We start from the raw sequence: 71,350 nt of genomic DNA on the forward strand, positions 1-71,350 counted from the left end.
CGTACCTAAAGCCGGTCATCTTCTGGCCCTTGCTACCATCCACCGGAAGTTTATACCCTGTATAAGTAGCCCTGAATTCATCGTTGGTCATATCTGCGAACTGGTTGGCCTCAAGCCAGAACTTGTCGTTCCCAGCATTCACCGACTCTATGAACTCCACGTTGGCTTTGAACACCTCTAGCCGTCGTGCTTTCTCGGCTGCATCGCTGTACACACGCCCGTACTTGGCCATCCATTGCTCGTGCCTCGCGATTGTGGAGCTATCGTCGTTGAGGTCCCGTGCCGCTAGAGCGCTAAGCATGCAGGCACACAAGGCGAGGGCGACAAGGAAACCCATTGAGAATCTAGCCATGGCCGGCTGGGAGTAGAAGTTGGGGCTCAAGTAGTCTGAGGGCTCGAGGTGGATATGGTGATCTAGGTTGATGGTAGTTGTGGGTGTAATGTGGACTATATATAGATTAGATGATGTGAGATGCCTTGGGGTAGCAACTAGCAAGACAGTGATTTGCTGCGTGCCGTGAGTGGATGGAAAATCAGTTTGAATTAAATAAAAGCATGGATTGGCTTTGGGGTTCAGCAGTGAAGAACACTATTTTACATAGTTCAGCCGGTGTATGTTGACCGTACGGTTGGCTAGTTAAACAAGCACGCAAATTTAATTACTCCTAAGTCGCAGTGTCCTTAATCTGTTAATCTGGACCTGAACCTTAGACCTGTTGGTTTCAGGCTGTCAGCTAGCACAACTATACCAGGATGAATGGAATTGGTTTTGTTGAAGTTATAGCGATTTCTTAAGAGGGAAGGTTAACACAAGAAATACCAGCAAAAAAAAAGAGGTTCACAGAAGAAATAACTTGGGTGTCAGGTCGTGCATTCAACACCACCTTTTTATTTATTGTTCACTAATAAAATTACAGTGGGTATCAGTAAAGGAAAAATAATAATGCTCTACCTAGTAAGATACTAGCTAGCAGGAGATACATGACCTGAAAGAAGATATGCCGAAACCTAGGCAAGAACATGTGCAATTGCGAAGCACTGAAGAACTGAGCTACACAGAGATGTACACTGATTCCGTTAGGGGTCAGAACTAAGTTAGCTGGCGCTTGATCATGTTACCACGGAGTTTTGTCCCCTGGACCAGCAAGGATAATCTGCATTCAAGAAGGAAGAAGATCAACGCGTGATTGCCACAACATGGTCAAAAATATGAAAGATTTCAACTTACATTGCAATCGATGGCGAATCTCCGGGCGAGCATGATTGCCGAGTTGCGCTCCCTGGCCGTCTCGAACCCCAGGACCAAGCTGAGGTCTTTCCTGGGCTGCCAGAACATCGCTTGCGGCGCAGCGTCTCCGCCCCCTCTGACACCGCATAGCTGATGCAGGTGGATGATGGACATGAATTAGGTAGTGTCATAGCCAGTGACGCAGCCGCAGTTTTGCGATACTGACAGTGTTGCTAGAGAGTACCTGCATCGACGATGAGTAGAATTCCTTGGCAACGACCGTTGTTCCTTTAGCAAGCCGCATCCGTAGCTTCCCAATGCATAGAACGTGGATGGAATCTGTAGGCTGGCTGATTCCATTCACTTGAAGAACAACAACCTACCATAAGGGGCAAAATAATCGACATTCAAAAAACATGACTTTAAGGTAGTGGTTCAGTGGATCAAGCTGACATGATGAGTTGTAGAGTGCAAGTACAAGTGCATTGCCAAGATAGGGGTGAATAGATATCATTATATAAGTTCTCCTAGTGCTACTGAAATATGTCAAATTCAGCAGATGGTATGGCAGCTGGTAAATTGTGATACGACTGGTCAGCTTATCTATCAACTATCTTGACATGCCAAAATACTGGCCCAATAGTGCTTAGTTGAGTATTAAATAAGCAAAGAGCAAAATTTGTATAATAAATTGTAAGCATGCTGTACAGAAAATATAAGTGACTAAGGAAGGATGATCATACATTGTACTCGGTTTCAGGATTCCTGACAAGGGTCTCTACATAATCGACCAAACCTGCTGCTGCTCACGACCGAAGTAATTTTAGCCATGTCATAACCATGAAAGCAGTTTAACTTTGTCAGATCACCATATGTAAGCAAACATACCAGGGTCTACTGGGCCAGCAGTCTTTGCAACAGAGATTTCACCACCAAGGTTAACCTCAGCTTGCAAGTACCGCCCTACGTCATGAGGTTCTGGAGCGTATAATAGCTTTGTGGCACCTAATTTAAAAGTTCAGTGCCAACAAGCATTAAAATGAATGTTACCTGCAGAAAGCAGAGTATATGCAGGATGAAAATAGTTCTACCTGAAATGAGTTCTATTTTGCTTCCTTCAGACTGTACGCGGAACCACTGTACTGAAGCATTCGATAAAGTCACATTGTTACGGGCAACTAGGCGCAACATGGAGCCTAAGCTTTCAAGACCCTCTAACTCATATGAGGGTGCGTCATTTTCTTCAAATCTCTGATGCAACTCCAACTAATGATAACAAATCAAGATAAGTCTATATAAGAACAAGAAAGACACACACTAAAATTGCCAAATTCAGGGATTGTGAAGTTGTAAACCATACTTCTTTCAAAAGACGAGCAGAACTGGAGGACATCTCAACAAATTGATCACGTAGAACATGGATCTCATTTTTTATGTCCATTGCCTAGAAAGGTATTCAAAGACTTGAAATATATAATTATGCAAATGCACCATATACTTAGAATAACATAATAAGCCTGTGAAGTCTACCTTGCTGGGGCAATGCAGCATTTTAACTCTTCGTGCTTCTTGAACTTTTTCCCTGAGCTCATCCACATCCTTACAAATTTCAAACAGAAAATAAACTTATGTGCACAGTTCAGCTGGAAATAGAAGGAACTCTTCATAAGTAACAGCTTTAATCTCTCAACATACTTAAATGGTAGGACAGAAAGGAAATAGAAAGAATATCAAAAAAAAAAAAGGAAATAGAAAGAAGTTTGAGGAAAAAAGAATCAAGAGAACAAAAAAGACAATAACAGAGTAACTCAAAGAAGAAATGTCCCAAAGTAACTTATGGTTAGTACAAGAGACTACAGTATTAAGTGATCAATATTGCCTGTTACCATGGGGGTTAGGTCAAGAAACATCATGCTTCTGAACTAGAACAGTTTTGGGTGTGTATAGAGAATGCTTATATCTGTACAAACAGTTGGGCAGGAAGATCTCAAAAGTTGAAGGTGTCAAAATAAATCACCGCACTTTTGATGTACGATGCAGTATGTTTTACATAGTCAGATAAAAACATTGCCACTTGTTTTGAACAGAAGAACTTAGAGAAGTCAAGAGGATGAATTATCTATGGACACGACAATACGGGAAACTGGTTCAGGATGTGTTCCAGGTAAGCATGGTACTAAAAATGAAAAAAGAATGATGAAATGAAGATAAGGTCATTATAAATCATTTACCTGCTTCCCAATTCTTTGTGAACAGTTCTCCTTCTCTTTAAGTACTTGCTGAACTCTTTGAACAGCTGCTCTAGCATTTTCAATCTCTGTGCGAGCATTAGCTCTTTCTTCGTCAACAATTGTCCGGGCATCTTCAGAAGCCTAGAATAAATATAGAAAAATGCTTGAAAAATAAAATAAAAATGGAAAGATATATCCAAGAAGAGCTTAAGCACAATTTGATGTAGAAAATTGATTATTAAAGTCTAAAAGGATCATGCTGGATCATGCTTTCGCACGTAACATTGCCAGCATGTTTGTTTCAGAAAATCTGAAACCACTGCAGGTCCCTAAGATTTTGATATGCATCTGGAAGAGAAGAGTACTATCTCAAGTTCATAGTATGCAGGGATACACTGTTTTTCTGGAGCCTGAACAAAGGCAACACTTTCTCTAGGCTCTTGCTTATGTACTGAACAAAGTTTCACAAATTTAAAGTAAAAAAAATAGGTCATACCGAGAATGGACGATAATTCACATTTTAAAGGAGGAAATTGGTTTTACTCCAAATCCAGTAGAATTTTGAGAAAAATAAAGTTGTAAAATGGCATTAAATACTGTAAGCGTGTTCAAGAACATGTACACAATTAAGATACTACCAAACTACCAAGGAATTTTGAACGCACCAGCTTCAGTGAAGTCGCTATTCTTGTGACCTCTGTTTTCTGCTGAAGTAACTCATTTTCTCTTTTGGACAGCTGAACTGCCAAAATATCCACCTATGGAAAGTATCAAACTATTTAAAGCATTCAGAAAGGGAGGGCTTATTTGCATACATATAGCTGAAGATTGCTTTAACGTAAAAGAGAATGGTAGGTTAAAACATTTCCAACGTCATTAAATATACTTTACACACACCGTGAAACAAGAATCCTTCATGAGACTCTAAATATGGTTCGGAAGAAGAAACCAACCATGGATACTGACTCCTCGATCTCATCCTTAAATTTTCCAGATACTTGACCTCTCAGTGACTCCAATACACTCTTTAGATTCTTCAGAAGGATGTCTCGCTCCAATAAAGCCACTTGCCTCCATTTAACCTGAGAGTTAAAGCCAAGGCTTGATAAATATCTTGAGGTGCAAATAGCAACACTAACTGAACCAATTGCCAAATGAGTGTTCAGGAATCAGGAAGACTCACCTCATTAGACAACAACGTAGCGGTACTGAGACCCTTCTCAAATTTCATTGCAAGCTCGCGGACTGAAGGGCGCTGACGCCTATCAAGGAGATCTGCTGTCTCCTTGGCAACCGTCTCCTTAAGAGATGGCGTTTCTGGGTCATCAGCCAATTTGATCACTATCCCATTCAAACCATTCTTGTAAGTTGGGAATTTATTCCTGATGGCATTTACTGGACGCAATGGCCCAGACCAGTTGACCTGACTCCGTGTCTTTCGCCCAAAATCAATAGTTGATGCACGAGTCATCGGTAACAAACTCTGAATCCTAATTCCAGAAAACCACGCATCAGTATCTCAAAGTTCACAACTGGCCACAATGATAACATTATTAGTAAAGATGTGCCATGCATATGCTGTAAACATGCATCCAGAACATAAAAGAAGGTAAAATGCGGCAAACGAAAAGAACATGAAGAACAATACCAGAATGAAAATTGTCAAATTGCAGTGTGGAACCTCGTGAACAGGCAGAAGCAGGTGGGAGAGTTCTCCTCCAAAGGGAAGGAAATAAGGGCATACAACTATACCTAGACGAGGTGCACGTGGTACTACCAATCCTTATGTGATGCAGCTATGTATAATCATCACATGATCTCGTACAGTATCACCCACTAAATCCAGGACCAGAAACCTGCATTAGAAGCAACTGACACCAGGAGAACCAACTAATTTCCACAAATGTGTCTTTAATTCCACTAGAAAGTACCAGTTAGTAGTTAGATGGCAGAGAGGGCAAATTTATGAAAGAGTTAAGGGAAAAGACTTCCTGTACACTTGGAGTGGTCAGTGGGAATCATGAGTTCAGTTAACCAACAAAAACTGCTAACTTGACATTGACTGCAAGCTAAAGTTTTATATCCATTAAGAATATATCTGCTTGAAACAACTAGTAGATCAAGATAAAAATCTTTAGTGTCAGCTTAATTGCAGCATCGTGTAGATACGACAAATGAAACAAAACCACTGTGGAATATATTGGTCAATTATTTTCAATAGTCAAACTGGTTCTAGTGGCCATTCAATCCGTGCTCAATCTTGTACGAGCAATCTGTAATTGAAGTAGATCCGCAGAAGCCCGCTCTCAATTTGCGCCTCTTTTTGTACAACTAGCAGATTGTAGCATTGCTAACCACCCAACCACTCCACGGAAACGCGAGACTAATTGCTTGCCCGGGTAAACCGATTTCACGGCCGAATCTAACAACCAGTGCTTGCAGATTCCACAGGACGCAATCGTACTACTAACATTTCAAAAAATAAATAAACAAAGGAAAAAGAAAGGGCATTTCAATATTCTTCCACGAGCAAAAGAAACAAAAAAAAAATACAAGTCAAAGCTTTCCACCTCCCAAGCAGGCGGCGGTTGAAATGCATCTGGAAGACTGGGAGTCGAAGAAAATGAGGTGCGGAAGGGGAGCAGAGCTTACCGGAGTGCAGCGGCGCTCGGACCTGCAGCGGCAAGTCAAATGGCGGCTCTCCCGGACGGACCTCGCTGCTGCCCGGTCCTTCTTCACCCGCCCGCGCAGTCCGCGCGCGCAATGGTTGGAGGTTGATTCGGCGAGAAGGGAGGTTCGCGCGGAACGTGGAGCGAATCTGGGGAGACTTTCGTTGCTGGGTTTTTGGGTGTAATAAAAATGGAGGTTTATCTCTGCGCTCTCGTCGTGCTCTGTCAGGGAGGAGAGCGGGTGCGAGCTTTGAATTGAATGGCCTCTTTCGAGGAGGGCGGATTCTTTCTGCTTATGGACATGTACGCACATGATGGAGGCGATTTACACAAAAATAACCTAAAAGTGGAAGAAAAGCACAGACTGACCCTCCGGCGAAACTATTTCACCAATCTAACCCTTTTGTGTGGCGCCCCTCCCACGGGCGCCACACATGCCCATGTGGCTCCCCTCCGCCGGCGCCACACACCCGGCCGACGTGGCCCCCTCGCCGGCCGAGGCGTGCGCGCCGTCCGGACGTGGCGGCATGTGTGGCGCCCTCCCAACGGCGCCACACATGCACTTGTAATCTCCAAAACATACCGTGAGACAATTCCTGCGGGACTTAGCCGTTTTGCTAGGCTCGATTTGTGGCGCCGATGACACGGGCGCCACACTAGCTCGTGTGGCGCCGATGCCACGGGCGCCACACATAGAGCCTCGCGAAAACGGCTAAGTCCCAGAGGATTTGTCCCACAGTATGTTTTGGACCCAATGGTTCATATAAGTTGGCATGTGTGGCGCCGTTGGGAGGGGCGCCACACATGCTGCCACGTCGGACGGGCGCACCAGCTCAGCGGCGAGGGGGCCACGTCGGCTGGGTGTGTGGCGCCGGCAGGAGGGGAGCCACATGGGCATGTGTGGCGCCCGTGGGAGGGGCGCCACACAAAAGGGTTAGATTGGTGAAATAGTTTCGCCGGAGGGTCAGTCTGTGCTTTTCTTCCACTTTTGGGTTATTTTTGTGTAAACCCGCCATGATGGAAGCTATGGGGAATGGACACGTATCTGGTGCTATGGATCTACGGTGCTACCATCATTTTTCAAGACCAACATCGTGCTTAGCTTAGTTTAGCTTTAAGCGTTCGAAGGTCGTGTAGTCCTTCTCAGTTCAAAATAGTCCTGCCGTTCTCTTTAAGTGTACATTCTACTAAATTTAAATTAATTAGAAAGTAATTTAATATAATTGTCAAGGAAATTCAAAAAAATATAGTTGTCGAGAGAATCGAGACATGCTACATGGGATAGCTTACCAGAGGTGGAAAGCGATAGAGACATCATAGCACCGGAAAGAGATTGGAACACACATGATGTACCTAGGTTCAGCCTCTCACTGTGGAGGTAAAGAAGACCTACTCCTACCTAGATGTTGTAAGGGTACATTGCTCCTATGTGTGGTTTTGGTAATTGATGACAACCCCTATGGACTAATGTTTTCATTGAGTTTATATGAAGGAATATTCCATAGCTACTACTTGTAGTCCATGTGTTGGATTCAAGTATGGATGCCATGAAGATAAAGATATACCTTGAGTATTGGCATCAAGATCATCGATTTGAAGACATATATGAGATCTGATCAAGAAGAAGAAGAAATGAAGATGGAGTTCCTATGTGGAACTCAATATTAGCCATGCTCTAGCTTATGTGATAAGCAATGAATGATCAAGATCTTGAGTGCTTGATTCCAAGTGAAGAATTCAAGTTATGGCTCTAAGTGGGTGTCATGATAGTCTCATGAGTTGAGCTATGGTTGACTAAAATTTAGAGCATGCAAACAAATGAAGAATTCTTTATACACCACAAGATAGTATGATAAAGCATGAGAAGATACAAGGTTGACCAATACAAAGAGTGAACGATAGATTTAAGTTTGATCAACACATGAAACATGAAGAATGTGCCACGACCCACAAGAAGTCATGTGGTATGATAAGCCGTGTCAATTATGCTTCATGAACTAACACATCATATATGTTTCCTTGTGTTGTCTATGTGGGTTAAATATCTTTCCATGGGCATGCATCAAATGTGAGATCTCATATAGCCCATGAGAGGATGACGCCAAGTAGTGATCGTCATCAAGGTTGAGTTGGGCAAGTTCAAGTTGATCATCTAAAGAAGATCATATGCTTGAAGCTTGCCGTCCATTTGGTGATAATGGACATGTGAAGATGTGCATCAATGGAGCTTTCCCATCATGGAGTATGGGGGAGCATTTGTGAGTCTTCACGAAGCAACAATGATGAAGTGAGGCATTTCGGCTTGAGTGAAGCTTGAAGAGCTATCATCAAGATCAAGCGGGATGCGCAAGGCAAAGGTATGGCCTTACTAGGTTTTCCTTTTACCGGTCTCAAGGTGGTTGTTGGGAGACCGAATTATAGGATAGATAGCCGCACTATCAAGAGGGGCTTTCGGTTGGATAACTTGATCACATCGTCTTACGGAGCTCAACCATTTGCATACTTTGCATATCCCTATTGCTTCTTGGTGTTTCTCTGTGTGAGGTTCTTGAGTTTGTTGCTAGCTTTACAACAAGCCCAAGTTAATCGAAAACGGAATGCATCTTCTACTGCGTTTTCGAGTTTGGATGTCTTCACCGTTTCTTGACGGTGGGAGACTCCCTCTCTAGAATCATCTAAAAATATCATGTGAGGAGTCTCCATATTGGTTTGTCGTTATCTTTCCAACAAAATTGGTTTCATGTCAATCGGAGTTCGGGAGCATTTTCTGTTTAAAATGTAGAAAAGTTGTTTAGCCCCTGGCCGGTCTGTGGTCCGGCCGTGGCGCTGGATGGCCCGGCGTCGGCCGGCCCCTAGACCGGTGCCATCCGGGGGCATGTTCTGTAAGTTCCCGATCAGCCCCGGTCACGGTCCGGCGCCAGGTCCGGTTTGGACCGATTGGTCCGGCCTGTGGCCCGGTCTGACCGGCCCCTGGCCCGGTTGACCGGCCTCCTCGGCTGTTTGCTGAGTTGGACACTTCCCCAACGGTTAGATTCCCCTTGGTCTATAAATAGCCCTTCTCCCACCTTGGGCTAAATAAGTTCTTCCACTCTCTCTCCTCCATTGTTGACTTTGAAGAACTTGCCCTATCTCTTGATCCCCCCATGATTCTTGCTCATTCTTGAGGGATCTAAGAGAGGAGATCTAGATCTACAATCCCCACCAATCCATTTCTCCTCTAAGTGAGGAGAACCCTTTGGATCTAGATCTTGGAGTCATTTGTTGATTTCCTCCTTGTTCTTCCTCTCTAATCTTATCCTAGCATTTGTTGCTTTGGTGGGATTTGAGTGTGAAGGATTTGAACACATCTAATGGTCTTGCTTTGCATCATTTCATGGTGTTGAGCTCTCCACCACGATTAGTTCGAGTGAGAGACCGTGAGCTTGTTACTCTTGGAGGGAGACCTCCTAGTTGGCTTGGCGGTTGGTGCTCCGGTGATCTCTTCAAGGAAGATTGTGAAGAGGCCCGGGCTTCTTCTTCGTAGAGCTTGTGAAGTGGTTGTGGAGCTTGCCATCTCCGGAGTGGAGGAAAATCTAACCATAAGGAAAGATCCTTTATCCTTCGTGGGTTTGGCTCTGAGAATAGGGTGAGCCTTCGTGGCGTTGGGGAATCCTTCGTGGGACCTCCACCCCTCCAAACGTGATGTACCTTCTTGCAAAGGAAGGGAACACAGGAATACATCCTCGTCTCCGCGTGCCTCGGTTATTTCTATGCCCGAGCTTACTTTCCTTGTGATAGTCATCGTGCATGAAGTACATATATCTTGCTATCACTTGTGTTACATATATCTTGTGCCTATCTTGCTTAGCTCTAGTTGTTGTTGTTGCACTTAGGTGAGCCTAGCATATGTAGGATTTGTGCTTGTAAAATAAACGTTAGTTCAATTTCGCATTATTACAAACCAAATCCGTAAGAGTTTTTAAAACGCCTATTCACCCCCTCTAGGCGACATCTCGTCCTTTCAGATGTATTACTCAGATCAATTACAGTGGGTGTCGGAGCAACAAGAACGGACTAGAGCTAGGGTTCTGGTAGAATGTAGGTTTTGTTCGTTCCAAGTACTCTAGCTGGCCTTATATCGATGACCCCGCTAGGATTTACAAGATGAGTACAAGGTGGGTTAGGGATTTGGGTCCGTCGGAATCGCGATTAAGTCTTCTGACATGTGCTTCACATTGAATATGTGGTCTTTTGACTAGGCCCCGAGCATGCCCACCTTATCGTGTGCAAGCCCATCAACGAGGTGGTTTCTCGCATTTGACGGGCCACCCCGGTGTCGTGGCTCGACCGGTTAGGTATTTTCCCGCCAACGACTATTTTAATATGTGAACAACCAATCCAGGCAGCATTAAATTAATGACATCCAATAGAGAGATTAGGACCGCTTCGGTTTTATGTTATATTATCGTTGATTACAAGATAAAATATGGACTAATACGAAATAAAATTATATATTAAGATGTAGACTAAAATAGAATGAGAGAGTCTATGCATGTGCATTTAGAGATGCACTAAAATAGGCGGCGACCACAAAAATCCACTTTTTTGAGGCCAAAAAATAATCCTTCATCATATGCAAAAAAAGGCCGCACCTGCAAAAATGATGCGGGCCCAAAGGAAAATTATCTCGGGCGGCACATATGTGGCACAGACTACTGCGCGCTACAAAATCCCACCACTCGGCCGAACAGTAACGGTCAGATGAGACTTGCGTACGCATCTTTTCTTCTGCATGCTCTAGCTCGACGGCGATGGCCGAGATGAGTACAGGGCCGGTCCATAGATTTTGGAGGCTCTAGGGCGATGCAACACCAAGGACCCATTGTTCATAGTAGCGGAGCTTTCCTAGGGCAGGGTGCATGGCCCCCCTACTCCTGAAAATTACTTAAAAAATATATTTATGCTGAAATTTTAAATATTTCTTTAAGTTTAATTATAGTTGGTGTTCTTGGGGCCCTTAACAATCTCTGTAAATCTCCGCCACTTGGTCTCACACAATTTATTTTTAAAAAAGTATTAGTATTTTCCAAGAGAAATATTAGAATAATGTAATAGTAAACTAAATTATATGTATATCTAAAAGTTCCATGGTTTTCGAAATCTCGGTGAAAACATTTGAAACAATTTATTTCTATTGATCGAGCGAACTATATAGTATATTCCGTGATTCTTATTTCTACAAATATCTACTTGTGTACATGTGTATATAAATATATATCTATATAATTAATCACATAAAAAATTATGAGGGTCCGTTGTTGTTTTGCACATTTGGAAAGGCTAGAGAGAAATCGTGCCATCAGAACAATTATTCAAAAATATTGACATAAATTTCTTTAAAAGAAGTCGGAGTAGAGGCATGGTATGATGTAGCTTGGGCCTGAAGAGTAAATGTTGAAGTATTCTTTTGGTAAGTGGAGTCAGAGCATAGGCATGGTAGTTGCACCTTGGGACATCAATATTTTCTAGAATAATTCCAAACTATGTATCCTAAAATGCAGTATGCAAACAAATCTTAGGCGGGGGCTCCTAGCTCCTAGGGGCCCAGGGCGAGCACCCCTCTGCCCCGCCCTATAGGTTGTCCCTAGGCGAGTCCTCACATTATGGCTAGCTGGGCGGCGACGATGAGCTTGGTGGTGGTGACGATGTATGGGGCCTAGGCGGGGCCTAGGAGCGGGCGGACGTGACTGGGGATCGAGTCGGCGGCGGAGGAAGTGGACGCTGAGTCCCGGATTGTCGACGAAGAAGAGGGAGTCTGACATGAGGGGTGGGATTGTGTCGGCGCCGCCGGGGGCATGGGCGGCGGCGACCATATCTCGGTGCGTCTGGACCAAGTGCTTGGTCTACTGCTGCCTGCTGTGAGCCGTATTTTTTTGCATCTAGAATATTTGCGGGCAGTTTCTTGCTAAAAATGCAAAAAAAAAAAAAGAATGGCGATGTGAAACCAGAAAGTTCAAGCTCGTGTACTCGTACACTGTCAGCTAAAATAACTATCCGGCGCAGAGGATCCAGGGCGAGAGACGTGGCACTGAGCAAGTCAGTGGAAGTGCGATCCGGACCGGGCAGATGCGGCCGACGCCACGAACCGTGGACCAGCCCAGATCGCACGCTGCTCCCCGAGATTCCCTCCGCGTTGCAGTGTGATTCGCCCGATCTCAATCGGACGGATGACGTTCGGCTCGGGGAGCGTCAGAAACGGAATTCTGCGGCCGTTCCGTTCCGTTGATGGCGCGCGCTCCGACGTGGACCCGCCACCGGCCCGACGGTGGTGACCGACCGCGACAGTTCGTTGGAAGCCGTTGGAGCTCCCCGCTCCCCACTCCCCACTCTGATCCTCTATTTTTTCTCTTTTCTTTTGGGATGGTTCTCTTTGAAAAAATAAATAGAGTATAAAATGCTGTCTCATGTCCAACGTTGTTACTTTCGAATTCCATCGCTTTGCATTTTGCCAACAACCTCACGGTGCTTGCGATTTCTTTACAACGTCAACACATATAACGTCCTCGATTTTCGTGTTTTATCTTTGATCAAGAATTAATCCATTAGCATCATTACAAAGTATTTTTCCATACGAGTCAACCGATACAAATTTCGTACAATATGACGCAATTTTTCGGTCAAAGTTCGTCTTGAAATATGAACCTTATTCATCGAAATGGAGGTAGTATGTGAGAAACCAATTCATGCTACATTTAAATTAATGGCATCAGATAGAGAAAGCAACACTGCTTCATTTTCTGGGTTGTTGTTGATTACAAGATGTAAATTAGTTTAGAACAAATTTTAGACCAAAGATGCAGAGTTTTTAGAACGATGGGAGTATGCGTTAAGCTTGTTATACCAAAAAAAAAATGAAGATATAATATGAATTCATAACTTGTTAGGATGAGGACGAGAGTGGAGAAATGGAGGCTGAGCTACATGTAGCTCTTTATTTTTTTAAATTCAGAAATCATATTTTTGATTTTTAAAAAATTATGAAAAAATAATCCTTTATGTAGCCAATGATGAAATCTACAAACATGCAAAATCTCAATGTAAAATTATTAGTACTTTAGGCTACACAAAAATAACAAATATGTGGATCTGAGAATAGTGAATAGTGCACATTTCAAAACTATACAACCTGTCAGATTTTGTTATTTTTGTGTAGTCTACAATACAAAATATTTCACATCGAGATTTCGCATGTTTGTAGATTTCATCATTGTCTACATCCAGGATTTTTTTTCCAGAATTTTTTGAAACTTAGAACTATGATTTTCGAATTTTTAAAAATAAATAAATACATGTAGCTCGGCGTTCGTTTGCAGTCTTCGAGATGATGACATATTTCATAACTCTATTTCTGAAACAAGGTCATCAAAACCTGCCCTCTGGCCTTTCCCAGGACAACAATCCAACTCTACTAATAAAATGAAAACGCTATGACATACCAACAAAAGCAATCAACAAATAAATTTTGAAAACTCCATCCAAGCACTCCAAAGACGTCAAACATACTTTGGTTTGGTGTCGGTCAGTGACTTTGGGACCGAGGGGAATTTTCTTTGCATGTTTTTGTACTAGTTCTTTATGTGGTTGGAAGGAGAGGCGAAATTACCGGATAGGTTTCGATAGCCTCGTGCCCACCATTTATTTTTAGCAAGAAACCATCAGAATTTATGCCTCAATCATGGTTGATTATGAAAGGTCAAGGTTTTGTTAGAGAGGGTACTCCCTCCCATCCATAATAAATGACGTGATTTAAATTTAAGCTAAACCAATGATAACTATAGAATCGGAGGGAGTAGTTTATTATTATTATTGAATGGAGGGAGTATTTTTTAAGGCTACCCTACATTTTCACTTTGTAATATTTTTATTATTATTTTGAAACTATGTTGTTACTCCCTCCGAACCCCAAGTGGGAGGCGTGCCTAATTATTTCTTGAAATTTTTAGATCAAATGTTTCTTAATTTTGATTGAACATGCATGCATGTGCTCAGTTTGACTTTGATGGCCATTTTGCTAGAACAAGGGACATGTAGCGAGAGATCTGTCCCGATATCCACCGAGCCAAGAAGCAAAATCCATATGTGCGCGAACATGCCTACAATACCTACTAACTTAGCCATCGGATATGCTAACGATACAAATACAGACGTGATAATTAGTGGACCTGATTACATAAACTAGTGTAGTGTGCCCCCCCAAGCCTTATCTCCCTTGGGCGTTCACGATGAGAGCCGCCATGAATGAACCATGCATGCACTACTAGCTCGGTAGTCATGTTAATTGCTCCAGTTGAATAATTAGAAAGCAATCCTTGCCATCATCATGGCTGCTATCACGCGGGCGAGGATGAAAAGGAGCAGAGAATCGGGAAGCTTTTGGATCGCCGGATTTGTCTCTCGTGCCGAGGTGCGTTCAGGGGCCATCATAAGGAAGCATTATTGCAAGTCTGAGATCCATAGATTTTGTTCTGCTTCGTGTAACATCTTTCCACTAGCTTCCAATTTGTTCAGTTCACACCATCAACCTATTAGCCTATTAATTAACTTATTGATTGTGAAATTAAAGTTGGCCCTGCTAAGAGCATATGTCTAAACTCAGTATACCCACATAAACCGTATATCACAAAGAATAGCTCATCCCTCATCGGCCGCTCCCACCACGATCTTCTCTCGCGTCAAGGCTGACCGCTCCACAACCCTTTTCATCGCTGGTGCCAGCAAAGGTCATTGTTGTTAACATCACCAGCTATAGGTAGGGTTTTCATTTTGCACCTCACATGCCATGGCAGGAATATAGCCGGACATGTGTTTCGTTGCCGCCCGTCTTTGCCACCGGATTTTCTTTTGGTGAAAACATAGGCCGCCAGACTTGTCTTCCGTTGCCGTGGACTATCTTGGGGGGGAAAACGCAGGCCTCCGTCCATCGCGCCACCATCGACCACCCTTATACAGGGTTTTCATACACAAATACACAACCTACGACAAATCCTTACACATGCGACTGGGCCATGCATGTTTCTATCAGGCTAACACATTAGTTAATTATTCGCTAGATAATCATGCCCTTATTCGCGAAGGGGTACCGATCCATCTCATCAATCCTTGTGTCTGAGTTTGAGAAGAGGGGTTGTACTGGAGGAGCAGATACCTTATCTAGATTTCTACGTATCTACCGCTAAAATATGCCTAGATACATGCGAATTTGGATGAATCTAGAGCATGGAGGGAGTACCAACTAGCACAAACATCTTTATGTGGATATTTTTGCGAGTCCCACTATCACGGTGCACAGTCCCACTTGTCACTGCGAGTTTTCTTCTTGCTAATCAACTGCGAGTCTGGAGTACCTAGATAGATCTCGTTGCATGGTCCAAACTAAAAGCTCCGGAGAAAGTTGTAGCGATTTCACCATTGGGGGTCCTTCGTACTCGTCCAAGAATCATTGATCAATCTAACAAGTCGATCAAAACCAAAGAGGCAATGACAAAATGAGCACGCAGCAGACAGTGGCTGCCATGTGCTTGACGCCTTGACCGACTGTCCATGTTTTTCTTTTTTTTTTGAGGGAAGACCGACTGTCCAAGTGAAGAGATCAGATTCTTCACTGTCATGTCGTTTGCTTGTCGAGTACAAATATATTTGTGGCCATGGCCCAAAGCGAAAGATATCCTGGCCAGGTTCGGTTGTGATCAGGAGGATCCAGATGAACCCAAAGATAAGTAAACCCAAGACTGGGAAAGCACCCGGCCCGTTTTCTACTTCCGGTACCTGAGCCGGCTTGTTCCCCGAAGTTGAATCAGGTGCCTGGACCAAAGGCTAATCTTAGGTTTATTCATGGCGCAACGTCAAATTCATTTGTTTGCACCCTTAGTTTCAAAATAAGTGTCCCAATTTGGCTGGACATAAATTTATGTATATGTGGAAATACGTCTAGATACATTCACACCAAGATAAAGCTATACTACCTCTGTTTCAAAGAATAAGGCGCACGCGTATTTCAAGACAAAGTTTGATCATAAAAATTAAGCAACAAAATCTCGATAATATTATATATAATTAGTATCATTGGATTCGAAAAACAATGATGCTAATCAAATACAACCAATTTTTATATATTTAAAGTAATTCTTAGTTAATTAAAAAAGCTCGAAAAATGAAGACGTCTTATTCTTTGAAATGGAGGGAATAACACTTATTTTAAAACCGAAGTATCACTTGACTGTTGGCAGGATTTTCTTTCCTTCCACCGAGAATGTGAGATGTTGTCGCTGGCGTATCCAATAGAGGTGTCATGGCACCCCTCCAAAAATATATAAAAATGTTACCTACTCCCTCTGTCCTAAATTATTTATCGCCGATTTATCTAGATACATGTGAATCTAGACAAATTCGTGACATGTAATTTGGGATAAATGGTGTACTATTTTTTTACACTAATCATGGGAATTGCAAAGCCCAGTAAATAATTTTCTAAACATGGCACCCATCCATTTCATCATAGATTCTCCACAAGATATTGGACGTGTATCTTTTTGTGATTTCCAATTTAAAATAAAATATAATTAAAATTCTTGTTGTAATTACGAACCGCTTTTACCTATGTTTCTCACGTCGATATCTTGAAAATACGATCCCACTTATTTTTAAATAAATACTCCATATAAATTAATCCATAAACATGATTTTACACGTTGATGAGTGCGTAAATTCATAGGATCCACAAATTATTATGTTGTAGCAGCTAAAGCTATTAATTTGTAATATGCAGCTCACGGAAGCCTAGTGAATCTCAGTTGCACGCCAGTGGGGAACGGTGCACGTTTGTAGGATGGCAGCGGTTGAAGGAGAAGCGCTGCAGAATCATGGGGAGCCCCATCTTGATCTAGAACAACGTGAATTTCTTGAATTTCTGTTCGATGCAGATGTGGGGGCCCATACGAACGGGAAAAACTCCGGCACATCGGCTGATGCCTTGGATATCCCTCTAGCCGGAAGTCATCGCTATCATCGTCCCATACCTCCTTGTCGTGGTGGACACATAGCACTGGCTGTGTGAGCGTCACTCCCCTCGGGCATGTCTTGCGTTGGAGCACTGTCAACGGGGCGTACAAAGGCAACACCTCGTACAACAAAATGTACGATATCTTGAAAATGCTACAACAAAATGTAATTGGAAATGTTTGTCTTAATTATGTTCTTTCCTATGCTTCTCACGTCGATATCTTGAAAATACGATACCACTTACTCCATAGAAATTAATCCATAAACATGATTTTACACGTTGACAAGTACGTAAATTCATAGGATTCACCAATTATTATGTCGTAGCAGCTAAAGCTATTGATGTGTAATATGCAGCTCACAGAAGCCTAGTGGACCTGAGTTGCGCGCCAACGGGAATGCTGCATGTTTGTAGGATGGGGAGAGGTCGAAGGAGAAGGGATGTAGAATCATGGCGAGCCTCATCTTGACTTGGAGCAACACGAAGTTCTGGCCGATGCTGATGCGGGGGCCCCATACTAACATGAAAAACTCGACACGTTGGCCAACGCCTTGGAGATCCCGCGCAAACCTCTCTGGCCTGAAGTCATGGCCATCGTCGCCGCAGACCTCGTTGTCGCGGTGGACACATAGCATTGGCAGCGCGAGCATCACGCCCGCCGGGTACCTGACGCCGCCGAGCTCCATGGGCTTTTATGTCTTGCGCTGGAGCGCCATCAATGGCGGGGTACAAAGCAGCACCTCGTACAACACCACCGTCAGCTGAAAATGCAGTTGCTACATGATGCAGCGTATATTAGACATTTGATTCATGATAATTTTCTTCTCTCTCTGAATCTACTCGTAAGACAACGGTCGCACTAGAACTTACCATTTTTAGGCAACTTAAGCCGTCGTAATCCGGCATGCTGGCCTCGAAGACGAGCATGACCTCCTCCCTGTCGTGGTCCTACCAGTCTAGGTGCATGCAAAGCACGAACGTCATCCACGTGAGTAGCACCGAGGTAGTCTACCAGCTGGCGGAGTAGAACATCTTGCATTCTCCAATCACACCGTCCATTGTGAACTTGTGATACCATCATCCATCGATCCGTAGGATTAGGCATCTCAGCCCGCCATCGATGAGGAATAGTAGACACCGGTAGCTCGCACACTAGCTCTCTCATTCTAAAGTTTCAACCTTCTCTCTTCCCTCAAACTCGGCTCTGTAAATACTAAGGGAGACGAAGTTGTCACGCACGCTGGAACGTGTGACCCATTTAGACTTAGACTTTTATTTTACTTGCCGAGGAGAAGAGAGGACATGTCTTTACCGACTTAAAGGGAACAAGGGCGAGGTCGATGATTAAAAAAAAGAAGTAAACATGTTGGCCGACATAAAAAGCAAAAAGAAGTTGCAAATTTGACTGTTACCCCCCGGCATGCATCTAGGCGCAAGTAATCAGGTTTGCGAGCCCACACGACCTGGACCCAGCAACAACTAAATTGCACGCTTGCAACTTCTTTGCCCCCCATTAATGGCCAATTAAGCTAGGGTTACAAGTCCACGCTGCTGGGCTCGGCAATAGAATTAGGGAGATCTCTCCTTTTAAACTAGTGGGAATACTCTTAGAATAGCGAGGTGGGACTAAATCGGCGTCCGCGTCCTCAGAAGCCGCGCGCCAACTCGCGAACTCGCTCCTCCGCCCTGCGCAATCGGGATCCTGTTCCCGTATTTCCTCTCTCGAACCCGTCCCCTTTCTCAACTCTCCTCCACGGATCCATCTCCGCGCGCAGTGGAAAATGATGGATCATCTCCGGCGCGCGATGATTCCGCCTCAGGTCTTGCTCCGTTCCATGAGTTTGCTTTCCCGGGAGGTTTACACCTAGACGTACGGGATTAGAGTTGATCCCTCCCTGACACTTATTTGATATCTAATCCCTCGTCTCTCATCGTCAAAACTCAACCCCTTGTCTCTCACCCTGCCCACAATCCCTGAGAAGCTGAGACAACTTGGTTCCTCCAGGCGACAGCAGTGGGGGATGCAGCAGCATGCGGCGGAGGGCGACCTGGTGATGCGAAGGCGCCGTCGCTGCTGCCACCACTTCCGCTGAGTTCGCCTCCTGGACTCCTGGTCGCGCCGCCTTTGAGCGCTGTCACGCGTCCCTCGGCTCGCTCGGGATGATCCAAAGCTTCATCGACAATTTCGCAAAGACGTGGCGTGGTAAGCGGACATCGATTGTCCCATCTTGGGGCCAGCCGCGAGCTAGGTCTACTCCGGATTGATCCATCTGGTCTGTAATTAACCGATATGTTCAGACGCTTCTTGATCTGCAATCTTGCTCAGACACTTCAGATTCCTGAGCCTTTGTTTTGTAGCGGTGCTAGTGTTGCCCAGATTGACTCTGGTCCTCTTTCTCATGCATCTTCTTCATCGTCTCTGTGGTCCTTGTCATCCCTCCCAGGAGGAGCGGAGTTGCTTGGGCCGACATGGTTGATCGGCTCCACAGCCAAGACAATGGAGAAACCCTTAAGAGCGGAGAGGCATTGGAGTGTCGGTGTCAACAGCCTTTGATGCACTGGCCACTGGGTCCTGCTCGGTAGCATCACCAAAATTCTTATCCTCTGGGCCTTCGCCAGCCTCATCTATCATCGTCAGTATGCTTCCCAGGGCTAAATGCAAAGCCTAATAAGGAATTTTCTAAACTTGGCACCCACTCATTTAATCCTAGATTCGTCACATGATGTTGTAAATTTAAAATGGAATATTTTAAAGAATTTGTCCGAATTATGAACCACTTTTACTTTTCTCACACACATCGATATATTTGGAAGTTGATTTCACTTATTCTTACACAAATACTCCATACAAAGTTAATCCACGACCATGCCTTTTACACGTTGTCGAGTGGATAGAGTCATAGAATCCAGCAGTTATGTTGTACACACAGTTCAAGCTATTTGATTTGTAAGAGCATCCCCACTCGTTGGCGCTCCCCACGCCCAAATCCGGACGAAACAACCGCCGGATTGGACGAAATTAAGTCGTGGGGAGTACCCTATTTCCAGTCGTCCACCCGGAGTTCGGCGGATAGAGTTTAAATTCAAACAAATCGCCGTCCCGCGCTACAAGTACGGCCAGTTGATCGGCAAAAGGAGCAAAAGGATCAGCCACAGATCGGCGATCGGAGGGAAATTACACGGAGACAGGCTCGTCGGCAGTCCCGGCCGGCACGGCGGTGTCCGACGGACCAGTTCCCTCACACGCCGTGGCCGAAGCGGCTGCGGCGGGCGACAAGGAAGCAGCGGCAGTGGACGTCGAAGCAGCTGCAGTCGACGAGGTAGATGGTGAGGTAGACGAGGTAGGAGCCGGCGGGGACGACGAAGGACTGGCCGGAGTGGCTCGGAGGATGTCGCTGCGGTGGCCCTGGTACCAATTCCTCGTCTCCTCGTCCATCAGTTCCATGTCGCCGCCGCCCATGAGGAACGCCAAGTCTGTGTTCCTCTTCTTCGCCGCCGCCGTCGTCTTCAGCAGGGCGATCCGGACGCCTTGATTGGCGAGCATCTCCCGCCACCTGCCATCGAACTTGTCGTTCCTCCCGTCGGCGTGCGACCTCAAGTCGGCCCAGCACTTGTCGATCGACGCCTGCATCTTGTCGGCGGGATTGTCCGTCCGTTTGAGCTCTTTCAGCTTCTTCTGGCCGAGTTCGGGCGCCCTTCCGCCGCGCAAGCCGCCGGAGCGTCGGGGTTGTACTCGCTCGGTCTTGCTCTTCGAGAGGGTCGTGCGAGTTTCCTTCCACTTCTCGCAATTCTCGAGGCGGGCGTAGACGTTGAGGAACTTGAACTGCAGGCCGGTGTCGTCCGTGTACATGTCCAAAGCTCGGCGCGAGATGGGGAAAAAGAGCACGGCGATACGGGTCGGGTAACGACGATGTACCTCGGTGATGCAGGGTCGGCGGAGCATACCTTTTGCTCCAAGTCCTGGCCGCCGATCGGCCGTTTGTCGACCTCCTCCCGTATGCCGTGCCATTTGCTGCACGCCGTCCGCATGATCCTCCAATGGGTGGCCATTGCCTTCTCTCCCCGGTACACGTTCATGTTCGTCTTGTTGAAGTAGGGATCGACGAGTTTGCGTTCCTCGTACGCCTGCTTCACTCGAAGCCGCATGTGTCGAACGACCGATTGGCCCCGATTATGCCGTTCGTGGACACGGTCATCCAAGCTTCGGCGAGGCACTCCTCTTCCTTCGGCGTCCATTTGATACGAGGTTCGGCGGGCGGCGAGTCCTTCTTCCTCTTCTTCTTCCCTTCGACAGGTTGGCGGCGGCTTGAGTTGGCTCTTCTTCTTCCTCGTCTTCTTCTTCGACGGCTTGGCTTCCGTCGGCAACATCCTCCCGATGCCCATTGCGCGCCGCCACAGCTGCCGTCGCCCTCGTCTCCTCTTGCGTGAAGAACCCCGGGCACGCAGCGGCGGCGGCCATGAAGAACCCCGGGCTCGCAGCGGCGGCGGCCATGAAGAACCCCGGGCTCGCAGCGGCGGCCATGGAGCCGGAGGTGATCATCTCGTGGATCTCCTCTTCGTTCGGCGCCGCAATCGCACCGAACGGGAGCGGCCCTCGTCGCAGGGCCGGCGAGGTGTCCTCGAACACGCCGCCGCCGTCAAGCTCGGGCGGCGACGTCGTGGACCTGGACGGTTGGACGTAGGCGCCCTCTTGGAACACGGCAGTCGGCGACGGCGAGTACAACGACGGGGAGAAGGACGACGGGGAACTGGTTGTACCTTGCGTCGGCCATTGGCCGGGGAACACGCTGCCGCCGCTCAGGGCCATGCTGATCATCCTCGCTTGTTCGTCCTGGGCCGCCGCCCTCTTGACGGCGGCTCTTTTCACCCTCTCCGCCCTGGCGCTTGTTTCCACCTCACGCCGTTTCTCGTCCGCCGCCCACTCGGCGTTCGACATGCCCGGAGGCTTCGTCTTCTTCGCCCGCATCTTCCTCGCCGGCGCCTTCGGCGGCATTGTGGTGGACGAGAAGACGAGTAGGAGAGTGGTGGTGGACGAGAAGACGCCGCCGGGAACTGGAGCTGGAAGACGAGGAGATTGGGGAATTTCGGCGGGCAAATTGGAGGGAATGGGGATATGCAAGCAAATTGGAGGGAAAATCGACAGGATTTGGTTTTCCAGTCGCCGACTACGCGGGTCCACACGACGTTTCGCGCCAAAATCTTTCGTCCGGAGTCCCCGAGCGCGCCCGGGGGGCCGGGGATGGCGTGGGCTCGCCGGATGGATGAAGGGCCAAATCCGGACGAAAACGAGGAACCGGGGGCGCGACTGGGCCGAATTTCGCCGTCCGGATGGAAAAAACGCTCGCCGGGGGCCTGTTCGGGGGGACGAGTGGAGATGCTCTAATATGCAGCTCACGGAAGCCTCGTGAGCCTGAGTTGCGCGCCATGCTGTGGTTCCAGCAAGCCGATGGGAAACGGTGCGTGCCTATAGGACGGCGAGAGCTCGAAGGAGAAGCGCTGCAGAATCATGGCGATTCCCATCTTGCCTCAAGCAGCGCGAAGTTCTGGCCAATGCAGACGCGTGGGCCCCAGCCAAACGGGAAAAATGCTGGCGTGTCAACAGACGCCTTGGAGATCCCCTCGGCGAACCTCTCTGGCTTGAACTCATCAGCGTCCGGGCCCCAAAGCTCTTTGTCGTGGTGGATGAACAGCACAGGCAGCGTGAGCACCACGCCCGCCGGGTACCTGATGCCGCCGAGCTCCATCGGCTTGTATGTCTTGCGCTGGAGCGCCATCACCGGCGTGTATAGTCGCAAGACCTCGTACAACACCATGGTCACCTGAAAATGCCATCGCGATTTCAGGAAGCAACATTATACATTACATTCATGATCTTTTAAAATCTCAAATGAATTAGAATCTACTGGTAAGATAAATTAAGATGACACTGCAACTTACGATTTTTAGGCGACTTAAGCCATCGTAATCTGGGGCGCTGGCCCCGAAGACAAGCATGACCTCCTCCCTGGCACGGTCCTGCCACTCTGGGTGCATGCAGAGCACAATCATCGACCACGTGAGCAGCACCGACGTGGTTTCCGCGCCGGCGAAGTAGAACAACTTGCATTCTCCAATCACGTCGTCTGTTGTGATACCGGTGCCGTCTCCCATGCAGTGTTCCATGTTCGACTCTAGCAGCAGCCCGAGAAGATCATCACTTGTAGCTTCTCCTGCTTTCAAAGCGTTCTCTCTTTTTGTGATGATCCCTTTTAGGATCCTCCCGATCTCCGCAGCAATTTGCTTCATCCTTCGGCTGCCTTTTGTTGGGAAGAACCTGCACATGGAAGTGCAATCTGTCGTATTGTAGGAGCCAAGCAAACTAGTATTGCCTTTTTTTCTCAAATGAGGAGCGATAGCCAGTCTATATGCATCAATCCATGCATACAACTATTTCTTGTATTATTTAGAGGTTTAAAAGTTTACATCTCATGAGGTCACACATGATATATATAAAAATCAACCAACGAATGAAAGTAAAGAACTTACTTTTTTTTTTGAAAATGAGCGCTTTATTACTTGATCAAGCAATTACACCCGGCCTTTGAATAAGCAGGATGCACAAAGCCGCTACATGAAAGTAAAGAACTTACATGTAACCAGGGATATGTATCCTGTTGATGGCCAGCATCATGAGCTGGACCTGCTCCACCTGAAGCTGGAATATCCTCATGCCCTCGAGGTAGTTGCTGCCGAATGCAGCGCGGGAGATGACATCGCCTGTTAGGTTCTGCATAGCAGGCCAAACATCTACCTCGCATGGCACATCAGCGGCTGCTAAACCTTCCCATCTATGTACCACCTCCGTGCAACATTCTATGAAAGCCGGCAACATGCGCTGAAAATGCAACACAAGTTTTGTTTCAGCCTGAACAATGCTCTGTTTGTTCACGGCCAACCATTGCCTGTTTTTCTTGTCGATAACAGATTATAAATATAACCTTGAGCTTCTCCAGATGGAAGGCAGGGTTGATGATCCTTCTATGCTTAGCCCATTTTTCGCCCTCATGGATAGCCAAGCCGTTGTGCAACATCCTCTGAAGTCGGCCAAACGTGAGCTTCTCAAAGTGGCCGAACTTGTTGGACAGAATTTCTCGCACCAGTTCAGGTTCTGTGATGGTCACTCTTGGCACCGGCCCAAACCAGGTGATCGACATTTTACCTGTCACTAGTTGAATGCCCGTGCTTCGCCACGGCCCATATCTCCATTCTGAATAAGGGTTATATTTTTTTTCTGAAAAATTAAGCTTAGTAAACCTGGTCCGAACTTTTAAGAAAATGTACCAACCACTATATTTTTTTATATATATATAATATAGAAATATATTTCATGATGTATCTAATGACATTGATTTTGTGTCGTACATGTTAATTATATTTTGTAAAATCTTGGTCAAAGTTTACAAGTTTGACTTTTAAAGAATAATATAAGGCTTATTCATTAAAATGGAGTTAGTATAATAATTGTAAAAGTACACTTGTATGTACCATTAAGCCACAAAATATTCGAAAAACTCATAAGGTCCCACCTCGTTTGGAGTTATGGATCTTAGGGCATCTCCAACGGGGCGACGCATATTTATGTCCGTTTGCGTCGGGCACGGACAGAAAAAACGTCCGCATGTCCGCATGCGTCTGCTCCTTCTCCAGCGGGTAGGAGAGAGGGGGCTGCATGCAGACCAAACGACGCATTCCTGGCGCATATTTGGTCCATGTTTGCGTCAGGACGGGCTGCGGACGTTTTGCGCCTAGCCGTTGGAGCGCGTTTTTTGTCCGCGCACGTCCGTTTGCGTCGCCCCATTGGAAATGCCCTTATGTCACTTTACTACTCCCTCCAGTTCAAAATAATTGTCTAAAAATAGATGTATGTTGAACCAGAGGGAGTATTATACAGAAAGGCTGGACAAGATCTATTCTCTATATATTCTCCTACCCCCACCAAAATAGAGAACATACATGATAAGCCAACGGTGAATGCAACTCAGTGAATTTTACCAGGTGATAGGTTTGTGTGCCTAAAACCACCTTCTCATCGGCAATTTGAAAACAATGTTTCTGCTCCTTGAATGCTTCATCAGTAAATTGAAGTTTTGCTGGCTCATATGTAATACTTCCAGATTCAAATCCATGCTTAATGTCCTCTATTTCTTGTTGACATTGTTGCTCGTTTTCTAGTTGCACGCCTAATTAGAAGGACAAGCTTAATTCAGTTTTTCAGGGAGAGGGGACATGAAGTTGAAGAACTTTAGTTCAACAAAGATTGCATGGTCATTAAATCAGACGAATAAGTGTTTCGATCATCATATTTACAAGCGGATAAACAACGGAACCAACCACAAAGGAATTCAACAATCTCCACTCATTATATTGTAGTAGTATGAGTTACATGGCTATGATATCAGCGATCTGAGGGAGAGAATAGAGGCATGAAAAGTAGATAATAAATTGCCTTGCAAAACTATACAAAGAAAAGATCAACCCATTGCAACACCATTTTCCTCTTTTTTTGACACAGTTTCTTTATGACAAAGAACACCCGTTTCCTCTTATTTCGAAGAGTGAACTAGAAAGATCAACGCATTGCAATACCCTTTTCCTCTTATTTGGTATAGTGAGCTGGATGAACATGCCCCCATCTTCCCCATGTTAACTGCATGCAGGATATACTATTCACATGACCAAGTAGCTTAAACAGCTGCTTGTACTCTAGTGAACATTAATATGCAATTTTTATAATTACCTAAGTAGTTCCAAAAAAGCTGGACAGTTCAGCCATTGCTGATCTCTAGCAACCAATTGTCAGGTTATAAATGCAAAACTAATCATATCTATGATGAAAATATAATGCATGAGATTATGTGCACTTTTGAACTCACATATGAGACATCTTTGATACGAATCATATCTTTGCTCCTTCTATCTGAAGATTAAGAATATCATTGAGTGGTTATCAACCTTGATTTTTTCTTCGGATAAAAAAGTGAGCGACAACCTCAAGATAAATGCAGTCAATCATGTTGCAGATATCACCATAGAAAAATAGATTTGAGTCTTGAAATAGATGCTTATCATTTAGGACTGGTAAAATTCTAAAATACAAGGGAAACCACCTAATCAGTGCAACAACTTATCAATTTGGCAATTCTATGTGTGAAGACTCTGACATGTGAATTTATAAGCACAAAGCGAACATGTAGATCTATACAGCTAATGAAGGAAACATAAAGCATAGCACAAGATGCTAACCTGTAACGCAAAGAGATACAATAAATTCCTTCGTTTGTTGGACAAATTTCTTCTTAAATGCAGGTCATTGGCTATCTCCAAAGTAAGGGGCCTGATTTCTGAAGGCCCTTGTCATCCAAAAGCCTGCTTCTGATTAATGATTGATTTAAATAACTTCTTGAACTCAATCTATTGTTATAGATTAAGGCTACAACATGTATCTGTTCAAATACATGTCAATAGGCAGAGGAAGACATCAAACTTGAAGAAAATGCGGCAACCTGTGGTCGAACTGCAGGGGAAATGCAGGCTTCGGCTGCAGGGTGCAGGGACCTGCAGGCCATGGCCGCAGCATGCAGGGTCCTGCAGGCCATGGCCACAAACATGCAAGACGACGCGGGTGTCAGCGTTCCGGCATGCAGGGGATGTGCAGGCGGCGGCCGCATCGTGCATTTTTAGTGCGGGTATCGGTGTAAATTCACAATTGCCCAAAGGCACAAATTCACCTCCGACCATATCTAAAAATTCACGATTGCATAACTAAACATATATAGCACAACTCATAATGGAGGATCTTTTTTCCTTGAGTCATGCAACTTCTGAAATTCCATACAATTGACTGAAGTAATAAGAACAAATATGATTGTCCTTCATATAATTACTAATTAAAGCAATCGGACAACATATATAACACATGGAACAAAGATGGTTACCTGATGACCGCAAATAATTAGCTAAATATCAATCATGCTATGCAACATGCAGACCATCACCGGGTACCATATGCCCGTGAGATTGGGATGGAAATCCTTCCGTGCCTTTGTATTGTCATGCCTCGGTCCAGCAGAGTAAAAAACCATTGTTTAGAGTGGAAATCCAATTCAATAGTGGTCAAGCAATATTACAGCCCAGCTTCAAATGCTACTTACGTTTCAAGAGAAAAATACCTAATGGATTTTGCTTGTTTAGAACATTTTGAAGCGACATACGAGAATAATGAAGAGCATATATTCCCTCCTCCCTGCACAAGATGAATGTGCTAATGAGTACATGCTCAACTAAAAATAATTAAATAATGTTCCTCAAACAACAAATCCAAGAGCTAATTACTTTGCTGGATTTGAAAAATATATGCTTCAGCTTCCAAGTTCTATACTGGAGCAATGGACCACACAAGTAACCAGAAATTTAGCTGCCAATATACAAATACGATCTTGAGTCATCGAAGCGAAACATGAACTTATTATGCAAGGGTGTCTAATGCTGGCAAAGGGAGGTGCGATACCTGCAATTAGCCGAATTATTATACAAAGCCAAAACATCAAACACCTTGAAGGCGCTGAACCATGTGTGATCAAATTTCAGTGGCAGCATGCCAATAGTCTTCGCGGGTGCAGCGACAGGTGACTCGCTGTCTTTGCTGGAGGCAGCAGGTGGCGGCATCGTCTTTGCGGGCGCGGCGACAGTTGGCGTCGTCGTCTTTGCGGGTGCGGCGACAGTTGGCGGCGTGGTCTCCACGGACATGACAAGAGAAATAGATAGTGAGAACTTGAAGTAGCTCGTCACTTAAAGGCCACAATTGCTAGTCCTCTTTCATTTCTCTTATAGCGAGAGATAATTAAAAAATACAAAATGCCTATAAAAATTAAGAGATCTCTTGATAGGTAGAATGTTGTCCAATCAATATTAGAGAAACAATACAGATGTTTCATCATAGATTGATTGTGTTGCACCATGATGAATAGAATTGATCATCCTAGATGGAAACAAACAGAAGCCATGGTCAATACCTTTCATATCAAGAACCACATAAGGTACTTCCTTGTGACTGGTATAGAATCTACAATTATCTAGGCCAACCTGGTTATAATCTTAAATTCCTGCGAAAATACAGCACATCAGGAGAAAGGAACATCAGGAGAAAGGAGAAATCACAGTAGCATTGACCAAGATCTTGGCAATCATGAGTGAATATAACGCAAAGAACACAGAGTATCCTCGTCCTATGTTCTTCATTCTTCTTCAGGATCATTCCAGTATAGCATAGGGACGGCATGTGAGCTACAATGGAGAAGGCGATCCAGAAATTAAAAGGACAACCATTAAGGTGCCTTGACAAATTGCAGTAGTGGGATGGATAGGATGGACATGAAGATTACTGAGGTTCTTGGAGCGGTGTCGCGAGGGGCAGTAGTGCCTGTGACTCCGTTAGCGCCGCCGGCTAGCGAGGACGGTGGGCGGCGACGGATCCCACCTTGAATCGACGGGTTCGGCTGCGTATCTGGCGGGGGTGTTCCCGCGATTTGCAGGCTCCCGTGGCGGCGGAAGTGCAGGGATCCCGTGGCAGCGCAAGTGAAGGATCCCATGGCGGGGCTTCGGGCTCCCGTGGCGACGACCGTACGAGGGAAGGTGCGGGGTGAAGGACGGCGGCGCGATGGTGACGGTTGGGGAATAAATCCAAAAAGGTGCTACGGGGTAGCTATTCCACGGGATTTGATTAGCGTCTGACACTGTTTTACCGCAAAATCGTGGGTGGTTGTTCAGCGGTTGTTGGTGCGGGTTAGCGGACAACTCAATGTTATTTGGATCATTCTCAAAAAAAAATGTTATTTGGATCAAGAAGATAAGAAGATAAATCAATCAAGAAGATAATAAGATAAACCTGGTTAAACTTGAGATAATACCGAACCGGAGAAACAAACTTTTCGATTTGAGCGGGCGGGAGTTTTTTTTTTTTTTGAGAACTGAGCGGGCGGGAGTTGGTTGTTAGGCGCGTGGGATAGGCTTTGTTTTCTCCGTTGCGTGAGTTTGGTAGCTATTTTGAAGGATGGCATATTGGATGGCATATTGGTCTGCGGTGGCATTTGTCCTGTAAATAGGAGGAAGTGTGACATCAAGTGAAGTGACGTGAGGGGTATTATTGTCCATCCTAAAAATGTGACACCAGGCATTCACCAGTTTACTCTTAATAGTAGAGATTCTGTCAAACGATTATGATTATTACAGTGAAGCTTGTTAGAAGTTCTTTAGTATTATTTTAATTTACGTGTTTCTATTTTCCATTTATATTTAGTATGTGGAGTAAATTGGTAAAGTACTGTCAAGGTGATGCTGTCAACAATGTTGCTAGAACATTAGACCCCCCAAACTCCACGCATCCACTAAAATAAGAATGTTGGAGTATTTGTTAAGTGGACTGTGGGAGACTACTATGAGATGCCACATTGCCACCGAAGATGTTGCTTGATCATTAGGTTTCATAGAAAGCTAATTGGCATTTACCACCAAACCTAACGCATGTATCAAAAAGTAACTGTGGGTTCTAAGTTCTATTAGTCATCAATCATACTATTGTGGGTACTTTCCCAATTGGACTATTGAGTTGATCTTTCGCTTACAGAGTGATGACGTCTACTTGTAGCCAATCTCTAAAGAGCTCTAAGCTCCCAGGGTTTTGGAGAGCTGTGGTTGCTCCACCGTTGCTACCGCATATGTCCCTACATGTCAGTGTCTTTCTTTGTTTTTTCTTTTCCTAAAAAGTGAGTCGGTCTGCTCATGCCGGTTCGTGTGCTCCGCCTAAGGCGGTTCCGAGCCGAGGCAATCACTGAAGGTTACCTGATTCTCCACTCCATGTCTCCATACCCCCATGGCTGCATCCCCGTCCTCCTCCAATCCCCTCTAGCCGCAAGGCGCCCGCTCCAGCTTTTGCGCCGTCTCCGTCGCTAGTGGCCGGCGATCTATCGCAAGTGGCGGCAGCCATGGATTTTGGCGATTGAGGCGTGATTTATGGTGGGCGGACTACGGCGAGCACTAGAAACTGTGGATTTGGCGGACTGCGGCATCATGAGCGGGGGCGGCCCCGGTAGCTGGCTGAGAGGTGGGTGGTTTCGGCAGTTGAATCGACGACCTAGGTGAACTTGGCAACATGTTGCCTCGGTTATAGGCTGCTGGGCGATTGGTGGTTTCAGGTGGCGCTGCGGGTGGCATCAACACCGTGGTGAGAGGCTGGCGGCGTCATGACCTGTTGAAGTTCGTTTCTTGGCGGGCAGAGCACACGGTGGACTCCGAACTAAGGTATGGTGGCGGTTCCTTTTCAGATTTGAATTGACAATCTGCTTGAACTGTACCACGTCGTAGATGTGTCTGAAACAGATTTGTGCTTCCCTACGCTCATGTGTATCGCATCCTACTAAAGCTGCTTGTTAGCTACCTCGTGTATTGATCAGGTTTCCAATGTTTTCTCTTCATTTGTCTATGTTTTCCCCACTGTAATATGAAGATTTTAAGATATTAGTGAAGCAGCTTACAAAATTGTTCTTTCATTGTCTCGATTTGATGTCATATCTTGGTGAATTTTTTTTTTCTGAAGTATTGCCTTGGTGTTCTCCAATATATGGCAGCAAACATTTGAGAGAATTTCATATGTATTGCAGCGGAGAAATCGTTAACAAAATTAAGATGAATCGGTAAAAGAAGTGACGCATCAACCATCAAAAGTGAACCATCTGCTTGCATTCACATGATATCAAGCAAGTAGGAAGGCAGTGATATATGCACATAGGAAAAAACTGCCAGGCTAGGGCTTATAGATTTTACCATCGAGTGAATGGATATATGGAAGTGTTGAAAAAGAAAAGTTTAAGAAAGAATACTGTAGATATTTCAACAATCTTCTCTTACACTAGAGCCAGAGCTAATCTGGTAGCCACACAATTTTCTCGCAATCTTTACTTAAATTAGATATGATAGCTAATTTTGTTGGTAGAGTATACACTTGGTTACTTATCCTGAAGATGAATTTAGGCTCATAGGATCTGACTAGCTTCTAAACCCGTTGAATTGTACTGATCACAACATGAAAACAAAATTTCTTTTGCTCATGTAGATATCATATCACCTTCATATTGATTCATATTTTGACAAAGGAGTTTCTTCGTTGTAATATTTTTAGTCGTTTGGCTCTTATGCTAATTCTCTGTCCACATTGCCGAGCATCCGGTGATGTTCAAAATAATAAGGGGATCTGCCTAGGCATCAAATGAAAATTAGAGTTGTCCTTGTGGTGGGACTTCCTTGCTGGTTCATGATTTTGCATCTGAATGTGCGCTACTCATGCAAGCATAGGCGTGGTAAACTTTGTGTCTTCCTATGCCCGAGATATCTCAAACAACATTCGGCAGTTTTTTTCTGTTTGTGGAAAAGTAGACACTACGTAGTTTTTCATGTTCAGTATTAAGTACTAAAGTTTCGATCACCAAAGTTTGGAGCCATCATTAGATACTTACCATGAACTAAATTCTTAATTTTGACTGTTTCTTAAATCATCATTTTATTCATTAAGGATTACAAGCTTCAGTTCTAAATTTCTGTAGTTCAAGAATTGCTAGCTCTGGGTGCGTTTAAATATTTTATGAATTATTTTGTTTTTTTCTATGAAATTCGTAGGCGAGTGGAATCGGCGAGTAGCATGGTGAGTGGTGGTTGCGGGCCTCGCTGAGGTGGCATCGACATCTTGGTGAGTGGCTAGGCTGCCTCGACACTGGTGTGGGCGGAGCATGCCAGTGAGCGGAGCCGTTCATGTATGTGGCAGTTAATCCTTGTTTCTTTTACCTTCTATTGAGGGGCTAAAGTGCAGTTTCTTTCTTTTACTTTTTTATATTTCTATTCTTCTTTAATTGCTTTATAGGGCATTACCTCTTTTCATAAGCTATAGAGTGGGAAATAATTGTTTTTTATGGTTGTCATAAGTAAAAGTATGTTGCTTGGTCCAATGAAAATAATATTAGTGAAGGGCATACATGTTTTTTTAATGAAAGTATTTTTTTCCTATTAGATTGGCTATGAAGTTCAATTGGATCATGTTTTTTTTCTTGCGGTGGGTGTTTATCCAGTATTGAAATTAAACAACTTATATTTTTTACTCACATGTAGACCATAGATTTGATCTGGTGACCAATACATCCTTCATCCCTGTAGAAGAAGAAATTTTTGAAACATCAATGTGATTAGCGCAGAACAAAAACAAATTAGGAACCTAGGAAATATATTAATGTAGCAAATAAAATCAGTAACAACAATCAAGTGGATGTACACCCACTGTAATTTGACACAAACATACAGAAGTAAAAGGATACTACTGACAAAGTGGATGTGCCACATGAGATTTGAGTTTAATATTACATATTATAAAAAACTTTTATGAACTAGCTCATCTTAAAGGTACCTCTGGCGAGCAGGGATCTGATGGGAGTCTTCTACGCATTGGTGACTTTTTATACTCAGTGAATCCTATGATACCATTCGGAGCGACGTTAGCTGCTTGCTGAATAATATTTCAATCAGATGCATCTTCCCCTTGAATTATGTAACATGTAGCTCTTTGTTCCTTCAATGTTCTTGCAATCAATATATTTACAATTCTTCAAATGGAGGAGGTTGAATCTACAATGTTTTGCGAAAGCTGAGAGGATGTCTGTTACGATCTAGTGTTGGTCTTTCTTTATTTTGGTGCTGGAAATCAGATAATTTTCTGACCGTGTTGGCAAGCAGTTTTATGACCAGTACTTAGGTAATGCTAGATGTTAGCTTACCTCTTCTTTACCAACAGAACTATTAGTATTAGTTTCATTTAATAACCAGCAGGTTAAAAAAAATAGGAACTGTTGGTAGTACAAGCTAACTATCCTTATATTTATTCGAATATGATATTTGTAGAAATAAACATACGGGTAGTATTTTATTACAAAATAGCAAGTGTTGGTAGTACAAGATTACAAACATGTAGAAATAAACATACGGGTAGTATTTTATTACTTATAAAGAAAATGGCATATGATTCTGCACTCCTATTTTATACTACCAACACTTCCTATTTTATTACTACCAACACTTCCTACAACAGAACTATAAGTAATGCTAGATGTAATCTCTATGTTTCATGTAGATATAAACATACAGGTAGTATTTTGTTAGTTATAAAGAAAATGGCAAATTCTTTGTCGTAGTGTGCTCTAATCTTGCTCCTATTCCTTGCTATATAGGATGACCTAACCATTAGAGTTGTTTAGTACTCTGTCGATAAATGGTTAGGGAACCTCTTACTTAGTGGTATATTCAAGTTGCAACTATTTTACGATCTTTTAATTTAAGAATACATAGATGAAAAAAGCATCTATTTAAGTCCACAAGGCATATTCGGTGTTGAATTATCAGGTGCATCTATTCCTAGTGAATAATAGTGCTAATGTGATCCTGTCGATTTTCAACATGACATGAATATAAGGACTAAGTCACTAAGATGTGGTGTCGAGGTTCAGGGTTGTTGGTCCAGGTTCCCAAGAGTGTTACTATCATTTTTTCTTGGTTTTGATGAATGCACTTCCTTTTGCCTTCTGTAGCTATCTTTATCAGTTCATCATTTGTTCGCATGGACATGTAATCCATGTTTTTTAACCAAACGATTCACATACTAGAGCATCGTTTCATGTAGAGTTAGGTGTGCTATTCCAGTACTTTGAAGTTATGCCTATTAGGCCAAACAACCGTAAGTTTGAGCTGATTTTCACATCATGGACTACTATGCAACCTATTGGTATTGTACCATACAAATTCTCTTTTGTACTGCTGCAACTGGAGGTCATTCAAACACATAATTGGCACTTTTATGTGTAAGACATTGTTAGACGAAAGAACAGCCACGCCGCAAGAACTGAGCGATGGTACCAGAGGACGGCGCAGCAGAGCGCGCTGGGCCCATCTAGTATGAGTAAAAAGTTGGAACCAAGGGGCATCCATTCCCTTTAATATACTTCCTCCCAGGCCGCTCTCTACCCGAGCGACTCCGGAGGCGGAATTCAACCCCACCACCGGTCCTCCTTCCTCCACTTGAACCTGGCCGGCGCCGGCGCCGATGTTGGAAGCGGTGTCGCCGCCCTTCTCTCCAAAGGAAGAAGGGGATGGTAGGGTATCGCGGCGGCGGCTCTACGAGCACTGGTGGGGTGGTGGTGGTGGTACAAGATGACACGACTTTGAGGCAAGGGTCTGGAGCTAGAGCGACGATATGGCACGCAGCTCCGACATGATCCTCGAGCGGCAGGTCAGATGTAGGCATTTAGGGCCCGATCTAGGCCGGCTACCGTCCATGGGCGGATTGCATCCGATGCGTTGCGGCCACCAACTCCTTTGTGGCTACGTCCAACAGCATGGGGGCCTGCTGGTGTGCTCGAATAAGGAAGCGGTCCTAGGGGTCTTCTGGAGTCAAGACGGTGCTCTGCTTGATGCCCGGCCTCATTAATCTCGCCATGACGAGTTTCAGAAAGGTCCACCAGAGATCTCCATTGGACGCATGGTGCCTGCCGATTACTGGATTGGATAGGATTTGGTCATGTGCTCCTCTATTTCAGCTTGTGCGGCTTCAGGAGGGAGTGGCGCGAAGATTCGCTGTCTGTTGACATTTTGGGAACTATCGGTTTTCGGTTTTCATGGTGAAGACGGTGACAGAATGTCATGGCGGCTCAGGTCTGAGGATTACGAATGGAGGATAGAGTCTTCGAGGGGATGAAGACTCGTCTTTGTGATTCACTACTTGTAGCAGCGGCATCTGCAAGCGGGAGTGGCAGCATAGGAGAACAAAGTCTTGTATTTCAGGTTGAAAATCTAAGGTCTGATTTTAATTGGTTATGTCTGGCAACGACTTTGTTGAAAGCATTGTTTGAGAGCACGGATTTCTTCAGGATGAAAATCTAAGATATGTGATCAGGCGACGATGCCACTTGTGCATTGTTTTCTTCTTGGAGGCATCGCGTTTGGAGAATTTGAACTCCATGTGTTGTCTTGACGGTGGTTTGTGTTGCAGCTACAAGGAATTGATCATTATAGTGGGATCTTTTGTTTTTTTCTTCTTATTCTTCTTATTCTTTTGTTCTAGGGTTGTGTACATCCGTAACATCTTTACTACATTTTAATTTTGCAAAATCTGAATGTAATTGATATCTTTGCCATATTAATATGACACGGAATTTTCGTAGAAGTGTATTCTGGCATTTGATACCTATCTATAACTCTTGTTGTGTTATTGTTCTTATGAGTGAAGGAATTGTGATGTATCTGAATTTTTTAAATGAAGTGTGGAAATTAGCTCAATAGCGATGTACGTTTTCAAAAATGAAATCAAAATGCGTGGTAGCAAACAGATCGTCATATGGATCTACTTGTTAGTGAAACATTCATCCTGTTTTCCAAATTGCCAACGACGATCTGATTGCCCCGACAAATGTATATATAATACTACCTCTGTACATAAAGGATTGTATGGAATCTATCTATTATATACTAAAAGTATAATGTGAGGTATAAAGTAGAGACACCATATCAATCCACATAGGCTAAAAAATATACTTAGTTGATCAATATTTTAACGATTAAGATTAAAAATAAAAAGTGTTATGTAGAACATTAAAAATGTACACACGAGGATATGACATGTATCTTCAAAAAGAAAAGGTAATGATATAATAGCACACATACGTTTTCCATGGATTCAATATCCAATTAAAAAGCTATACACGACCATGTCATCCTAGGTATGTATTGATATGGAGTCTTGGATGCACAATTGTCCTCTTAGGTATGTGTTGATATGAAGTCTTGGATGCAAGATAAAGCAAATCCTTAGTCCAACATACCATCTACCTTTTTAGCGTGAATTAGGCAAACAGATACGGCGAACCTTGTGATCTCCTTCTCGCCGATATCATCCTTTCTAGCGTGAATTTGGCAAATAGATATGGGAAACAGATAATTGAGACGATGTATAGGATAGCACTACAATAGGAAGAGTGGGCAATTAATTGTGAATCTGGCAAGGTACGGGCTAATTAGTGATGCCAATATACCAATTACCTTGCATGTCCGGATTAATTTTTCTCTGGTATATGCAAGATGATTGGTATGGCCGTGGAACTGATTTTCTTGCAGCAGAATCAGTGGAGATTCAGCTTGTCCTCTGTCGCAATCATCCCACCAGACCGGTCATTGCAAACAGATTGTATTTGAACTTCTTGATTCACAAGAAATAGGACTTCAGTTCCTCTGATTACTAGATTTGGACTTTTCTTGCGAATACTAGATTTGGATCGTGAATCCATTTCCCTCTATGAAAGGTATATAGTAGTCACTTTTATACTTCTTTAATAAATACAATGGAAAATAATCATAGTGCATGGTATAGCCGTGTCTAAAATTTAGATAACAAGGAGTCTAGGATTTGTCTAGACATTAATAATGAAGCTATGTACACCACAGATATCCCAAAGGGAGTTGAGATTCCTCGCATGATTTAGCATTTTGAGTGTTCATTGGCAATCAAATTACTAGAAAAATACAGATAAATAAATAATAGTACAAGTTTTAGGGTGATTGGCATTTTTAATAACCGTCTATCTGCCTCGATCTAACGGTGATGATTAGACGGAACCAAACTGACGGAACCAAAATTGCGGGACCGGAACCAAATTCGATGGGACCAGAACCTCAAATATTTTTTGCGAATATTATAAAAGGCAAACGTCCTTTTAAGCGGCCAAATCAGCTGATGATACTACACAAATCTTAAAGCAACAAAAAAAAATTGATCATATTCTCGTGCCGTTCTCGCCAAAATCTCTCATCTCTCGCTCTCTCTCGGGATATTTTATAATTTACCACACTTTTCTTTAAAGTGTCTATTATTTGGTCTGCCCAGCGACGGAGGAGAGGGCACGGACCTCCCGGCGAGCCCCGCGACGAAGGGGAGGGGGCCGCGTCGGAGGGGAGTGGAAGGGGACGGAGGGGAGGGGGCCGCATCGGAGGGGAGTGGAAGAGGAAGGAGGGGAGGGAGCCGCGTCGGAGGGGAGGGGAAGATGACGGACCGGTCCCGGCGACGGAGGGGAGGGGACGGCGATCGACTGAGGCGGCGTCTACGGAGGTCTCTCCCGTCGATCTCCGCGACGGAGGGCAGCGCGGGGTGGAGGGGACGGCGGAGGCGCCCGGTGAGGGGAGGAGCGGCGGCATTGGTCGAGGCCAGCGCGGGGAGGAGCGGCGGCTGCGGCGTTTGTCGAGGCCAGCGAGGGGAGAAGCAGCGGCTGTGTCGTTGGACAAGGCCGGCGAGGGGAGGAGCGGTGGTGGCGGTGGACATGGCCATATCCTGTAAGTTACAGCTCCCTGTAAGTTTGTCCTCTCTCACTGAAGCTCTATTTTTTCAGAACATCCTTTCTGCAACCAATACTGAAAGCTTGCAAGGCATGTATTATTTGCTGCTATGTTTCTAGGATCATATCACCATGAAAAGGCATTCATATTCAACAGTTTGAGCTATGTGAAATTCCTCCTTGATCAGCATGATGCCCATAGGCATAGGCAGCACGGTAGAAGCTGGGCCAATCATGAGGGGATCTTCTTCGTATTAGGTTGATTACAATCATCACTCTAGTAATTTTATGACTCCTAAAATTGCAAAAAAACCTTTAGTTTCACTCAAGCTCTCTTCCACGATTTAAACTGAAAGGATCAATTTCACTGTAAGTGGTGTGTAGGATTGTGTTGAGCTAACCAATCAAATCCTAACATGACAGCATAATTTGGAAGATCCAATTCATGAAAATATTGGAGAATTGATGTTCTCCAATGGCAAATTCAAAACCATTGCTGACAGTAGATACTAACTACCCACCTCGAGCCACCATTACTAAAACTGATGGTGCTACAGACATAAGACAGTTAGCTGGCACGGGAAAATTCATGAGCAATATGCCACAAAGTTATTTTCATCTTGCTTGGGGCTTTAACACTCCACATTTGTTTTCAATATTTTCCTAAAAAACCGATTCTGACGACATCCCACACCCAGTGCTGCTTCGGAAAACACCCAGTCCTGATGGTTTACTGGCCTTTCCAACAGCGCAATCTACATTATCTCTTTCAATATGAAAAATATCCCAAAAACACAACCAGATTCGATCTGGTAGACAGGGGGTCATCAATGTTTCACAAAGTATGATCTAGCAGTATTTTAGAATGATAACAGATGATAACATGCCAAAATTTGCCCCTGTAGTTTGATATTGACAACACAAGAGGATAATGGAAAGTACTTGCTCGGGAGTTTCTTCTTTCTGGAGATCTGTAGTTGCTTCCTGCAGGTGATAGTCACTCATGAACAAAATGCTCAAAGTTTAGTTCAATGTTTTGTTTTAGCTTTCTTAACTATCTTCGGGTTTATTTGGCAGCCTGAATCAAAAGTTGGAGTTCGCACTTGCCTCTCCTGGAATGGTCTTCACAGCTCCTCCTAAGGTAAACTCTAAGTTACTCGACTTCTTTCTAGGATTCGACTGAATAGTAGATTACTTTAAAAAAAACTGCAAAAGTTTTACAGTGATATCTAAAGACCTGATTCTGCTATTTTGTATTCTATGGATTTTTACTTGAGTAGCGCTATCAGATTGCTAATTTTTTACTAAGTATCACAACGTTTAAGTAATGAGGAATATTTACTTCTGTAGTTCCTTCTGAATTGAACTTTTGCTAAAAAAGGGTGCTTTGTGTTTTTTTCAGGAGCAGCAAATAATTGTTATGCAGGGCTCAACCCTCAACCTTAGAGAGTGACATGCAAATACTTTGGAAACTGTAGCGAGTAGAAGTTGAGCAAACTGGCCGTAGCAGCAAAGGTAGTAGCAGCAAGTAGGTGGAATATGTGACATGGTGAACTTGTATTAGTTGTTCACGCATGAATATCTCTTTGTTGGTGCGCCGGTACGTGGTGACAAAGCGAGGCATGACGATTCCAAGCCTTTCTGTCCGGCAAAGTCTAGAGGAACTCGCTACAGCAGGAAGCTTTTGTTGTACACCCAGACGAAAGTGTCGCTGCGGCGATTTTTTTTTACGTTGATGACAGCGTGCATTACATGGACAACGAAATTAGGAGAAGAGATCTAGGTTACATTTGGAAATGTAGCAGCTTCAGACAAATTAGCAGTTTGTCGTGCTTCTAGTCTGAAGATTTTGCAGAAGCGTGAACTAGAGAAACTCGTCTCACTAAGAGAGCTTTCAGTTCAGTTTTGAGTACATTCCAGTGAATATGAATTGCCAAGCCCTGCCGCACAATCAAATTCAGTATGAACAAAAAGAAACCCTTCAATCATTTACTGAATGAGTATTATGCTTAATCCCACAGAAACAGAAGTACAGAACAGCATCAAAGAACTCAGAATGTTCGCCATTCATCGCAAAATTTAACTGCATCAACAGAGTTAGGTTTAAAATGGTTTAAATTAAGGTTCCTGAGTTGAATGATGAGAAAGATACAATCATACAATGGCCCTGCCTTGGAGACTCTGATCTGCACAAGGCAATGCTAGTTGACAGCTTCTAGTATTCTTTCGGTTCCCCTTCCTCTTCCTCCATGTGTTGACACGTTCCAGGCTTCCAGCAGATTGAACTTAACTTTGGGGCAGATAGGTGATGAAGGGAAAAAAGAACAAGTAGCAATGGCAGCTACACACGCAATAATCTATCTTACAGCGGGTTAAATTAACCTGTAACATCAATTGCATCAGATAATCAGACTGCACTATGAGCTGAAGCTACAACAATGAACACACCTATTGGATTGATCTTTAGCCCCTGAACAATAGAAACCACAAAACACAATGTACAAAAGAGGTCAAAGAAAATATGGGACTGAGGTCCTAGGCCCTCGCATTGCTACTGTACATCTCACTGATATTAGCCGTAAAAGTTTCCACTGACACCTATCAAAGGATTCAAAGCATGAGCGGAACAATTTCTTTGAGGTTTTGAAGGCAAATGAAATATCTATAGCAGATTATTGCAGGTTGAAGATAGTAACTGAACTAGACAAGATGAAGTCCATAAGACATAGAAATACCGAATGACCTACCATATTTTCGCCGAAGCTCAGTATAGAAGCAACGTTGCCACATCTGTAACAATAATTAGGTGCAGACCACACCTGGAAAATAAATTAAAATGAGCACCCGGAACTGGTTACAAGTTCAAGAACAAGTCTGAGATATGAAAACTGAGAGCTCACAGTTACAAGACCCTTGTCTTGGAATATGTATTTTAGGCCTTCCTGGACTAGTTGATGAGCCCGGCAAACTAACTCAAGATTCTTAACATGGTTGAACTGCATTAGGACAACAGGCAGTCAGTACTGGATGAAAACATCATAGAGACAATCCAGAATAAAAAACATCAATATACCTCTGTTGTCACCCGTGAGCCAAAAAGCCAACCTGCTCCACGGGGACTAACACCCCATGTCTCTATCTCTTCCGGGTCACTCTACATCAGATCACAGAAAGGTCCTTCATGAGGAATTTCGCAATTGCGATCAATTATCCGCATCTGGATACAACAAAGAAATTGTGAATCAATTAATGAAATCTCCAATTAAACAAAGAGGCCGGGCTATGAGTCCCGTGACGGGGGAGGGGCGGCGGCTCGCGGTGGCGCCTCGCGGATGCGACGGAGGAGAGCGGGGTGCGACCGAGAGGCCGGGGCCGTCAGTCCACGCGTCGGGGCGAGGGGTGGCGGCGGAGGCTGCGGGGCGGCGGCGGCGGCGGCGTCGGTGGCGGCGGAGGCTGCGGGGCGGCGGCGGCTGTCGCTCGTGGGAAGAACACGACTCGTTGCTGTTCTGATTTGGCCCCTTTTCCTTTTCTATCAGCTTTTGATTTTGGTTTGATACTGATTCGATGAGTTGGAGTCTAAAACGTCCGTTCAGAATTATCGTAGCATTATAGAAGTTACAGGAAAATTATCACGGATTTAATCAACGGTCACGAAAATTTAGATTAGACGGAACCACAATTCGATTAGACGGAACCAAAGTTCTGTGCCCATCACCGTAAAAGAGGGGAGTTGAGATTCCTCGCATGATTTAGCATTTTGAGTGTTCATTGGCAATCAAATTACTAGAAAAATGCAGATAAATAAATAAACTACAGTAATGTGCCTGACAGGATCTCTTCATAGAGTTGATTGTTTAAATAATTCATATGGTTCGAGTACAATATTGGTGATATAGTCCTGTAATGGCGTAATAATGCAGAAATTGCTTCTTCATGTAACTACTCCATTGTTATCATATGAAATTGTGTCATCGAACTTAGATTTCTATTTATTCTCAAGTATTAGTTTATCCATTCAAAGATGTATATTTTGGGGTGATATTGTATTGCCCATATAGCTTTGTATTAAAAACCATCGAATGGTGCTAATTTTATACCAATAATTTTTAATATTTGAACTAATTCTTTGTCAAAGACAAACCTTAAAATACATGTGCGCCTTATTCATTAGAACGAAGAAAGTACTTATTTTTTATTTTATCGAATATAGTGCAGAAACGTTTGTGGTGCTTTGAGGATAGGATAATAATTGTCCACCCACAAAACATGACTTATATTTATACCCGCATTTGATATTTTGCTAACATAACTTTTACACTTGCTACAGAACTAATATTTCTTAAACTTCACTATCTGTCAAAGTATATTTACCTTCGTCGGTCACTTTTGAACACTTTACATGGTGCCCGCGAGGATCGCCAGATACATCTAAATTTAAACAAATCGCCAACATCTTTTTATGGACGAAGGGAGTAGTACTCTAAATTGCACCCAACATATCGCACATTTTTTGACTTCTGTAACCCGTTCAACCCTGACATTTTAAGGCCCCCGCTTCTTTTGGCGCCTTAAAAAATAAGCTGCCCCTTTTGAGCTTCTTCCATCCGGCTTATAAGATAGGGCTTCCGAATGTATAGCTAATTAGAAGCGCCAGGTAATAACTCGGGTGGCTCATAGAAGAAAGTTAGGAAAAAAGGCAGCTTATTTTGCACTACAGGAATGGCGCGCTGCGCCGACGGCCGTGGCGTACGCCGACGGCCAAATATCGGGGCCGTCGGCATACTGCCCGCCAGCCCAGCAATAACTAAAATTTAATCATTTCGTGGACACATGTTTGCGCCGAAGGTAAACTAGCTAGTTCAGCTACCCCTCCGTTAACAATAGCCTCGTGTTTCGGGTTTGTGTTAAGTCAAATTCTATAAGTTTAAACCACAATAAAAAAATATCAACATGTTAATATTTTAGTAGTATGAATTTTATACTATAGGTGCCAAGTACTTTAAAAAAAATATTAATTTAAAATTTTGAAAGTCAGACTTTGACTTTAGCTGATCGGAATCGTGGCGTGAAGCAATTGTGAATGGATGGAGTAGCAAACATTGCGGTCGGGTTTAGGAAACGAAAGAAATCAAATTAAGAGGAGAAACTAGCTAGAGCACGCACCGTGTTCCTTCATGGTTTGGTGGTGCAGCGGCATCGCTCGCGGCACGATGTCGTGGCAGCCCAGCGGCATGGTCTGGGACCTGGCTTCCTTGCTGAGCCGCACGAGCAGCAGCGCGTCGCCGGCCAGGGAGCGGTACGCCGTGCCCCGGAGGCCCTGCGACCGCAGCGCCCGCTCCAGCCGCCGGGGCCTCCACCACGCCCACTCCAGTGCCTTTAGAGCATCTTCATCGGCGCTTTCAATAAAACTTCCAATAGCTTTATTGGGATTCTAGTGAGAGAAAGTGTCCACACCGGCGTTCTTCAAAGAACGCTGGCATGTTTTGGAGCTCAATAAAAGCGCTCCCCAAATAGAGGATACAGTGCCGGTGCCCTCCATACGGCAGTGCTGGCGCCCCTGCCGGCGACTATTTGGGGGCTGCCGGTGGAGATGCTCTTACGACGCACCACGCCAGGACCGCGCTGGCAATCGCGTAGAGCACCAGCTGCTGGTCCTCCCATGGAAAAGCAGGCCGCGGTGATCCTATCCCGCCTGTGACCATTGTCAACGACATCGGGAGTTCTGTTCGTGGGGAACAAGCGGAAGGGGAGGGAGTGGATGCTTAATTAGTTAATTTTTCCTCACTTGTGCTTATGGAATCGAAGAGAAGCGCGCCGGCCGGGGCCCTTCTGTGTGCTCTCGCGCAGGGGTGGGCCCAGCCAATCCAAGAAAAACCCGCCGTCTCGAATCTGGATTCCATTCCATCGATCCACACCCCACTTCAATGTTTTTTTTTTATAATGGATGCTTTATTACTTTGAAAAGCAATTACACTCAGACCTCTGCATAACAAGGATGCACACAGCCGTTTATATGTCTCGAGTCAAAAGTCTGAAAATAAAAACTAGGTGAATTACATACCGAAACGATGAATCATAAGACGCCTAAGGTATGGGTGGAGCTTCAATCTGTAGACTATGCTGCCACCCATGTAGGGAAAAAGTATCCCTCGCCGCAGCCTCCAACCGTGTACAGACCTCTGTAAACATGTCTCGGTTCTCCACTCGCTGAAGAGGTAACCACAAACGGATAATACATGTACATCTGTAGACAACCTGCAAAGTAGATTCCACCCTAAATGTAGATAACTGCAAGCGCCCCCACCCTAAGAAGCAACTTAAACCTTGGATCAATACAATGAAGCCAATTGCCAAAGACATTGGCCACACTAATCGGAGGATACAGGCTAGACGCTACTTGGATGATTGTTCATATAGATTTCGCAAAACGGCACTGGAAAAAGAGGTGTTTAATAGTTCCGTCATGTTGACAGAAAACACACCGAGTACTTCCATGCTAGTTTTGCTTTACAAGATTGTCCTTGGTGAGGATAACCCCTGACAAAGATACCATCCAAATATTTTAATTTTTAGTGGTATTTTCATCTTCCATATTATTATCAACTGGTATGTCAGAATGAAGTATCACATTGTATAGTGATTTTACCGAGAAAGTGCCATCTACATGTAGATTCCACCTCAATTCATCCGGCTCAGGCGATAGTTGTATATCTCCTAGCCTTTGAATTAGGAAATTCCATGCTAATAGCCTTTGCCCAAGCAAGACCCGTCTGAACGTCATATTCGGAAGTGAGGTAGCCATTACCGTGGCAATGGTATCACTTCTGCGATGGACAATACTATACAGGGCGGGATATTATTCACATAAGGGTGCATTGCCTAACCAAATGTCTTCTCAGAACCGTATCTGTGCTCCATTTTTGATTGAGAATGTACCATGGCGGAAAAAGAATTTCTTTGTCAAAATGAGAGCTGCCCAGAAGTGCGAATCCCCTGGTTTCCAAACCACTTGGGATAGCGTCTTCGAGCCGATATACTTTCTCCTAAGAATAGTTTTCCATATCCCATCTTCGATAAGAAGCTTGAACAATCATTTACTTAGCAGGACTGAATTCTTGACTTCCAAGTCATGAACTTCAAGCTCTCCTTGATCTTCGGGACTACAAACTATACTCCATTTAACCAGTCGATATTTCTTTTTCTCGCTGTCCCCTTGCCAAAAGAATCTAGATCGATAATAATTGAGTTTATACATGATTCCTTTTGGTACGAGGAAGAAGGATAGCATATACAGTACCATATTAGTGAGTACCGAATTAATGAGTAATAATCTTCCTCCCAGGGACAACAATTTTCCTTTCCAGCTGCTAAGGCGTTTTTGTAATCTTTCCTTCACTATTTTCCATTCAGTGATTGTGAGTCTCCAATGTTTATATACGTACATCACTTCAAGGGAAGTCACGTTCTGCTCGCTCCACATCTCTTCTTGGAGCCAAATTCTCTAGGTACCTCACGTACCTAACTAAGGGTGTGTTCGGTTTGAAAACCAAGTGGAATGTAATGTCATGATTCCATTCCGAAAGAATGGGTTGGCTCCATTTTTGTGTTTATGTTGAGCTAAAATATGAAATGGATCGGTTCCATTCTTGTGTTCGGTTGGAGAGTGGAATGTAAACAGATTCTGGGAAAGAAGATTTGAGCATGCGTGGGGTGCGTTTAGCAGAATAAAATTATGAGAGAATAGAGGAGTTGAGTGAGTGTGAGTGGCTTTAGCATAGATGAATGTGGAGATTCCACCGATTTTGATGAATGAGTGTGTTCCGGATCTAGAGGGAATATTCTCTTTTGAGGAACCACCTCGTCCTGTTCTATTTTCCAACTAAACACCGGAATGAGATCTAGGTGCGGAACCATCCCATTACATTCCACTTGGTGACACCAACCGAACACACCCTTAAAGAATGCTCGTGGATTAGTTCCTGCAACTTTTTAAGAGCATCTCTAACCGATCCCTAATACGATCATAGAGGAGCAAATTTGCTTGGCCGACTTTAACTGAAGCCAAAAACAGTGAGTGGAGTAAACATAAGAGAGTGGCCCCAAAAAGGGAGGCACTTCTCCCATATTTTCTCCCCGCCCAACTCGCTCCTAAAGACTTGAGTTCCCGCCGAGCGCCCGCCCCTCCCGCCCAAATTTACCGCCCGTCGTCGCCGGCGCCAGCGATCTCCCCTCCCTTGGCAGGAATGGCACCGGAGCTCGCCCCCGCATGCCGACTGCGGTGATGCAAGCACACATTCACAGTCGGTGGCGGATACGAGGAAGAGGAAGGCCGCGGCAGCATCGAACTCGACGCCTACACGCAAGGCCGAGGTGTCGCTAGCGTCCTTGACGACCACACTTTATCCCTCGGTCGTGGCCACCAACAGCCCGTCCCCGAGTCGCCGCCCACGACGTCGTCAATGAAATGTCGGAGTCTCAAGCAAGTGCGACCGAGATTGGGATGGCCGAATTCATGTCTCAATTGGATTATTCACACACACAAGGCCTTGATGAACTCAACTTCGGTGATGGTGATACCGACAGCGCCGCCTATGCCGAGGTGGAGGCCGCCGAACAAGAAGCGTCTGAGGAAGATGAGGCCGAGGTGGATGCGCCCAAAGACAAGGTCAAGGCCAAGAGCAAAATATTCGCCAACTATAACGAAGAAGAAGGTGTTGCATTGTTCATGCTTTTGCAGTAGTGTTAGGTGTCTTTGCTAGGATAGGAGTAATTTTTTCTGTAACCCAAAGCTGAGATGTCATGCTTGATACTCTCTTTGAACAGGTAATACAAGTATGCTGATGTGGTATTTAATTTAACCTAATGGTACTACCATCAGGTTGGCGTTCAGCAGATATATACCACATAGTCTTGGCATCAAACTCAGCTTTCACTGCATAAGTTTTAAAACACATCCTAAAATCATCCATGTTTGGAAATAATTTCCCAACTTCAATTACTTGATTTTCTTTATCATACAAATTTACTAGTTCATCATCATGTGCATCATCTACTTCATCTGCTGCATCTTGCATCAACACTTCATCAACATCTTTAGGGAACGACCCATCCCCATTTCTGTTTGCATCAGCAGGCATCTTAGATTCATCCATGTCTTTCTCCTTATCTTTGTCATCTACACGAATGCCAAACATTGTTGCCATCTCAATGTCACTCATTGATGCAATGACCAAATCAGTACGTTCATGTAGTTCGCTGTAGCTACCTTGGTAGCACCATGACACCCCTCTTGTGGAGCTGGATCAGATTTAGATAATACTGTCACTTCAGTAACTATGGGAATAGTCTGCGTTTGTGAAGCTCATTCATCATCTACAATTTATGCACCCAACTTAGAGGCCACATATCCAACTTCCGAGTTAGATTTGAGATCAATAAGGTCTGCATAAAAGGTTGCATTTTTGCTTGTCCAACCATCTTGCCGATCCATTTCAGAAACCAAATCTTCTTCATCTTCAATTCTAACATACTCGCCCTTCCAATTGTCAAACCGTACCAGTGATAATTCTTGCCCTCGACCAAAAAAAAACACTCTCCCCAATCCTCTTCGCCAAATTCTTCAGGACCTTCCTCCTCCAACCTCTGCAGCTCCTGTGGATCAATATCTACCTATTCAACATCTAACCTCACTGTTGTGTTTCTCTCAATGTCTTGGACGCTACCATCACCTAATTTCGCCTTGCACGGAAAGAATTCGACTATAATTGCGAAAGTTGGCGCCAAATCTCCCCTGTTTGTCAACGGTGGGCAACGGCTGTGATTGAGATGGTCGAGGCCCAAATCAAGCTCAAAAACAACTAGAAGAGTGGGTTGCATTACCTTGCACTACTCTCTCCTCCCTCGATCTCATTCAGCCCGCGCGCACCTTAATCTACATGTCAAATCGGCGGGGAAACAGAGCGTGAGGCCACAGATCCATCCAAATAAGTGAGGAACGGGACTACGGTTTCTGATTTACTCACCCGCGATAGCTCTGTCGCTGCCTAAAATGTTGCTCCACCACCGAGAAGAAATTGCCGCTACCGGAGAAGACGCACAGGGCGGCGCCGCTCGAGTCGACCACGGGCGAGTCGAGCAGAGGAGGTTGGAAGATACGTGGCAAGTAATGGGGTCCCACCTGTCGGAGCACATAACCCCCTGCCCTAACCAAATCCCGCCTCTCCTAACTTAATCCCATCAGGCCGGAGCCGTTTTAAATGCCTGGGCTATTTTCGCTAGCTAAAGCGTCGCATGAGAGCTATTTCCGCAAACTGTATCGCATTCTGGACCATTTCACTCAACTGCGTCGCACATGGGCTATTTACCCATAAAGAGCTGGCTATGCCTTCAACCATTACAAAAATGCTAAAGACTTCAAAGCTATACAACAATTTTAGTCCCACATTGATAATGCAAGAAGATTGAGACCAACTTATAAGAAGAGCTCTTGTAGATATCTAAATGCTACAAACACACAATGCCTTACACTTTACACACATAGCGCGTGCACTCGTGTGAATATTCGCGACTTATGACTACGGACATCGGCGCGGCTAGCGAATCTAGCAAAAAATATATCTTTTTATTTAAATTTCTTTATTTTTTTAGTTATTGTATGATCCATCTCGACATGCATATAGCTTTGGCTATACTCTGCAGCCATACAAGGATATTGCACAACCGTCTCTTTTCTATCTCCCTTTCACAACCTCTTTTATGATTCGTGATGTTCAACTCCAGGAAGTCTGGGTAATGAAAAGGTTCTACCTTATTTAAAAAAATATCCTGTTAAAATCTGCAATTTATACAATTAATAAATTAGTCAAATAAGACACTAGTGTTCTACCCAAACACCAAAAATCAGAAAATATATCCTTTCCCCCTTTGCTAGCCCATTCCCTTTTCTATCCATCTTCAATCTAGCACAAGTGTCAAGTCCAAATGTGTCTGATAGCAGACCTAACGCTGTTCAGCCGTGCGGCTTAGCCGTCGGACCATCGCCTCGTTGTCTGTGCCAGGTGCACGCCGTAGAAGTGTGTCGCGCCTTCACGTAAGTATAGCATCTGGCGAGTGGTTGACCTCCTGAGTCCGTGCGCCACCACCAGTATCCTTCCCACCTCGGCTTTGAATCCCTTCGACTTGGAGGTCACATCGTGACCTCCATTTTCTCGTCTCGCTTGGTTATGTGCTTCTCTCGCTTGGTTAGGCGGACGGACGAGAGAGGTTGGAGTTGAGTCAAGCAATAGGCCTAAGAGACCAAGACCACACCGCCCAACTAGATGTTCAGAACCGAGTCCAAGATGAACTAGATGATTTGAAGAACCAGGTAGTTATGTTGAAGAACGTGCACAAAATGCAAGCGCAAATCTTGAGGGCTAGGAAGGAGGAGAGGGGGGGGGGGAGAGAAAGAGAGGCATTAAGAGAGATATAAGAAAGTTAGAGTATGCCATTCACGATCTGCTAAAACTAGGTTATGTAAATAAGGATAAACTGAAGAGGATTAGGGCTATTTGTGATGAGTCATGAAAGATAATCTGCCATGTAATGTAGGATAATTAGCCTCCATTTGCACCGTGATCCTTGTTTCTGTGTGATGTGTAATGTACTATGATCTGTTGTTTGATTTGTGAACTTTGTTCCGTTTTAACTTGCTTTGGCCTATGATATGAATATATGATGTGTGAACCCAATGAGGATTGCCTTGTTTTTTTAGTCAATGATTTGAAGTGTCAACCAAATAACACCACACTTGATGCTATCCAACCTTGTAGAAAAGCACAAACACTCCTCCTTGTGCCTTGTATTTGGTTGAATAGCATCAATTATTGAGTTTAATGATTTGAGGTCCTACAGTTTTGCTTGCATCATGCTTGGGATCCTATTTCTCCTTCAGCTAATAATTTTTTTGTGGCACAATCAAAGGCAAGAGGTTGGCCGTAAACCTAGTCCCATGTGCAACAATATTGTTTGTACACTAGACTTAGTTTGGAGACAATCCCTTTTTGTGTGGTGTTCATTGGTATGATGCCTTATTTGCCTTGTTTTCATTTGGTCTCACAAGCATAGTATCATATGAGGATGGACATGCATCTATTTTTGCTCATTGAATTTGTTTCTTCTTTTTACAGTGCTTCCAGATGATGATGGGCGGAACTGTCATGCTCTTTGGTGAGAGCACTTCCAACACAGTAGCTGGAGAAGGCAGCTCTGCCAAGAGGCCTCTAGGTAGGCATGTGACGGTTGTCCATTTACATGACGATGTCGGACCAACCCACTTTGCCAAAGCGGTGTTGTCTCCAGCGTTGGAAATGCTCCCAATCCCAACATGATATGCATCCGGCAGTACCTTGGCACCATCCCCAGGCCATCATCCTCAAAACGAACAGCGGCTTCTCCTGGATGGTGAAGTTGATGGACGTCAAAGGCACTGTCTGCTTCGATCAAGGTTGGGTTGGATTTGCCATTGCTCATCAGGTGAAGATCTACTTAACGTTCAAGATGCTCCAGGGAGACGTCTTCAAGGTCATCATCTTCGACTACCCCATGACAAAGGTGGTCCAGAGGTGCCAGCATGCTCCAATGCTGGCCATGACCAATGAGTGAAGAACCTGCCTATTTTATGTCTGTTTCAATATTTATTTCCGTGTTGAACAATATGTGTTATGTGTTGAACAATGTCTGCTATGTGGTACTTAACAATGTCTGCTATGTGCTACTAATGTCTGCTATGTGCTTTGGCTAAGTCTGGTATATTAATGCTCAAAGTGGGTAGTAACCTCACCATTTGGGGAAGATGTTATCATAATCCTCATTCAGCACATAACCAAATAGGGTGGTAAGTTTCTTCAAAGCCTGAAACAACCAACCAAATAGGGTGACAAGTTTCTTCCAAGCATAGTGGGTGGTAACCTCACTTATTTTTATTTTTAAAGCATTTTGGATACTTCTTCCATTCATATTACTTGATTTTAATATAGATGTATTTAGATATATTTTATTTGTATATGCATCTATTTTAGCATCGATTAATATTGATATGAGGGAGGAATTTTTTCCGACGTGGATGGGTCAATTCGTCCACGTGGCATACGCGTCATTCCAGTGTTACACGCGCGAGCTGCCACATCCGCTTTGCCCTCTCTTTCCCCATCGCCCCGCCCGCCGCCCTAGCCCGCCGCTCTGCTCGTGCGCCGCCGCATGCAGCCGGCCGGAAAATCCCGCCCCGTCTCGATTGGGTGTTCCCGGAGGAGCGCCGAGATGTGAGAGACGCGACCTCCGCCGTACCAGGGCGGCGTAATCTTCCTCAGCTCAGTCCGGCCACCTCCACGCCTGCTCCGAGCGAGCGGTGAGCCTCTTAACAATTCCTCTCTCCTACGCTATCTCCTCCTCCTCCTCGTCTCCCCTATACGGGCAATTTCGTTTCCTCGCTATGGTAGATCCTAGTATTTATAATACTTCAGGAGCTAATGAAACTATTTTGGTAAAATTCAATTCTCTCAATTCTTCGGCAATCGCGCCAAAAACTCGAGTTCCTTTTGGATTTCCTTTTTGATCAATTATAACCGCGGCATTGTCATCATAGCGGATTATTATACCATCTTCACATTTGAACTCTTTACATGTACGTACAATTACAGCTCTAAAAAGCCCTTTTAACTCAGTGGTAGAGTAATGCCATGGTAAGGCATAAGTCATCGGTTCAAATCCGATAAAGGGCTTTTAAAATTAGTGGTAGAGTAATGCCGTGCTAAGACGTAAGTCCTCGGTTCGAATCTGATAGAATACTTTATCTACTAAAATTCATTCACTTTTTTCTTTGTTTTTGAAACTTTCTCCATTTTTTATAGAATTTTATGACTTAGTGCGGGATGCATTCATTTTGGGTGTTCTTGTAGTCAGGTTCTGCCTTAGCACTAAAAGGGCTCCTCCTTTTAGTGTAGAGGGCCGGGTTGGCATTGCGGATGCACTGGCTCTGGTACAGCAAGACTGGCAAGGACCGGGCTTGGAGTGGGTTAGAGTTGCAGTTCACACAGCAAGAGCAGTGCCTGTTCTTCGCCTGTACACTCATGATCACCAGCGATGGGCACAATGGCAGGTTCTGGCAGGACCGGTGGATTGACGGCCGCTCCGTCAGTCAGATTGCCCCGGAGCTGTAGACCTCCTGACAACGAGCCCTCCCTCAATGACTGGTGGGCGACGCCCAAACCAATGCGCAAAGGCCTTGGTGCTGCGACGCTCCTAGTCCCCTGGATGATCTGAAAGCACCGCAACTCCTGTGTCTTCGACGGAGAACGGTCTTCAGTCCTATGCGTGAACGAGAAGATCAGAGCTGAGGCGACACTTTGGGCCAGAGCTGGGGCACTTGGTCTTCGTGGCATCTTGCTGCCAGACTGGGATGTACACTGATCACTTGTAAAGCCTACCTGTAACCCTCCTTGGAGGGGTGAAACTGTAAAAAAATCTTCTTTGCAATGAAAAGAAAGTAAGAAACGCAATGTCATTGCGTTTTCTCGCTCCTCCTTTTAATCCACCATATCTGGCTTCTTGCTCTACTTGCCCCCAGCATTATATTAACTTGCATGAAGCATAGCGCAACTAGCCCAGATTATTGGTCTTCATCTTTTTATTTACCAAAGTCAACTAAGGGATGCGCTCTTAGCCTCTTACAACCAAGCAAACTCCATGTTTTAAGCCACCGCCCCTGTCTTCTTGATCTGCACACACCCAGCATTAGCATGCCATTTAATTTGAAGTTGTTTCACATATAAAAGAGTTATGCCCTGCCCTCCTTATCAATCATTGATGTAGACATCTCATTTGAGTCTCAGTCGCAATTATTCATTCCGTTCATATGCACGATGTTATAATCCAGCTTGATTGTTCTGTGCAATTTCTATTGCCGATTTCAGAAACAAAAGGAAAAATGATTAGTCAACTTTGTTACCGCAAGTTGTTCAGTGTCATCGCCGCCAGATGACTATGTCTATCAGAGCATACTGCATTATTACAAAGTTTATGCTGTGATGTTATTTGTTCGTGCAAGCAAGTGACCAATCTTTGAAATGGGAGTATGTGATATGCCTCCAGTCCAGTATGGAATTAAGGCCCGTTCTTGTTCTAACTGTAGTAAATTGACGGAAGAAAAATTCCTTGAAGATGAGCCTACCACCTAATACGCTTTATTAAAATGAATTGAATGACAATTAATCATTGTAGCAAGTCTACTTTCATAGAATCTATAAACTTATTCAACTAACATCACCTTAATCCATGATTAGCTTCTGTATTCATGCCCATCTGGAGTAGACGAGATGGGCTACAGTTGGCCTGCATTAGTGTGCAACTACTGCAAGGTTTTTTAGGCCATCTTTATTACTGGATACAGCGGAAATAAAAAAATTTACGCAATTGGTTTGTTCTTGACATCTTACACCAACAACCAAGGTCGTCCCTTTGGTTATATCTTGGATTCTTCAGATGGTGACAGAGGCTACCTTGTAATTTCCAATGCGTATACATCCGTCTACAACCAAATAATTCCCAGCTGTGGCAGATAATGATCAAGTAGCCTGATACATATAACACAGCCTGGAGTCTAGCTTGTTCTTATTTATTTTAACAATTCAACTTCTCAACAATAGTGCTGTTGAGGCATCCCACATTGCCTCACTTGCGCACATGATGCTTATTACTGTCATAGGGAATATATGGTAAAGTAGCCTTTGGGGCTTGCAATGGCCTGATTAAAGATAGATTTGTTAATTGACCTATCAGTGCTGTCATTGATTTCTCTCTGGCATCCAAAGTTAGTCTTGATCTTCTTCTTTTTATTAAGCAAAGTCAACTTGGGTGCTGCCATAGAATTAAAAGGCTTCCTTTAAATCCATCATCTCTGTCTTTTGTATCTACATGCTCCCAGCATTAGCACTACTGCCTGCATCCATCCAAACCAATCCACACAAACCAACCACCAGGCAATGGAGGTCATCGCGCTGAGCATTGGCAACTCGGTGGTTTTTGTAGGATTTGATGTTTTACTGTGTTGTGTGCAGCAGATATGTTACTAGGAAACGGAACTATGGATGAAGATAAACTAAATTGAACAGAAGTCGAGCTACACTGCTACAGTAGTTTACTAAAAGCCAAGCCTGCATGATCCAATGGTATATTGCTGACTAATGTTCCCATGCTGAAACTGTTAATAATAATGTACCAAGCGTTGGATGATTCACCATCTGTCTCAACCTCATGTGATATGTTTCTTGTTCAGTGAACTCAAGGTCTTCCCAAGCATTGTTAAGGCATCCATGTTCTCACTATAATAAACCTTAATGATGATAATTTTATTTCAAAATGTACCGGCAAACTGTTTGATCAAGACTTGAAATTAATCATCTGTAGCAATTCTGCCTCCATAGAAAAATATCAACTTACTTAGCCAACCTCATCTAGTCCTCTTATTAATCCATGTTTGGCTTCTTAATTTGTAAACAGCTGGAGTAGACACTAGGAATGCAACAACCACAAAAGTTAGTTAGGCCATCTCCTGTAGTAGGTACAACACGAAACAGAATTTCCTCAACCAGTTGGTTCTTGTGCGAAGGTTGTCTCTTTGGGTCGTATCTTTATCTTTGATTATGTCCTCCATCTCACCCAAAGTCATTGACCAACAGTTTTATTTATTTTTTACGTGACCACCAGATCCTTTTTTGTGCGGGGGAGCAGCAGTTACTCTAGTAAGCATGATAATGAAACTGATATTTTTAAATCACATGTCCACTTGTAAAATTATTCCATTGGCCCACCATGCTAGATCCTAATAGTATTCGCTCGCTGTTTCCCGGCTAGGACAAAACTCTTCATCCACCATTCTTCTCCAGAGGCACAATGGAGGGCACGGCACAGACCATCCTGAGCAATGTTGGGCAGCTGGTGGGCGAGGAGTTTCGGGCTCTCCGCGCCGTCGGCGGCGAGATTGAAGAGCTCAGGGACGAACTGGCAACCATGCATGCCGTCCTGCGCATGCAGACTGAATCCGAGGATGGTGCCGTGGACCACTTCATCCGCGAGTGGATGAAGCAGGTCCGGGAGCTCGCCTACGACGCCGAGGACTGCGTCGACCTCTACATATTCCGCATAAGGGGCCAGCCGAAAGCCGGGTTTCTTGTCTGGTCCAAACGTCTGGTCGCGACGCTTTTCCCTCGCCATCGCCTTGCTGGTAAGATCACGGCTCTCCGCGCTCGAGCTGTCTCCATCAGCGAGCGCCATGCTCGTTATGGCGTCAGCCGGGAGGCACTGCGAAGATCTCCTTCGTTTGCCCCAACGATGGCAGCAGCGTCCTCTGCGCGAGGGCTACGCCTTGCCAACCACACTGATGAGATTGTCGGCATGGAGGACCAGGCAAACACCCTTGCTGAGGAGGTGAAGGCGGCGGTGCATGACACAAAGCTCAAGGTTTTCTCTATTGTGGGGTTTGGGGGGCTTGGAAAAACAACGTTGGCCATGGAAGTGTGTCGGAAGCTGGAGGTAGAGTTCGACCGACAAGCGCAAGTGTCCGTGTCTCAGATGTTTGACGTGGGGAAGGACCTGAAGGAACTGCTGAAGCGTGTGCTTCAGCAGATCGGCAAGAGGAAAGCACGTAATGGGAAGGGTATCCAGGAAGAGGATCCAATGGCCGGCATCGACACGTTAGATGCAGATGAACTTGGCTGCAGGCTTGAGGTCCTTCTCAAAGGCCAGAGGTACAGACTTACAGATAAAAAGAAACTACGTATTATTTTATTAGTTAGCAGTTTTAAGTAACCAGTTATACTTGCTTAATGATAAGTTGGCTACTACCTTTGGGCTTGACAAAATTGCATGCATCATGAACTCAATTTAGATTAAATATTTTTTATGGTATATTTATAGATTATTGGTATTTAGCATTGCCCTTTAATCTCCAAAGGTTGCATATAACCTGCTTCCATTGGGCTCTCATTGGCACCCGCCTGGTTTGGGTATGGGTGGAGCCACAGTAAGGGTGACTTCTTTTGGGCTTCTTGCCTGGCTTCTAGGTTGTGGACAGCCGAAGCTGAAAAGAAGTCTCCGGCTTAAGGACAGCTTATTTTCACTGAGAAGCTAGTTGATAGTGCAATTGTAGAAACTGCATCGGACCAGTTTCCCGAGCTTCTCAGCTAGACAACCGAAACGTTATAGTGAACTGCCCCTCTACTCGATGCTATTTACAACAGAATGCCACTGCACTAGAAAACGCTTCAGACTTTTAAAAGAAAAAGGGGAATTAGCAGCACAACGGCTCCCGTATCGCACGTTGCAGCCTTGCAGGGACTCCCGCATCCTGAATGTGGCGAGCTAGGGTTCCTCTCTGCCGCCGTCAGACCTCTTTGGCGCATCGCCGCCGGCCCGCCGCCACTCTCCATTCCGCAGCAACTACTGCGACCTCGCGTTGGCGGGCACCGGCGTCCACGATATGCGTCAACCAGGAAGTCGCCCGCGTGGACAGTTCAGCCGCCAGGAGCTCCCGTCGATCGCTGAGCAGGACCAAGGCAGGAGGATCGCCATCTCACAGTGTCCAGCACGCGTCGCTCCCCGGGCTGTACAACCCGCGCGTTGTGGTGCTAGTTGGATGTGCAGTGTTCGTTTGCTAGCCAATCGGTAGTGTTCGTGCGCTTGCTAGCTAGTGGATCTGCTAATTGATTTAGTTCTCATATTTTTTGTGATTTATTGTTAACTTATTTTCTACTAAAAGCTACCATACTTAAGGTATCATCCCTTCACTTAGGTCATATAACAAATTAAGGGATATTTCAGACATTTCACAGCTAAGCACAACAAATAAGCTAAAATTTCATAAGCCCAAAAGAATAGGAGAAACCAGTTTCTAGGAGCTTCTTCCCACCGCAGTTTTTCCCCACCGAAATTCATAAGCTGGCTTATGCATAAGCATAAGCCCAAAAGAAGTCACCCTAAACCCTTTGGCATCCCTTCTGACCCATAGGTACAATCTTTCTGCACCTGCCACTCGATAGGGTACCTGCAGGTAAAATTATCTACATTCGCAACACATCAATTTGGGCAGCATATGGTATTAAACAATAACATATAGTCTTTTTTTTTGCGAATAACATATAGTCATAATTTTTGAACTTCATAACATCAGAAACAACAACACATAACTATAAACATCAACACATCATAATCTGCATGAAATTCTCATAAAAACAACACATTGTCATAAACAACAACACATATATATTCATAAACAACAAGACACGTCATACAGTATAAGTTCACATACTCACTACAAAGCTATAGAGATAATTTGGACTTGCATAAGGCACTTTCCATGTGTCGTCCTACATAACTGTTGTGATATGTCATACTCTCTTGTAGTGGATGTGGCACCACAATTTGTGATTAAAGAGAAAATTGTAGTATCATAACATGATACCATATCATAACACGCGCCCTGGTGGTGGCTTGCCTAGTGGCGCTGTGCTGGCTGGTGCCTCCTTCCTTCTAGGGCGACGCTATTTGGCTTCCCTCCCTCTGGCGATGGTCTTCCCCAGCGACATGATTCCCCGTCTCATGTCTTCTCCTGTTCCGGCGGTCTTTGGTGATCTATGCACAGGGACCGGCCGAATTCCCTGTGCGGTGTCAGCCGGCGCTGACAATAGCGACGCCCGAGGGCGCCGTTACCTCGATAGAGGTGTTTCCATGATCATGTCTGTGACCCTCTCCCTGAGCACCAGGGGAAACCCTCGGTCTGGCTAGCCAGACCGGGCAGCGGTGGTGTCTTAGTGTCGTTCCCTTCTTGGAGGCGCTGCTTGGGCTGCACGTAGAGTATTCGATGCGGCAGCTGGAGAGATGTTGGCGTGTTGCTCTGGCGGGGATTGCTGCACAGGTCATGGACCTCCTGGGTGCAATGTACGCCGGCACTGGCGACTTCCCGAAGATAGCTACACTAGTTCTAGCCGGGTCCTGCCTTCCATTCTAGGCACATAGGTGCGAGGTACGGTGGCCTAGGCTGTACTGGAGATGTAGTGTCTTTGAAGGCGCCTAGCAATGGCTTGGCCTAGGCTGTACTGGAGATTTAGTCGTCTTTGAAGGCGCCTAGCAATGGCTGTGACGTGGCCTGGTGTCTTTTAGTCTCGACGCCTCGCCATTCATGGCTGAGGCTAGGCTGAGTGAGGCCTTTAGTGGTTGCGGTCTGAAGTTCGAGGCACCTCCTCACCTAGTTTGCCTGGTGAGGACGGTTGTGTGTTTGTGTGTGTGTGTGTGTGTGAGTGTTCCTCCTCTCGGAGGTTGTACAACTGCTGTCTTCCTATTCAATGAATTGAAACGCAAACTCTTCGCGTTTTCTCGAGAAAAAGAACACCCGTTAGGAGTTCTCTAGTACAAACTGTCATCATTAAGATATGCTATGCATTGCCCCTAAAAAAAACAAGATATGCTATACATTGGGAGTTGGATCAAATAAGACACCAGTGTTCTACCCAAATGCAAAAAAATCAGAAAATATGTCCTTACCCCCTTGGCTGGCTCCTTCCCTTTCCTATCCATCTTCAATCTAGCATAAGTGTCAACTCCAAATGTGTCTGATAGCCTGAGACCTAACGCCGTTCAGCCATGCGGCTGAGCCATCGGAACATCGCCTCGTTGCCGGTGCCAGGCGCACTCTGTAGAAGTGTGTCGCGCCTCCGCGTCTAGCACCCGGCGAGTGGCCGACCTCATGAGTCCTTGCGCCATCCACCAGTATCCTGCCCGCCTTGGCTTCAAATTCCTTCGACCTAGAGGTCAAGTCGCCACCTCCGTTTTCTCGTCTCGCTCGGTTATGTGCTTCTCGTTTGGTCAGGCGAACGGACGAGAGAGGCTGGGGTTGAGTCGGGCAATAGGCCTAAGAGACCAAGACCACACCGCCCAGCTAGATGTTCGCATCCCCTAATTCTTTCCCTTCCAATCCAGTGATACCAGGTATAAACTGATACATACGTGCCTGGCAGGGTAACTATAGTTGATTTTTTGTCGCCAGCAAAGGTAGGGCGAGCGCCAAGCCTTTGCACTATTTCGCATTATTGATCTAAATAGTATTGTTCTACATAGTGGTGATAATCTGGAAAAACATGCGGCTTGTTACTTTTCAAACAGACATACTTGTTTTTAATATATGGTTGTTGGACATGAAACTTGATCTTGCTAATGATAGAATATGAATGATGCACACAGGTTCCTCATTGTGATTGATGATGTATGGACAGTAGCAGCGTGGGATGCAATCCGTTCCAAGCTTCCAGACAACGAATGTGGCAGCAGAATTATTGTAACTACTCGGATAGAGACCGTGGCCAAAGAATGCAGTGATCCAAGTGTTGACGAGTATTACATCTGCCGCATTAAGCCACTCAATTCAGAATACTCCAAGAAGTTGTTCCTTAGTAGAGCATTTGGCACCATGGATGCTCCTCCTGATGAACAGCTTGGGGTTACAATGGACAATATCCTAAAGAAGTGTGCTGGGCTACCTTTGGCCATTGTGAGCATAGCCAGCCTCTTGGCTACCTATAAATATCCAGACAGGAAAGATATGTGGGAAACCATTTGCAAATCAATTGGTTCGCAGATGGAGAGCAACCCTACCCTAGAGGGGATGGGGCAAATACTCACACTCAGTTACAACCACCTGCCTTATCACCTCAAGCATTGCATGCTGTACCTTAGCCTTTTCCCGGAGGATTATGAAATCAACAAAAATAGGCTCATGTACAGATGGATCGCCGAAGGATTGGTTGAAGAAAAGCGTGGATTGACTTTGTTGGAGGTTGCTGAAGCCTACTTTGATGAGCTGCTGAGTAGGAGCATGATTATTCCAGCCTCCTCTTTCGAGTTCTTCGGGTGGATGGAGGGCTGTCGGGTGCATGACATGATGCTGGAGGTCATCGTGTCAAAATCCCTGGAGGCTAACTTTGTTAGCCTGGTAGGTGGGCAGTATGAAGGGATGTTCTATGACAGAGTTCGTCGCCTTTCTATCCAAGGCATAGAACATGAGCCTGAGGATTCTCCATCCAAGACGAGGAATAGCTTGGAGAGGATGGACATGGAGCATGTCCGATCCCTTAGCATGTTTGAGCTCAAAGGGCAGAAGCTATTTGATCGGTTGAAGGAGTTCACCTTGGTCAGGGTACTTGATCTGGAAGGCTGCAAAGGCCTTGAATACAAGCATCTGTTGGATATCTGCCAGATGTACCTCCTAAAGTTCCTGAGCTTAAAGGGTACCGATATCACTGTGATGCCTAATAAAGTCGGTGATCTAGAGCATTTGCAAGTTCTTGATGTGCGTGATACACGCCTTGATAGGCTGCCAGAAACAGTGAGAAAGCTAGAGAAAGCTGAGCGTGTGGATTTGTCCCGCGATCCAGATTGGTACATTTGGTGGAAGCTTCCCAAGGGGCTCTCTAAAATGAAGGCGCTGCGCGAGGTACAGCGTGCAAGCGTCGATGATGCTGATGTTGCTCGAGAGCTTGGCGAACTAGGACAACTGCGTCGCATATTCTTGTTTGTTGAGGACAGGGGCGATGAGGAGATTGTCCAAGAGCTTGCCCTCTCTCTGAGCAAGTTATACTCCCTTCGGTCTCTCGGCATTGGCCGCGTAGGGAGCTGCGAAGGCAAAATGGACTTTCTCGATACACTGCCCTCGCCGCCACGGCTCCTTCGGTACCTCTTCATCGATGGAGAAATCACAAAATTGCCCGGCTGGGTGAGCTCACTATCATATCTTACCTTCTTTGGAGGTATATGGTTACACTTACGTGGTGACCAAATATTCAGCGTCCTATGTAAGGCGCCCAATCTACAGAGCATCAAGCTGTGGCGGGATTGCTACCTTGATAGAACACTTGTTGCACGCAGTACCCACAAGTTCCCGGTGTTGAAGACCCTTTCCTTGTGCTCAATCTATTGCAGCTTCCCTGAAGTGATCCAGTTCGAGAGAGGATGCATGGATAAGCTCGAGGAGCTTTTGGTGACGTTTTGCGAGGGTGAGAGCAGGAGCATTGTTGGCATCGAGCACTTGACAAACCTTAAAGAGGTGAAGCTTACGGGTAAGAGATACAACTCTTCGCTGAGGCTTGCACTGGAGGAGCTCAAGTCCGAGAGTAACAGACGCCCCAAGGGCAACCAGTTTAAGGTTATAGTGAGATACGAGTGATATCACTCTTGTTCCGAGCTGTTCTTATCACGTTTGTTTGACTGATATGTTGTCTCTGTACTTTTGTAGAGTCGTCGTCGATGCACGTTTCCCTTTACAGCACTGTATCGGAAATTGTACTCCGTAATAAATTATGTCGGAGCCATGTGTACCAGGTTTTTTGTCCCGTAGTTTACATTTCCAGATCGGATGTAAACAGTGGGTTTTCCTGGTATACATCAACCCGTCAATTCTGTTTTTAAACTCGTCATTTAATTCCCTTGTTAAGTAATGTGCATGTGAAATAAGTTCATTCGTAAGAAAAGTTATGCATGTGAATTGTAGAAAATGGGTCCAGTCTTCGACATGATAACTTTGTGTTTTGTAAAGCCTCCCGTTGCCATAAAGCTTGAGTTCCGTTAGACTGATCAGTGATAATACTCATTTTCAATGTATTTTATAAATCTGAACCGTAGTTAAAATTCGTATTGGTGATGGTGTGGCTCTGATTTTTTTTCCAAGCGATCCACACGGATCGATTTTCATTACCCATGGATAACGAAAACAGGTATCAAGCCACAAGGGTTAGTTATTCGAAACAGCAAAGGAAACAAAACTAAAAAGCCGCCGTCTACTGCTAGCGTTACAGCAAAAGCTTAAAGTATCATTACAACCATAGACATTCAGGATAAGCTCAAACAGCTCAAGCATTCGCATCCCCCCTAATTTTCCATTTCCAGGTCACCAGCGTCGGCCTCGACATCCCTTAGCTGGAGAGGACGTTGTTGATGACTAGGTGCATTCTGTGCACCACTAGTAGCGCCAGAAGAGCCAGCAAGTCTCAGCAAACCATCAGCACCCGCCCGGATATCGTTTGCATCCTTTTCATTGTGCAAACCTGTCTAGTATTTCATAAAAACAGTAGAGTAACTTAATAACTCAAAAGGAGTTTTAACTAGCTTGTGCTCAAAGCATGATCTATTTCCGAGCTTCCATATGGCCCAATAGATAGCAGCCAAGTCAGCAATCTGAGTGTTTCTACTCGCAGGAAGAAATTGGGGGAACCACCAGAAAAACTGTATAAAGGAACCTGGCCTCGGCGACGCCCCAATCACCTGACCAACAACATTCCAAACAAACTTGGCAGCTGGCCAGGTAAAAAAGAGATGCGAAATTGATTCGTTTTCCTCACATAATTGACAAGTAGCACTCCCTTGCCACTTGCGTTTCAACAAATTATCTTTCGTTGCAATTGCATTGTGCCAAATCATCCACAACCAGATTTTAATCTTCAGAGAACTCTTGCTTTTCCAGAGATGTGTGAAAGTTCAAGCCACTGCCACATAAATGTTTGTATACAGATTTAATAGTAAATTTACCTTCCTTTGTCCATTTATAGAAGGGTTTGTCAGGTTTATTGTTGAGGGTAGTTTGGGCCACAATTTAAGCCAGTCCATGAATCTGTAATCAGGTGTCATCCATCTCCTGAAAGAAAAACTCCAAGTCATATCAGCTGCTTCGGCTTCAGCCAGACTTACGAATATGGAGACTAAGCAAAGGACATCTTTTGAAATTTTCTGCAAATCTGGAATTTCAACAAAAGCGGCTCAATCAAATCCAAAGAACTCGTGGATTTGGAGTATCGGGCAAGACTAAGGGTGAAAGTGGGTGTGGGCTTCCCACCGGACACGCATTATTAGCCCACTTAATCTCGTACGTTGGCACCAGCGGTTATGTACCAGAATTTTGTGGGGTGAGTGGACTGTCCCGTAAAGCACGTATGTTCTATTTAATTTTATCTTCGGGCTGATGAAATTTAGGACGAGAATTTCGCTCATAGCGCCGCAGGCAAGTTCCACCATGCCCGCATGTCCCACTTATTCATTAGAACGAATGTACTTGTGTTTTTCACGTCGATGTCTTCGAAACTATATCCCACTGATTGCAGGTGAGTCCCGAAATGAGATGAAGCACCACTCAGTTTGGAGAGGGACTCATAGCCCGTCCTCGATCTTCTTCGAGTAGGCTGAGCCATGCCAAACTGAAAAAGAGGATGACGGTTCGGACAGGGATAGGCGATTTGAATGGCGATGGCGGGGCGACGGCGGCCTGCTTGTCCCCGACGGTGGCCAGGACAGGGGCTTTCTGCTCTGTTCCGTCCCCCGGCGAGGGCATGGGGCGGAGCTTCGGCCGCTTCTGGGCGCTCGCGGCGTTCGACGACGAGGTCGAGGGAGAGGACCCGTGCCTCGCAGTGGAGGTGGTCGCGGAGGCGGGATCTGGGGATTCGCCTTCCGCGGAGGGCCGGCGGAGGCCGGTGACCTCGGTGACGCTGGAGGATTTCATCCATCGGGCGGAGGAGCTTGGGGGCTCTCTCCGCCACCGGCGCAGGCGGGCCTTTGCTCCGGGAGGCAAGGGCTCGCGTTTCTCGGCGGGCGTGGCTCCCAGGTTTGCCAGGCTTGGGGACGCTGGAGGGCGGCGGGGTGGCCGTGGTTCCTCGGTGGCGGCGTCTTCTGAGGTGCGCGGCCTGGTCACGGGAGATCGGCGGCTGAGCACTCGGCGGGACGCGGCTGCGGCTACGGCGCCGCCGGAGGCCGGGTCGGCGGGGGAGCGGAGCGTCTCGCAGCCGAGAGCTTCGTGCCACTCTGGTGGGCTGGATTTGGGCCGGCCTGCCAGCGCTGCGGTTCCGGGCCCGGAGGAGTTTCCTCAGCTGCCAGGTTTGTTTTTGGGCTCTGGGCCGTGTGCGGGGTCGGGGCCTTTTTTACATTCTTTTCCAACGGGCCCGGAAGGGGCCTCCATTGGGGTTAAGAGATGGCTTTGGATGCCAAAAGGGGTCTCTGATCCACGTCTAGGATTTCTTGCCAGAGGAGAGGAGGTGCGGCGGCGCTTCTCCAGACAGTCCAAGTACATCATTCGCCCCCCAAATCCACCGGCGCTCCTTCGGTCTTTTGCGGAGGTGACGGCGATGGGTGGTGATGGCCGCAACAAGCGTCGGCTCGATGGGGACGGCGGTGACGGACGGCGCCAGGAGGGGGGCGGCGGCGGCGGTGGTGCGGGCTACTGGCAGGAGGGAGGTAGCAGTGGGGGTGGCGGCGGCCACAGGCAGGAGCAGGGAGGCGGTCGCTACGGCGCCAACAACTGGCAGGGGCCCGGCTATGGCGGGTCGGACGGGGGGCGTCGCCAAGAGGGTGGCGGCGGCGGCTCCTTCCGCCAGGAGGGCGGCGGCTTCGGCGGCGGAGGCGGGGGCGGCTTCTTCCGCCAGGAGAGTGGTGGCGGTGGTGGTCCCTTCCGCCAGGAGGGCGGGAGCGCCTACGGTGGAGGTGGCTCCTACCGCCAGGAGGGTGACAGTCATGGCCATGGCGGGGGCGGCTCTTACCGCCAGGAGGGAGGCAGCTCCTTTCGTCAGGCGGCCGGCGGTGGTGGCTCTTCCCGCCAGGAGCCGGTGGGTCAATTCCGGTCGGAAGGCGAGGCCGGGCACTTCCAGGGAGGAAGTGGCCAGAACGGCTTCCGCTCCGAGGGCCATGGCAGTGGTGGTGGTGGGGGCTACCAGCAACAGGAGGGATGGGTTCAGCCACCGGCGTCGCATGCTCAGCAGCGGCGCGAGGCGCAGCGTCGTCCGGCTGGCGAGAACCGCGCCAGGATCCCCAACGCTGGGCGGCAGGGGCCGGCAGCTGGGAAGGGTGGTGCCGGCAAACACAAGGGCAAAGCCGGGGCTGCTGGTCCGGTTGGGGCCACGGCAGATGCTGAATGTTTCAGGTGTGGGCGCCCTGGACACTTTCAAACCTCGTGCACCTTTGAGCCGATTTGTGTCATTTGTGGAGGTGAGGGGCACGCGTCTGCAAATTGTACGTCTCGCGGCAAGTTTCTGCGTTTGCAGACCATGGGACACGCCATTGCGGGGGCTGGGTTCTTCGCGATTGAGGTGGATCCGATCAAGGGCAAGTGCTCCGGGGAGTCCTTCACCGCGGTGATCAAGTTCCAGAGCTCTCCGCTGTCGCCCCTGCAGATTTCGGATGAATTCAAAGATTTGGTGGACGAGCAGTGGGATTGGCAGGTGTGTCGCTTATCGGAGACGGAGTTCTCGGTGTGTTTCCCTTCTCAGGCCACGCTTCGTATGGGAACGAGGCATGGCAAGCTGTTCCTACCGCTCAACAAGGTGGAGGTAGAGATTCGGGAGGCGTTCCTTAGCCCCAAACCTGCCTTGTGCCTGCCGTCGGTGTGGGTTCAGCTATCTGGCGTCCCGGATGACCTCTTGGAGGTGGATCGCTTGATGGCCGCGATGGTGCTGATTGGCCGTCCTTTGGAGGTGGATGAGCTGTCGCTGCGCAAATGCCGTACGGAGCCGATTCGGATGCGTTTCCAATGCCGCTACCCGGAGCGGATCAAAGGGACTGTCCAGCTGGTGGTTAATGGGGAAGGGTACGACATCACAGTGAAGGCTGAGCTTGGTGGGCGGGGCGGCGGCACCTCTGGGTCGGGGCCGGCTCCGTCGCCGCCAAGGGACGATGATCAGGATGATGAGGACTATGATGACCTGTCCCCATCTGAGGAGGAATGGAACGACCTGGGGAAGAAGGACAAGGACAAGACGAAGCACTCGGCGGCTGTGAAGTCGCCGGAGGCGGCCAAGGGCAAGGAGCGGGCGGGGGAGGCGCCTGGAGGGGGGACGGGTGCTGGGGGGTACCACAGCGCCCCTCAGCTTGGCGTTGCGGAGTCGAGGCTGCGCTCCATCTACGAGTATGGGTCAAATCTGGCGGCTGGGGGTATGCTGGCCTCCTTTCGCCAGCCGCGCTCACTCATGGTGCCTGCGGACTCCCCTCCTAAGGCGGCGGAGGGGTCAACTGAGTCGCAGGTCTGCGATCCCGCCATGGAGGGGGGTGTGGACACGGGGACAGACCAGGGGATGGTAGTTCCCATGGCGGAGGCTCAGGGAGAGCTTCCAGGTGCCGGGGGTCCCGCCGTTGCCACGCCGGAGCGGCCCCATGGTGGCGCTGGGGGGCAGCTGTCCCCACCGCTGCCGGGGGTGGTGCTTCCTGAGGATGGTGAGGTGGTGTCGGTGGAGTCGGCGGTGTCTTCGGTGGGGGAGAAGTCGATGACGGCGGTAAAGTACTTGAGGGCGCACAAGAAGAAGGGGAAGGACAACATGCTGTCCGTGAGGAAGAGCTCCAGGCACAACAAGGCGTCGGCCAACCTCTCGGTGCTGGAGAAGGCCAAGAAGCTGGCTGCAGACAAGAACCTCGACTCAGGTACGCCTCACTCCACTTCCCTTGACTCTCTCCCTGATGCTAGGCTTTCGAATGTGCTTGTGGATAGCTGCATCCTCTTCAACCCGAGCAGGGGCTCACCGTGTGAGATTTTGGACTTGGTGCGAGCAAGGGAGCTCGCCCAGGCTTCCATTGCGGCTAGGGAGGCCGAGGTGCAAGTTTTGTCGCCGGAGGAGGGCCCTATGGCGACGCCGGACCCGGAGGGGGTTGGTCCTTCGACCCGAAGCAAGCCCAAGCGTGCGTACGCGAAGCGGCCAATGCTGTCAACCCGTAAGGGACGGGGTAAGCGCGCCGGGTAGCGATGTGTGGTCTCATTTATAATATCCGGGGCTTCGGGGCGACTGGGAGACGCACCCAAATGCTAGATTATCTAAGGTCGGAGAAAGTTGATTTTGTGGGTCTCCAAGAGACGATTAGGCAGGAGTTCTCGGCCTTTGAGCTACGCAGGTTAGAGGTCGGTGGCCAATTTAACTGGAATTGGCTGCCAGCGACAGGGCACTCGGGAGGACTGTTGCTAGGGTTCAGGGACGAGACCTTTGAGGTTGGGGTGTGGAGGAAGGAGACCTTCTACCTCAGCGCTCATATCCTCCAGCGGAGGTCTAACAAGAAGTGGTGGTTTGTGCTGGTTTACGGACCAGCAGACCACCGGCGTACCGCCGAGTTCTTGGAAGAGCTGACAAGGGAAGTTAGCTCATATCAGGACCCGGTGGTTTTGGGTGGGGACTTTAATCTTATTCGCCGGGCTGGGGATAAGAATAATGCCAATATTAACTGGCCTAGGGTCCATAGGTTTAATGACGTCATTGCTAACCTGTCACTTAGGGAGGTGGCAAGGGTTGGGGCGCGGTACACCTGGACGAACAAGCAGTTGTCGCCGGTGAGATGTGAGGGTCCATAGGTTTAATGACGTCATTGCTAACCTGTCACTTAGGGAGGTGGCAAGGGTTGGGGCGCGGTACACCTGGACGAACAAGCAGTTGTCGCCGGTGAGATGTGTGCTGGGACGAGTTTTTGTGTCCCCGGCCCGGGAGGCTTGGTTCCCACTCTGCTCCTTGACGGCGATCACCCGCATTGGCTCAGCATCACACCCTCTCGCTTCTTAATAGTGGAGAGGATGAGCGATGCGGGCCAGCTAGGTTCATGTTCCGGACTTGGTGGTTTGGGGTCCCGGGTTTCTCGGATCTAGTTAAGGGTAAACTGGAATCCTTTTTGTCCGACTTTGGTCCTCATAGGGGTTCGATTGACCTCTCGGATGTGTGTGGCCAGGTTGTCGCGTCGGTTCCTCAAGGGTGGGGGGCCAACCTTGGGAAGGAGAAGCGGGACCGTAAGGCTGGGCTTTTGGCTCAGGTTGCGGCACTGGATGTGCTGGCTGACTCTTCCGGGCTGGACGAGGAAGGATGGGCCTTCCGCTACCACCTGGAGGACCAAGTGGTTATGCTTGACTCCTTAGAGGAGGAATACTGGCGCCAGCGGAGCCGCATTCAATGGCTGCTCAAAGGGGATGCGTGTACGGCGTATTTCCATGCCATCGCTAATGGGCGGCGTCAAAAGTGTGGAATTCCTCGTCTGATCTCGGAACAGGGCGAGCTTTCGGATCAGAAGGCTATCATGGGACACCCATCAGAAGGCCATCAACACATCAGACCAGGGGATGGTAGTTCCCATGGCGGAGGCTCAGGGAGAGCTTCCAGGTGCCGGGGGTCCCGCCGTTGCCACGCCGGAGCGGCCCCATGGTGGCGCTGGGGGGCAGCTGTCCCCACCGCTGCCGGGGGTGGTGCTTCCTGAGGATGGTGAGGTGGTGTCGGTGGAGTCGGCGGTGTCTTCGGTGGGGGAGAAGTCGATGACGGCGGCAAAGTACTCGAGGGCGCACAAGAAGAAGGGGAAGGACAACATGCTGTCCGTGAGGAAGAGCTCCAGGCACAACAAGGCGTCGGCCAACCTCTCGGTCGTTGGAGAAGGCCAAGAAGGCTGGCTGCGGACAAGAACCTCGACTCGAGTACGCCTCACTCCACTTCCCTTGACTCTCTCCCCGATGCTAGGCTTTCGAATGTGCTCGTGGATAGCTGCATCCTCTTCAACCCGAGCAGGGGCTCACCGTGTGAGATTTTGGACTTGGTGCGAGCAAGGGAGCTCGCCCAGGCTTCCATTGCGGCTGCGGCCCTCAAGAAGGAGAGGGAAGAGCAACTTGCCGCGGCTAGGGAGGCCGAGGTGCAAGTTTTGTCGCCGGAGGAGGGCCCTATGGCGACGCCGGACCCGGAGGGGGTTGGTCCTTCGACCCGAAGCAAGCCCAAGCGTGCGTACGCGAAGCGGCCAATGCTGTCAACCCGTAAGGGACGGGGTAAGCGCGCCGGGTAGCGATGTGTGGTCTCATTTATAATATCCGGGGCTTCGGGCGACTGGGAGACGCACCCAAATGCTAGATTATCTGAGGTCGGAGAAAGTTGATTTTGTGGGTCTCCAAGAGACGATTAGGCAGGAGTTCTCGGCCTTTGAGCTACGCAGGTTAGAGGTCGGTGGCCAATTTAACTGGAATTGGCTGCCAGCGACAGGGCACTCGGGAGGACTGTTGCTAGGGTTCAGGGACGAGACCTTTGAGGTTGGGGTGTGGAGGAAGGGTACCTTCTACCTCAACGCTCATATCCTCCAGCGGAGGTCTAACAAGAAGTGGTGGTTTGTGCTGGTTTACGGACCAGCAGACCACCGGCGTACCGCCGAGTTCTTGGAAGAGCTGACAAGGGAAGTTAGCTCATATCAGGACCCGGTGGTTTTGGGTGGGGACTTTAATCTTATTCGCCGGGCTGGGGATAAGAATAATGCCAATATTAACTGGCCCAGGGTCCATAGGTTTAATGACGTCATTGCTAACTTCGTCACTTAGGGAGGTGGCAAGGGTTGGGGCGCGGTACACCCGGACGAACAAGCAGCTTGTCGCCGGTGAGATGTGTGCTGGACAGAGTTTTTGTGTCCCCGGCCTGGGAGGCTTGGTTCCCACTCTGCTCCTTGACGGCGATCACCCGCATTGGCTCAGATCACACCCCTCTGCTTCTTAATAGTGGAGAGGATGAGCGATGCGGGCCAGCTAGGTTCATGTTCCAGACTTGGTGGTTTGGGGTCCCGGGTTTCCTGGATCTAGTTAAGGGTAAACTGGAATCCTTTTTGTCTGACTTTGGTCCTCATAGGGGTTCGATTGACCTCTGGATGTGTGTGGCCAGGTTGTCGCGATAGTTCCTCAAGGGTTGGTGGGCAAGCCTTGGGAAGGAGAAGCGGGACCGTAAGGCTGGGCTTTTGGCTCGAGGTTGCGGCACTGGATGTGCCGGGCCGACTCTTCCGGGCTGGACGAGGAAGGATGGGCCTTCCGCTACCACCGGAGGACCAAGTGGTTATGCTTGACTCCTTAGAGGAGGAATACTGGCGCCAGCGGAGCCGCATTCAATGGCTGCTCAAAGGGGATGCGTGTACGGCGTATTTCCATGCCATCGCTAATGGGCGGCGTCAAAAGTGCGGAATTCCTCGTCTGATCTCGGAACAGGGCGAGCTTTCGGATCAGAAGGCTATCATGGGACACGTGTTGAAGCCTTCTGATCAGTGGCCAAGCGGGTTGACCCTTGGCAGGGTATTTTCCTGGCTTCGGCGGGGCGCCTGGAGCTGACGAATTCTTGCTTGTCTAGCCTCCCGTTGTTTGCAATGAGCCTGTTCATGCTCTTTGACTCGACGCATGCGGCTTTTGACAAGGTTCGCTCCCGCTTCTTTTGGGAAGGGGTGGGGGATAAGCGCAAGTACCACATGGTTGATTGGGCAACGATGTGCCGTCCTAAGGAGGTTGGGGGTTTGGGTATCCTCAACACTAGGCATATGAACATTGCGCTTATGCTCAAATGGGTTTGGAAGCTCTACCACAATGCGGATGGGCTTTGGGCGGATCTCATCAGAGCCAAGTACCTCGGGGAGCATGACCTCTTCTCGCCGTTGGTACCTACCAAGGGCTCGCAATTCTGGAACTCCATCCAGAGAGTCAAGTGGTATTTTAAGCTTGGCGCCAAGCACTGCGTCCGCAATGGGAAACAGACGTTCTTCTGGCTGGATTGGTGGCTGGGCACCGCTCCGCTCAGAGATAGGTATCCGGTGCTGTTCAGCTGTTGTGACTCACCGTTCATTACGGTGCTGGGGGCTAGGGACGGTCCGGGTTGGCGCTTGCGGTTTAGGCGACCTTTTTCCCTTGCCGAGACGGTGGAATGGGACAATCTCACTAGGGAGCTAGACTTTACCCAGGCCAGCGCCGATGACGACGTGGTTTCGTGGCGCTTGGAGACTTCTGGTGATTTCTCTGCTAAGTCCCTATACAGCCGGCTGTCGCAGGGAGCGGCGGTTACGCACTTTAGAGAAGTCTGGCGGACGAGGGTGCCTCCGAGGATAAGGGTATTCTTGTGGCAACTCCTTTGGGGTAAACTGCCTTGCTCTATGCAGGTGGCCAAACGGAGAGGTCCGTCTAATGGGCTTTGTTCTCTCTGTGGTGAGCCTGAGGACTGCGATCATATCTTTTTTAAGTGTCCATTGGCTCGCTTCTTATGGGCGGGAGTTAGGGAGCTCCCGCATCGCTTCCTGGAACCCTGCAAGGGCAGGCGATTTCCTTGCTATCTCTCATGGCTTGACTGGGGCGTATAGACGAGTAGTTTGGTTCTCCTTTGCGGCGTTAGCTTGGGCCTTATGGAATATTCGTAATAAGCTAACTATGGAAGGCGTTATCATTAGCAAACCAGCTGACGCCTTGTTCAAAATGATCATCTACATGCAGCAATGGAGGATGCTGGTGAAGTGGAAGGATAGAGGCCTCGTGGATGCGGCGATGGATTCTCTTAGGCGGATGCATGCGGATCTGGTGGTGCAGGCGGGCTCCTGATGTCGCCGAGTTTCCTTTATCTGCTTTGTACCAGGGGATGGTGCTTCTTGTTGTGTTGAACTTTGTCTTATCTGGTGCTGTATTACATCCTTGAACTGTAGCTCTTGTTAGGTCTGGGGACCTGTGTTTCGCTGTGTACGTTGTGGGAGCGGTTGCTCGTTATGTATCCTGACTTTGTATGGTGTGTTGGCGCTTTATTAATTTAAAGCAGGGCTGAGGCCTTCAGTTTAAAAAAAAAAAACTATATCCCACTTATTCGCACACAAATACTCCATCCAAATTTAATCCATATAACCGTGCATTTTACACTTTGACAAGTGGGTGGGTAAATTCATAGAATCCACCAATTATTTAC

The 71,350-nt window shown here is 46.5% G+C and overlaps 3 protein-coding genes, 2 long non-coding RNA genes and 1 other non-coding gene across 6 annotated transcripts in view; 2 read left to right on the plus strand and 4 right to left on the minus strand.

Annotated features, from left to right (window-relative positions):
* Window positions 1-352, minus strand: part of LOC124674490 (senescence-specific cysteine protease SAG39-like) — a 1,236-nt gene extending 884 nt beyond the window's left edge. Inside the window, exon 1 of the mRNA XM_047210532.1 lies at window positions 1-352. This exon is cut by the window's left edge and continues 87 nt beyond it. Within this exon, the coding sequence (XP_047066488.1) occupies window positions 1-352 (352 nt within the window).
* Window positions 353-1,115: 763 nt separating this feature from the next.
* On the minus strand, window positions 1,116-5,134 carry LOC124669501 (stomatal closure-related actin-binding protein 1-like). The gene is made up of 13 exons (XM_047206113.1): window positions 5,108-5,134; window positions 4,643-4,949; window positions 4,413-4,541; window positions 4,125-4,217; window positions 3,460-3,600; window positions 2,759-2,827; window positions 2,589-2,672; window positions 2,320-2,494; window positions 2,117-2,233; window positions 1,972-2,030; window positions 1,473-1,607; window positions 1,229-1,378; window positions 1,116-1,154 (listed from the first exon to the last, which is right to left on the minus strand). The coding sequence occupies exons 2-13, from the start codon at window positions 4,928-4,930 to the stop codon at window positions 1,116-1,118; spliced, it is 1,479 nt and encodes a 492-aa protein (XP_047062069.1). The 5' UTR covers window positions 4,931-4,949; window positions 5,108-5,134.
* Window positions 5,135-22,557: 17,423 nt separating this feature from the next.
* LOC124670221 (cytochrome P450 72A14-like) lies at window positions 22,558-42,861 on the minus strand. Its single transcript, XM_047206732.1, is given in 6 exon segments — window positions 22,558-22,691; window positions 22,694-22,985; window positions 23,104-23,479; window positions 23,796-24,040; window positions 24,144-24,364; window positions 42,777-42,861. Coding segments are annotated over 6 exon segments (1,338 nt in total). The 5' UTR covers window positions 42,847-42,861.
* Window positions 37,519-39,159, plus strand: LOC124670222. Its single transcript, XR_006992440.1, has 4 exons — window positions 37,519-37,628; window positions 38,519-38,603; window positions 38,691-38,754; window positions 39,016-39,159. It is a non-coding gene; the product is annotated as an uncharacterized LOC124670222 (long non-coding RNA).
* Window positions 39,656-40,920, minus strand: LOC124670223. The gene is made up of 3 exons (XR_006992441.1): window positions 40,687-40,920; window positions 40,514-40,609; window positions 39,656-40,432 (listed from the first exon to the last, which is right to left on the minus strand). It is a non-coding gene; the product is annotated as an uncharacterized LOC124670223 (long non-coding RNA).
* An 8,437-nt stretch (window positions 42,862-51,298) lies between the features above and the next one.
* On the plus strand, window positions 51,299-51,370 carry TRNAT-GGU. The gene has a single exon. It is a non-coding gene; the product is annotated as a tRNA-Thr (tRNA).
* Window positions 51,371-71,350: the final 19,980 nt, after the last annotated feature.

The sequence above is a fragment of the Lolium rigidum genome, chromosome 7 (genome assembly GCF_022539505.1).
Source record: "Lolium rigidum isolate FL_2022 chromosome 7, APGP_CSIRO_Lrig_0.1, whole genome shotgun sequence".
Lineage (NCBI taxonomy): Eukaryota > Viridiplantae > Streptophyta > Magnoliopsida > Poales > Poaceae > Lolium > Lolium rigidum.

Coding starts and splice junctions, on each gene's coding strand:
- LOC124669501 (XM_047206113.1), bottom strand. CDS start 4,930: ATGACTCGTGCATCAACTATTGATTTTGGGCGAAAGACACGGAGTCAG. Junction 1,608..1,971: donor ATCCTGAAACCGAGTACAAT/GTATGATCATCC, acceptor CCCTTATGGTAG/GTTGTTGTTCTTCAAGTGAA. Junction 1,379..1,472: donor TCTACTCATCGTCGATGCAG/GTACTCTCTAGC, acceptor CACCTGCATCAG/CTATGCGGTGTCAGAGGGGG.